Source organism: Lactuca sativa, chromosome 4 (assembly GCF_002870075.4).
Source record: "Lactuca sativa cultivar Salinas chromosome 4, Lsat_Salinas_v11, whole genome shotgun sequence".
Taxonomy (NCBI): domain Eukaryota; kingdom Viridiplantae; phylum Streptophyta; class Magnoliopsida; order Asterales; family Asteraceae; genus Lactuca; species Lactuca sativa.
In genome coordinates this window covers 40,221,830-40,293,918 of record NC_056626.2, presented here as the reverse complement: position 1 = coordinate 40,293,918, position 72,089 = coordinate 40,221,830, and the positions used below count along the sequence as shown (strand labels likewise).

Genomic DNA, 72,089 nt, shown 5'->3' with positions numbered 1-72,089 from the left:
ACGCAGGGTGTAAGACAATGTTACGCTGGGCGTAACCCCAGCTCCATGAAAATCTATACGCGATCAGTTGTTAATTACGCTTGGCGTAATCAAACTTACGCTGGGCGTAATTTTAAATGAAAGTTTTTCCTTTTTCTTTAATTTAAATTCCTTTTCTTTTAATTATTTAATTAAGGGACTTAAAACTTAATTATTTTTTTCTTTTTAATTTCTTAAGCAAATGACTTTCCGATGAGTGAAAAAAATGAGATGTCATAATCACTTATCTTTGTCAAGATCAAACAACAATGGTTGATTAAAAACCTTTGCATGCAAGAATTGGTTTGCGAAAATACCCACTTTCGGGACCCGTTAGAATATTTCCTTTGTTGTCCTTGCACCTTTAACTAGAAGCGGAACAAGAAGTGACCTAACTAGTCAAGAACAACAAGAGCTCGGTCTTCCACTTAACCACCACAATACGCCTTGCTATACTATGCCTCATGGATTGAGTTAGGCAAATCAACGAAATAGTAGACTAAGCAGGTCAAGAAGTCCCTAATCGCTTTCATCTTCGAAACCCATGCAAAAAGTAAAGTCAAGCAATGTGTACAATCCCAAATTCCTGCAAATAACAACAAGAACCTTCCCGACAAGTGAAATGATATCATCGAAAATCAAACTAAAAATAAAAACTAACTAAAAACAAATAATGAATAATCAAATAAACTAAATTAATGACAAGCCGCTCCCCGGCAACGACGCCAAAAACTTGATGTGCACAAAAGTACCCACTAATTTTAATATTTATAACCTAACAAACTTAGACTATCTATGCACTTATAGGCAGTGTACCTAGTCAGATTACAGTATAGCTTAGGTAAGTCGGGTGTCGATCACAGGGAACGCTGGAATGATTTAATATATTTGATTATAGGTTACAGGTCACACAAAAATAATAAAGAAAATGGTTTAATAAATCTCAAACTAACAATTAACAACTCTCGATAAACTAACAGGAAAGCAAATATCTTCAGGTACTTTGGTTTAGATAAATTACACCTTAAAAACATAGATAATTGCATACACAAATTCATTAATTCATGTTCATCGATTCCTAAAATGATTAGATTCGTGTTCACTATAACTAATCCTTTAGCAAACAAGTCAATTCAAACAGTGATTAGTTGATTAAACTAACATGCTTCCTAGTGTTCAGTTCGTATCAAGCAAGACTTGTAAATATAGTTAATCAAATTAGTCATTCAATTAACCTCTTGTTGATGGTCATCAAACAAGGCTCACACATTAACTTACTTATTCTCAAGTTAATCCTAGTTTCACCTTCGTTATTCCTAGACTTATAATCTCGATGGTCATCAAAATCATAAGAGACAAGCAATCAAGCAGGTGTTCACACAACTCAATTCACTTAACAATTAACAGCAAATAATCATCATTAATACGTAAGGATCTTTTAACAAGCTTGGCAAGATAAATTAAACATAAATAAACAATTCAATATAGCAATTAGTCTAATAATCAAAGTTTCATTCAATCATAAACACAAAGTAAAAGGTTTTTACACCCAAATCAGAAACTGAATACAGAAAAGTACCACAATGGAATGCTAAACATGGTCACGTTAGCAACCCATATGATTACCGACATCTATCCGCTCACCAATCCTTCCGATCTCCGCTCCTGTTAGCTTAACGACCTTCCGGCCGCCATCTAGACCCTCAAAACGGCTTAACAGAAGTTTAATATCGACTAAAATAAGTTGGTAGTCGAATCCCCCCTTGGTTAGCTGAAAATCGACTTTTATAACCTTTGTAGCTGACTTACGTACGCTGGGCGTAAGTCGAATTACGCTGGGCGTACTAAGGATTACTACGCGATGGAGTTTATCCGGTGCCAGCCATTACGCGGGGCGTACCCTTAAGTTACGCGGGCTGTAAGTCAATTTGGTCGTTACGCGGGGCGTACTTGTTGCTCCAGCATTCTTAATTACTTTTAGCTTCTAAGCCCGGTTTCCGCTTCAGTCTTTTCTTTTGTGCTTTATCGACAACGAATAGCTGCAAAACATAATTCAAAGCATTATGAGTACTTTTTAGTTCTAAAAGAGAATAAATAAGGCCAAAATATTAAGATAAAGTGCATAAAAATATATATAAAAAATACACATATCATGATGCGTCAAACCAAGGACTTGGGTGTGTTATGATTCAACGAGGGAAGGTTGTCGCCTATGCGTCAAGACAATTAAAGACGCACCAAGTAAACTACACGACACACGATCTCGAGCTAGGAGCAGTCATTTTCTCTCTAAAGATATGGAGACACTATCTCTACGGCACAAAATGTACAATCTTCACCGATCATAAAAGCCTCCAGCATATCCTCAACCAGAAAGAACTCAACATGAGACAAAGACGGTGGGTAGAACTACTAAATGATTATGAATGCGAAATTCGATATCATCCCGGAAAGGCTAACGTGGTGGCTGATGCACTCAGCCGAAAGGAATACTCAGGCCGCCGAGTGAAGTCTCTAACTATGACAATCCATTCACACCTGTCTACGCAAATCAAGGAAGCCCAAATTGAAGCCTTGAAATTCGAAAATGTGACAAGGGAAGCCTTAAAGGGAATGGATAAGAATCTTGAAATCAAGAATGATGGAGTTCGTTACTTCATGGATCGGATATGGACACCGAAGTTGGGCGGATTTAGAGAAGTCGTCATGAACGAAGCCCATAAGACATGATACTCCATACATCCCAGCTCCGATAAGATGTATTTGGACCTCAAGAAATTATACTGGTGGCTGAACATGAAAGCCGAAATTGCTACATATATAAGCAGATGTCTGACATGCGCCAAAGTCAAGGTAGAATACCAAAAGCCATCAGGAATGTTACAACAACCAGAAATACCTGAATGGAAGTGGGAGCAGATAACCATGGATTTCATAACTAAATTACCCAAGACGGCAAGCGGACTCGACACCATCTCGGTGATCGTCGACAGGTTAACTAAATCCGCACACTTCCTACCAATCAAAGAAACGGATAAATTGGAGAAGCTAACTAGAACATACCTCAGGGAGATTGTACAGCTGCATGGTGTGCCAATATCCATTATCTCGGACCGAGATAGTAGATTCACCTCAAGATTCTGGCAGTCGCTGCAAAGATCTCTAGGAACGAGACTGGACATGAGTACTGCGTATCACCCACAAACTGACGCCCAGAGTGAGAGAACCATACAAACCCTAGAAGATATGCTGAGAGCTTGCGTAATCTATTTTGGAAAGGCATGGGACACCCAGTTATCATTGGTCGAGTTTTCGTACAACATTAGCTACCACACTAGCATCAAGGCTGCCCCGTTCGAAGCCCTCTATGGTCGTAAGTGTAGATCACCTCTATGCTGGGCTGAAGTGGGTGACACACAACTAGCAAGAGGACAAGCAACGAACAACACTCTCACTGGACCAGAAATCATAAGGGAAACTACGGAGAAGATTGTTCAGATCCAGGAACGACTGAAGGCATCCAGAGACAGACAAAACAGTTATGCGGATAAAAGATGGAAACCCTTGGAATTCCAGGTTGGAGACCGTGTCCTACTAAAAGTCTCACCCTGGAAAGGATTAATACATTTTCGAAAACATGAGAAACTGAACCCAAGGTACATTGGACCATTCGAGATCCTTGCCAGGATCGGTCCGGTGGCTTACAAACTTCGATTACCTCAGGAACTCCACAACGTACACCTTTCACGTATCAAACCTAAAGAAGTGCTTGTCCGATGAGACCCTTGTCGTCCCTCTGGACGAAATTGCAATAAATGAGAATCTACAATTCATAGAAGAACCAGTACAGATCATGGATCGCGAAATTAAAAGAACTAAACAAAGCCGCATACCTATTGTAAAGGTTCGCTGGAACGCCAAGCGAGGACCTGAATACACCTGGGAACGCGAGGATCAGATGAAACAAAAGTACTCGTATCTCTTTTCTAACCCGTAAACTCTGTCATAGAATAAATTTCGGGACAAAATTCCTCTAACGGGGGAATGATGTGACAACCCTATATTTTTCCAAAGCAATGTAACACTCAATAGTCAAATACAACGAAACTATTTGGGATCAACAAAATTAGCCTAAAAAATAAAGTGTTCAAAAATCTAAATTGGGATGCATTAAATGTTAGATATCATGCCAAGATTTCCAAAAACATAAAGAACATTCGAAACCAGGTTATAATGAAGAAATTATGACCACTCAAATATTCACGACACACCCGGTAAAACATTATTTAACGTAAAAAGTGAAATTCCAATAAAATGCATTTTAGCCTTAAGTATCTAAACAAAAGTCGTAGAGTTCGTTAAACCGTAAACGTACATAAAAAGATCGCCCAAATTGGACCTCGTATGAAAAAGTTACGAATTTTCTAAGTTTCGTAACAGCGGTAGAGAGCTAAAAACTCGAATTAAAGATCGAACGATATTTAGCTAACGCAACCTAAACGAGAGTTGAAGGTCTGCACAATAGGAGGAAGATGATAAAAAGACAAATGAAAACAAACGTCGGATAAAGAAGATATGAATTTTTAACGGACTTTAGCAGTCCCGACCTATTAAAAACATAGTATTAAAAATAAATCAAAACTAGCCGACGGAGTCTAAATGAAAGTTTTAGAGCATAGTCTCACCTACGCATGGATATAAAGAACGCAAAAAACGGAGCTCGTACGCGAAAGTTACGGAATTTAGAAGATTGAAGCCGGAATTACGCCCAGCGTAATTCAAGAGTACGCCCAGCGTACTCAGGTTCAGATTCAAGTCCCATCGGCTGCAAGCTCTACACCTAGCTAGACCCGAGTCGTAAGCCATGACGCAAAGTTACGCCCAACGTAACCGAAGTACGCCCAGCGTACTCACGCCTTCAACCCTATAAATAGAGGGCATGAACTCCGGATTATGGCACACTTTCCTCAAACTCTCACTCACTTTCACACACTTGCAAGCACCAGAGGCCGTCCCGACACCCTCGATTCCACACCCGAGCCCCCGACGAAGGTTTTACGCTACCGAGATCCCCGAGAAGCTCGAAGACGCAGCTTTCCGCAGTTGAAGTTTTGCTCGACTCTAGTCTCACTCTCTTCAAACCAAACAAGTGAGTTCATACCCCTACTTTTCAAGTCTTTTCATGTTTTAGGGGGGGGGGGGGAAATACAAGTACAATACAAGAAAACATATCGTTTTATATAAATATAAATACAACATCTATCTTATTATTATTCGATACCAACATCTTACTTTATGTATAAAGTTTAGTATTTCACCAAGGTATTTTCACCAAATGGAACATACTTTCTGAAAAACTATAATATGTATAGTTTGCAAGTTATTCATACATTCTTACGTATGCATCTTGAAAAACGAAATACTTTCATCTAAAAGTGGAATAAAAACTATCTTATCGTAAATCTATTTATACTAAGTGATGTGAGATATTCAACTTCAACGTACTCTTAAGTATGCATTTCAAGTCCTGTATTATAAGCCATAATCTCTTGGAAGGAGAGCGTGATACTTATGTATAGATCTATATGGAATTGACAACCCCGCACCTAAACTGTTAGCTACAGTTAGACCGGCAGGTCTGGGGTGACAAATGTCATAACACTACAACACCTGAAGAATGTTGTTACAGGCAGTCTGTGTCAATAGTATGGTTATAAGACTCACACGAAAGTATAAAAACAAGCTTGATTTACGAGACTCATATATGCATTCAGTATTTACATTATTTTGAATACAAAATTCATCTTTATCTTTTGAGTACGAAAGATACTATCGCCTCCAACTTTGGGAACTTTTCAAACTATATGTGGAAAATATTGGATTTTCTGGAAACTACGTTCATCTATTTTTCTTCCAAAAAGGCATACTTTTTTAGTGCAAAAACACTTATGAACTCACCAACTTTATTGTTGACACTTTTTCGAAACCACTTGTATTCCTCAGGGAATCAGTAATATAGGTAACTACCAGCTTTTGAAGGAGGAACGCTAAGGCAATTATTATCAAGTGTTTTAAATCATCATATTGTAATATTCTTTTGGAAACATGTATAACTCAACAATGTACGTTTTTATTATATATATATGATGGTTGTGTTACTTTCTTTACGCTATTAAATTCTTATGATATTACGTAAAGTCATCCACCACCGAATGTTTCCGCCATTCTGGTTTGGGGGTGTGACAACTGCCAAGAGAAGGGGCATTAGTTGCGAAGCTGCTGTATCTACTTGAAGGATTATAAGAATGGTAAGGTCAAAAAAGTTTGACTATACTTCAGGTAAGTCCACTATCTAACTCTGTTAAGTTCCTATCTATAGATTCTTAATATATGATGTAATAAGATTACATTTTGATATTTTGTAGGATCAAGGGAAGCTTAAAGGAAAAGCATGCAGAATCTGATCGCGAAGACATGGATTTCGATTGCATGATTTGATGATTGGATTTTTGAGCTGCTTAGGAGTTATGATAGATTGCTTAGAAATTTGTAATAGCATAATTTTTAAATGTAATTGCATTGTAAGGAAATTTCCGCACCTTTTATAAATAAATAAAATTTTTGATTTTATCTTATTTTATATTTCCTTGCAATGGCATATGTGAAAATTGATAGTTGTGTTTTTAGCAATATGGATTTGATTCTTTCGCTTGTGGTAGTGTCTAAATTTACCAAATAAGAAAAGATTCTCATCACCCAAGTTTCAGTTGGATAGAAACTTGGAATCATGCAACTTGTATTGTATGATGAATGAGAACCTTCATCTTTGGGAAATTAGGACCAATTCCTTGTGCACATGTATATGTGAGTCAAGTGAAGGACTAGCGGATGGGGTACACTTGGTTGTGCGCTGGTCAGGTCCACCACAAAGAACGATAAGACTATTCATCGTGGTTTACAAAAGTTAGTAAATATGGTCATGGTTACAAGATTAAGTATAATTCCAAATCATTGGAAAAGTTTCAATGTGTAGCAGAAAGAATAAAAATAATCAAATTAGGCAGAAAGATAAAAGTTTCTCCAATCTGAAAAGATGGGAGAGCACTTGAGTATCGTATTTTATGATCATCTTAATGATTATGAAAACCATATCATAATTTGATCCTCTAAGAACATCTTAGTGCATTTCTTTGGCTAAGAAGAGAAATTAGGGATTGTTGAAATGGTTAAATCAATTAAGATAAATCATACTTCGTTCCAAAATCAAATCTTAGAGTCATCCCCCAAGATTCTGTATTGAGTGAAATATCAGAAAATGTAGAGTACAATGTTTTCTACTCTTGTACATTTGAAATTGGTAAGTTGTAATGTTTTGGATAAAACAAAGATCAACTAAGACCGATTGTCAATAGTGTTTGTCTTTATAAGAAATCACACTAACTCCTGAATATTTGTTTGTCAAGTAATGTTCTTGACAAAGAGAGACTTATATGTCAAGAGGTCAGTGGGTGTCTTAAAGATCTTGACAACTTTCAAGAACTAATCAAGAATAAAAACTACTATTAATCACTAGCCCATGACGTGAGGTTCGTTACCTATCGTGTTGACATATTCTTGTTTCTGTGCCCATTCCAATTAAAGTTTACCATGCATGTGAGTTCTATGAGTGCTCAATTGTTTACATTACAACCTAGAAGCAATGGTTGGCCCATGTGCTACCAAGTGGCAAGGAATTAAGATTAGATAGGTTTAGTCCATATGAGATTGGTTTTGTCACTAACCTTGTCTTAAGATTATGGTTATGACAAATTCACATGGATAGGAACACATACACCATTAAATCTAAGTGTCATAAGGTTTCTCTCCAATTCATGAAAATGACTGTGTGGAGACGCTTTCACTAAGTAGATAGCATTTGTGATATTTGCATTCTCAAATTCGATTATGACTACGACATCCCTCCTCATAGTTCGAATTGTGAGATATGGAAAAAGGTGTAAACATTCAAAACTTATTGTTGTAAGTTCTGAAATAGTTTAGACACACATGTGGGCTATCTAAGGAAATGTGTATGACTTTGAGAAGCTTAGATAAAGGCTTATCGAAGCATCTCGTATCAGAAATCTGTACTTTGGTGAGAAAGTCAATAAGTATTGATTTCTAGAAGTCAAGCTGATTTTGAATACATGTCAAAGCTAGTGGGAGCATAAGTGTTATGCCAGTTAGATGATAATGCTAGTGGGAGCATAATTATTATGATAAGTGTTGCAAGTTAGCAATGTTAATTATAGAAAACAAAGTTTCAATTTGCAAAGTTGCAGGGTTGAAAAGTTGTTTTGCTATAATTAAGGGAGAGGAAATATACTTCAGTTTCAATTCTAAAAGCTTAGATTGAGATTTTTAATCAAATTTAGTCAAAGACATATATGAATGTTATGTTGAAAAGATTTGAGATAGGGAAATTCTATATATGGAAATGTTAACTGCATTCTCAAAATTTGATTATGATTACGTCATCCCTCTTCATAGTTCGAATTGTGAGAACATGGCAAATATAAATATTATAGCAAAAGAATGATCAAGTATCATGTATTTATGTAAGACATTATGAATCATGTCCTATATGCTTCGGATATAGGGTCGATTGCATATGCTATAATATTCATGTGTTCTAATTTTCCAAATGCATAGGGCATCAAGAGGGAAAAGGGACTAGAACTAAATATGACTAAATTGGTTAAACAACTATCAAGGAAAATCTATGGTTCACTAAGGATCGGTTGTTTATGGATAGTTGGAAGTATAGAAATGAATGGAGCATATTGATATAATTATGAATACTTAGGATTCTGTTAAGAGTGAATAGTCGTGTGACAATGATGGAAAAATTTCCATAATGAGAGTTGGATATCAAGAATATATGAGTAAGTTAGAAACTTTTTATGCAAAGAAGGATGTTTAAAGGAATGTATTTTGAACTTGAGACTTCATCTCCATGGAATTGTCTTGTGGCAATCTCCAAAGGAATGTACAAAAGGAATCTTTGCATAATAGTTTAGAACTAACACATTCTAATAGTGGAAAAAATTTGGTATTCTTACACTTAAAAATTTGGAATTGTGAAATGAGTTTAAATTGAAATCAATTGATTTATTTCACAAAGTAAGGACCATATGTAAACATAGTGTGCATGCTTGGAGCATGGGATGACTATTGTTTTAATTCAAGTATTAAGTTGATCAATCGAAACATTATGCAATGAATAATGAGTAATCAATATGGTGATTAAATAAAAGGTGTTTTATTTATGCTCACAAGTTTTGGGGCCATATAGGATTAGTATTATTCTTGTGTTTCACTTTGCATGTTTTGACTTCCCGAATAATAAGATTATTCAAACCATCCACGGTCGATCATACTTTGGAAGTAGGTATGAAAGAAGACTGTCATGAGTTGGCTTGTAAGATTGTCTAAGGAGTTAGGCATAGCAACCGGTTTGCTACACCATTCATGAGTACTTCTGAAATAAGATTTGAGTATTGGATCAACCTGCGCTCACTTGAATCACTTCATGGAATTTATATTGAGTGATCGTGAGACGATAATATCATATAAGTCTTCAAAACAAGATATATGAGTTGTTGACTACAAGTTGGTTATGCATTGATGGCACGAAAACGCATTAGTAACTTGATGTTATAAAACGTGTCGATGTGCAAGATTTGATGAGTAGTTAGTACAAGTATATAATGTCGAAGCTTATCTGTTCTGTTTTATATTAAGAGGATTAAAAGCGATATCTTGGACCCCTGGATGATTCTGTTTTGACTATGTGTCGGGCCCGGTCAGAACTAAATTGATGTGTTCAGTTATGTTCTATGTCCGGAGAATCAGAAATCGGGAAACAAACTACTAGACAATAAGTATGACATTGTTCCATGTATTTGTCTAGTTGATATCTTGAGAACAAAGGATTATATGATCACTTATCTGAAGGACGCGTCACTGACTAGGTCAGAGTTCGACAACAGCTTTTGAAAGCTTACGATTGCTAAGTCGGATCCTGAAATGCATAAGCGGTAATAGTTATTAGACTTATCCAAGTGGGAGACTGTTGGATTTGGTGTCTAAGCCCATAACTGTAACTGGTATATACTTGAACTGACTGTAGCATGGTCCTTTTGGGTTGCCTTCACCAGTGCAATTTGATAGGATGAATTTTGAGAATAAGGTTATTTATGGTTTATTAATATATTACAAGTATAATATATCGATATGAAATTATTTAATTAGTATTGATCTAGATTTAATTTATTTATTTTGTGATCAAAAGAGACTAATTAAATATATGGGGATTGATTATGTAAATCAATCATTCTTGTAGTGTGGGTTAATGATCCATGATTATGGGCTAAACAAATCCATGGATAGTCCATGGAGGTTAAACCCATGGAGCATGAGAATGTGGAAAGTCATGGGTTATTAGGGTTTTCCAAGTGTAACCCTAGCATGTACAACACTATAAATAGAACCCTCCATAGACCAATATCAGATGCCTCTTCTCTTTGAGATAGATAGATTATTCTCTTAAATCATCCTTTTACGTATTGGTGTTTGTGAACCATTGGAGGCATCACACTTGTGGTGCTCAAGCTTTCAAGGGTCAAGAACTACAAGTCCTTCAAAAGGTATGTCATCTAACTAGATGTTTTATTCAATTAGCAATTTGTATGCTAGCTAGGACAATGCTTTGGAAAAATTGAAAATATGCATGTATAATAGAGTAAACATAGATCCAAAGCATTTAGGGTTGCATGTGCACCATAGGAGTGTTATAGTGCTCAAAACCCAACAGTGGTATCAGAGTCTAGGATTATTTTCTATTATATTTGATGCTTACTTGTTTTTCAAAGCTGAAAAAGTCAAAAATTTTGCATCTGACTGATGGACTCGCCGAGTCCACTAGCTGACTCGCCGAGTCCACTCAGAAACAGCCCAACTCGGCGAGTCCAGTTCATGTACTCGACGAGTTGGTGCCCCTGTGTGCAGAATTTTGAGTTTCTTGGCTTGGTTTGGATTAGGAACACTACCACAAACTGTTTTGGATCATTGGGAATGTTTTTTTATAATGTTGCTTATATAGGGTATAAACCTTGAAATTAGGGTTTTGGTCTGAAGGGAGTACGCCCGACATAATCGCAAATCACCCGCGACCACTTAGCCATGTACGGTGGGCGTTCCCATCCAAACTCGCACATGCACTCCTTGCATGCGTGGGACTGGTTTGCCACATACTTCCATTAGGGACTAATTTTTTCAAAACCTTCAAAGAACCATAACTTCCTCTTTCTAGGTCTGTTTCCAACAAACCTTATATCCACGAAAAGATGTCGAGAAGCCCTACGCTGGTAATAACACACCCAATCCTTAAAACCTTATGAATAAAACCCAAAACTCAAAAAAGTCCGAGATATCATTGTGCAGTCATACCCTTGGCTTCCGAAGACACAATCGAATACATGGATTACTTAAACCATGGCAACTGGATCCAAGATGGGCTAAATCCTTCCTTTTCTGAAGCCGATCCAGATGGGCTAAATCCTTCCTTTTCCGAAGCCCTAAGCTCCATGACAACTGATGATTGGGCCGAAGCCCCAAGCAACAAGGCAAATATGCAACCGAGTGTTACAATTTTACCCCATTTAAATTAGATTTCATCCTCGAAATCAATCCTTACTAACACTCATACCAAGGCAATCAACCTTATCATCATGATTTGAAATTTTGCGCATATAATAGCCTCTCCCAAGGTAACCGAAACCAAAAATGAAACATTTATCCTAAAAATAACACCCGAACCTTCAAGCCTTGCAATCCACTTCTACCTTCTAGGACATGATATCTATAATACCTTCACTTCCCGACAGCTCGCCCGTGCTAAAACAACCCATGCCTTCTCTCAACTGATGCCAAACCAGTCATTGCCCTTCCAACTTTGATCATACAATGATTCCTTTGGATAATTCTTCAAACCTGGTGAAGAACAAATCCTCAATCTTTCAAATAAAACCAACCCTACTTCACCTGAAATTTGAAGCCGAAGTCTCAATGGTCTGACCCCCTGTTAGATCTGCCACCAAACCATCCTCATAGAGTCTCACACCACAAAAATTTCTTTCAATCCCTACTCACCCTACTATCTTGAATGGAGAAAAATCACTGACCATATACCACTTCAGAATACTCATACTTGATAGAAGGCTCAAATAATCCTTCGGGTAACAGATTCATCCCTGGAACGGTTAGACTCAAACGAGAGTTGTGAAACATGGTCAAATCATTACTTTGAGATTATTCAATCATGTTGTGCGTTACTTAGCATTACCCAAGCAATCATCTACGCATCCATACATGAAATCCTAAAACACTAATACTGCTAAGCATATATGGGTGTTGGCCTCCCCTTCGGCCTATTTCAACTAGATACTGCCGAGCATATCTGGGTGCTTGATCTACCCCTTTGGTTTATTTCAACTGGGTACTGCCGAGCATATCTGGGTGCTCGACCTACCCATTCGTTTTATTCCAACCGGATACTTTCGAGCATATCTGGGTGCTTGACCTACCCCTTCGGTCTATTTCAACCAGATACTGTCGAGCATATCTGGGTGCTCGACCTACCCCTTTGGTCTATTTCAACCAGATATTGTCGAGCATATATGGGTGCTCGACCTATCCCTTCGGTTTAACCCGACCGGATATTGCCCGAAACACTAGAGCTGTCCAATATAGCATGCTACCTCCTATCTACTTTCTGAATGAAACGAGACCTTCCAGGTCCCAAATTATCTGCCAACTATCTGGAATACCGGATTCCCACCCTGTTACCAAGCTAATGAACACCCTCTTAGTCGCTCCCTGCGACTTCCGAAGAAAACTTCGGCTATCGAAACTGCACTATCCATATTCCTACTCTTGGCTCTATAAATCCTGGGATCCCCAATCCCATACCTTGACCCAACGGTCTCTACTAGGTCCCACCTGCATTGCAATAAGCACACGGGCCTTGCCCACGGGTCTCACCCAAACCGTATCATGGAGCGGCCTTGCCTACATATCTCACCTATCTAGGGATACACAGGCCCAGCTCCACTTCGAATCCCAACAGCCTATCCTTTCCGAATTCCAATCATGTTGCAGTCTTTCCACGATCCTACGAACTGACCCACCTTGGCCTAACTTATCTGAATGAATCTGTGAATGATACGACTCATTCCACAGTCTAACAACACTCTCCCACACTATCTGACCGCATGAAGAATGTTACGGCTGCCCCCACATTCGTACTATACTTTCCATGCTATCTGACTGCTGGTGAATGTTACGGCTATCCCGCAGTTTTACAGCACTCCCCACGCTGATTACCAATCCAAACACGTCCAAAGTCAAGCACTCATGCGGTTTAGCATCTTGACTGAACTCGCATCCTGGCAGGAATTCCCAACCTGATTCCCCAACACCAATTATCAAACACCAAAAAGACGTGAACCTAACATTTGGGAAGTTTCCCAAACTCCTAACTCACACACTCCTCAATCCAGTCAGCCACTTGGGCTGCCTTCCTCTCCAGCGGGAATGCGAAGCTCGTCCTATTCTTGCACCTACTTCTGGTCCTAAATAGCTGAACAATTCTCCCCCACTTTGATTTAACTAACATTTTACAAAACACAAGACTGGAAGGATTCCCAATCCTTCTTACCATCCAATGATCAATCCGCTGGTAACCAACACTTACCACTATTAGAGTTCCAAAACTAACCGACACTAACACGGTACAACTCTTGAAGACTAATGGAACACCTCCCGAGATCCAATCACACATGCTACGGCTATTGCATCCTGCAACATTGGAATTCGCTTGCGCCTCCTCTGTAGTCAACTGGAAAACCCTGCTCCTCGCTGCAAGCACCTCTGCCCGACCCTGACGGTCGTCGGTGATCCTCAATGTTGTAGGGGAAGGTGTCATCACCTGTCCCACTGCAACCAAATTCGGACATTGGGCCTTCTTGTGGCCCCGCTGACTGCAATGAAAGCAGATCAAGTATGATCCCTGGGTGGTGGTAGCAATACAAACCCTGCTATATTGACCGATCCAGCCGCACTTAAAGCAACCTAAATCACCACCACTACCACTCCTACACGCACCCTTGTGTGTCCTGCCGCACCTTTAATAATGGCTACGGTCCTGATGACCCTTCAATCTAGAATCCGACACCTTGGTCCTCTTTCCCGATCCGGAAGATGTTTGAAATCCATCTGGTTTTTCTATTCTTTTCTGCCTCCAAGTCGATCTCCATCTCCCTGGCTCGAGCGATCATATCCTCCAACATCTTGCAGTTGGACCGACTTACAAACTGCCTGATGTTGCTCCTCAGCATCTCATGATATCAGGCTTTCTTCATCTCCTCGTCCGCCACATATTGCGGGACAAGAAGGGCCCTCTCCGTGAACATAGTGGTGATCTCAGCCACCGTCCTCGTAGTCTTCTGGAGGTCCTGGAACTCCCGTGCTAGCTGCTGCACCACAATCACTGGTGCAAACTCGACCCTGAACTTGGCCAAGAAGTCACACCATATCATCGCATCAATAGCGTCATCATATCCAATAGCATGTCCAACCTCCTCCCAACAATCATGTGCTCTGTCCGTCAGAAGAGAGGAGGCAAGTCGGACCTTGTCCCCTCACGACACCGGCTAGTCCGAAAAGCATTGGCGACATCTTCCAACCACCGACTGCTAGCATTAGGATACTTAGCCCCATGATATTTTGGAGCTCCACAAGCCCTGAAATCCCGGAATGTCAACGTGCGCACCCCCATCATGGACACCATCTTAGTGCGGAACACACTCAACCTCTCATCAAGAATCTCCAAGATAACCTCTTTGACTGTACTGATGATCACAGGAGTCTAGTCAATGATACTACGTGTAATATCAGCTGATATAAACTCTCTCATTTGATCATCAAGCTGCCCTGCTCCAGAGCCCGAGCCTGGTCCCTCGCCCACACCAGAACGGCCAACTGGTCTAGTACATAGCTTCACCATGCTATAACATATCATAACAACCATCAGAATAATCATCACTATTGAGGGATCACACACACACTACAAGTTTCCTGGTTTTTATCTCAACTCTCCTTGACTCGAGTACAGATCCTCTGTATTCAGTAGTACGTGCCCATATTAGCTTCCACATCTATCCGTACTTTCCTCAAGAATTTCCTTGACTCCACCAAGTCCGTTTCACTAATATAGCTCTCAGCACTAATCTCATCCTAGGCTTGCCCTAGGGCAATCCCGAACCCACTCAGTCCTCAGCTGCTGAAGGATTTCCAATTAATGTCAACTAGCTACCTCATAAATATAGCCACATGCAACAGAGATCAGATAATCATTCGAGTAGAAGACTTAATCCTAGAACGGTTGGACTCAAATGAGAGTTGCGCAACATGGCCAAGTCCATCACTCTGAGATTATCCAGCCCGTACCACATGTGACTTAGCATATTCACTTAGTAGCTATCTCACATTGCAAAGAGTCCCACAAAGCACAAAGCAAGCAACATTCAGACAATGGAAAGTCTAACCAACATACTCCAATCAAACCATTATATCCTGTAATCAAGAATCTATACTAACATTCAATTCTAAGGCTCATACAATCAGGCATAACCTAAAACAGGCCATCCTACCACTAGCTGATCAATTATAGCATGCAAATCTAGAAGCTCATATAAGCATACAAAGACATCTCTCCTAGATCCTTAGCTCTAATTGTGACATCCCTATTTTCACGGCTAGAAAAGACCGATTTTGTTTACGCTTTGTTTAAAAATCAGAGTAATATTTTAAATAAAAGTATTGCGGAATTTGTCCCAAAACAATATATGATAAAGATTTATCAAAAGCATTTCTGTAGAAATGTATTTCATTAGAAAGACTCGGGATGTCATGTGCGATACAGATCATAAGCATAAACAATACAATATAGGCCTTACTACATTATTCCGTATTTATAGGCCTAAAATCCATTAATCTCTCATCCCAAGACATCACATCTATGCTCATGCGCCACTACTTGTAATACAAGAAACTGAGTGGGTTAGGCTTAGGAGCCTGGTGAGCACATAGGGTTTTCAACCCACAATAAATAAGTTTATTAACTTTATCAAACCAAACAAACCCGATTACCCATTCCCGTTATCCTCACTTTACGTCCCTAAAATATCCAACACAAGGGACCTAGTCTAAGGACTATCATCGGGATGGACACTACTGCTAAGGGGATTCCTCAGCAATAAATGTCCTTAAGGCAACCATGCAGGGGATGGAGTACATCTGGTGAGCACAAAGTTCACATAAACACCTACAGGTTGCAAGTCTGCTAGTGTTCCACTGGACTGTCTAGAATAGTCCGTGGTCGTCATCTATACTCCGCTAGATGACTGGATCATCAATAACATCTATAACGAGGCCTCTCATTATTTCATTTTATCACACAGCAACTAACACATCTACCCATGTTTTACCCCAACATTTTCGTAGATATAAAATACATATACAGTTTAAATCATTGAAAACATGTATAAAAATGTTCATCCATCATAGATAGCAAGTATTCAGATAATATGCACACATAGCATGTAATTTATATAAAATACTTCATATCTATGTGTAAGCTGAAAGTAACTATGCATTCACCTGAAAGGTGGTGACTCAGCACTCGGACAGCGCTTCGATACTCTCAAAACAATTTTCCTTCGATAAAACCTAGTACCAATACCACTAGGGTTTAGTCTAACGATAACCGCGACAAATTAATTAGTCTGACTATTATTATTATTATATAAGCGTTAATAACACTCAATATAACTCATAATAATGGCCCAAATAATTATTTTAAGGACCTAATAACATTCCTATAATTATTTGAAAGCTATATTAAAATTTGTGTAAGCGTAGCTCACTTACAGCGGATTTCAACGTAAACCAGAACTTTATTTGGATTAGCGTTTCGAAACCGAAAGACTCTTTTTTTCTCGGGACTCCGGGAGCCTCGGGGCTTCCCTCGGGAGCTAGGGGTTTTATCTAGGGCTTAGGGGGGTTTAGAGGAGCTAGAGAGAGAAACTAGTGAGAGAAAGAATGAATTTTGGTGTGAAAAACTCGGAAAGGCTCGCACCTTATTTATAGGCCGGAGGACCTCGGATTACGCTGGGCGTACTCCTCGGATAAGACCACCAGCTCGGACCCAGCTGTCTTCGTACATCGGATGGATAAGGGCGAGGGTACGCGGGGCGTACCGACTTCAGACGCGGGGCGTAAAGCGAAGGCTACGTGGCATGATCCGAAGCGAGGTCTGATCAGCGATGGAGGGTCTGGATGTTGCCACGTCATCTCAGTTTTGCAGTTTTCCTTCTCGACTTCTAAAAATCATAACTTTCGCATACGAGCTCCGTTTTCGACGTTCTTTATATCCACGCGAAGGTGGGAACGTAATCTACAACTTTCACTTAGACTCCATCGGCTAATTTTGACTCGATTTTAAATTTTATAATATTAACAGGCTGGGACAGGATTGGTCCGTTAAATCCTCATAACTTCTTCATCCGACGTCCGTTTTCGCCCATCTTTTTCTCGTTATGTTACTTTTAACGAGATCTTCGATTCTCGTTTAGGTCGTGTCGGCTAAAAACCGCTCGATCCAATATTCGAATTTCGGGCTGTACACTGCTATTCCGAAACTTCGAAAAATCATAACTTCCTCATACGAAGTCAGATTTGGGCGTTCTTTTTATCGAAGCTCTTAGTTTAACATATTCTACGACTTTTGTTTAGAGAACTAAGGCTAAATCTCGCTCTATCATAAATTCACTATTTACGCTTCCCGGTATCGTGCCGGTTCTGTCGCGAAACTTCGACGGGTCATAACTTCTTCGTTATAACTCGGATTTCGGTGTTCTTTATATCCCCTGAATTCTTGTTTCGACCACTACAACTTTATGTAGAGATATCGGGATTTTCTCACACTTTAATTTTGACGCTTATTTTTATTCTTTATTAATTATATATTTATAATTAAATAATAAGCACATAAATACACATAATGCACATAATACTCAAATATTTCATCTTTATTACTTCAAAAAGTTACAATAGTTGACCTAGACTATTACGTTGTTAAAAATGCTTAGCCCCGAAACCCGGGCGTTACAATTCTCTCCCCCTTAGGATGATTCCGTCCCGGAATCATGCATCAGCAAACAGATGTGGATTGCGACTCATCATGTCATCCTCTGTTTCCCAAGTGAGATTCGGCCCATTCGAATGTTTCCATTGGACTAGCACTAATTCGACCATCTTGCGTCGTAACTTCTTAGTCTTACGGTCAACAATTGCCTCAGGCTCTTCGATCAACCTTTTGTTCTCATCCATCCTTAACTCTGAGATTGGAATTATGTCGGGAACATCTCCTGTGAATTTCCTCAAATAACACACATGGAAGGTGCTATGAATACCATTGAGTTCTTCGGGGAATTCCAGCTTGTAAGCTTGATTCCCAATCTTTTGAAGAACTTTGAACGATCCAATAAACCTTGGACTCAACTTCCCTCGTTTCCCGAATCTTATAAGTCCCTTCCACGGTGTGACTTTAAGCAAAACAGAATCCCCAACTTCAAAAGTCATTGGTCATATTTTCTTGTTAGCGTAGCTCTTTTGATGATCCTAAGCCGCTAACATTCTTTCTCTAATCACCTTCAACTTCTCAGCAGTCTCATGGACTATCTCGGGGCCCATAAACTGCTTCGCTCTGGCTTCAAGCCAACAAGACGGTGTACGACACTTCTGTCCATAAAAGGCTTGATAAGGTGCCATCTTGATGCTCGAGTGAAAACTATTGTTGTAGGAAAATTCCACCAGAGGTAAGTGCTCATCCTAATTCCCTTGGAACTCAAGGGTACATGCTCTTAGCATATCTTCTAGTGTTTGAATCGTTCTTTCGATCTGACCATCAGTTTGCGGATGATATGCAGTACTCTAACACAACTTTGTACCCAACTCCTCTTGTAGACTCCTCCAATACCTCGACGTGAAATGACTATCACGATCTGATACGATCGTAAGAGGAACACCGTGAAGTCTTACAATTTCCTTCACGTAAGCATTTGCGAGCTTATCCATAGACCACTTCTCGTTGGCTGCTATGAAGTGTGCACTCTTGATGAAACGATCCACGACTACCCAAATCATGTCATGTCCGTTCTTCGTCCTAGGTAGTTTAGTCACAAAATCCATGGTGATGTCTTCCCATTTACCCATGGGTATAGGTAAAGGTTCTAAACTTCCATATGGTTTCTGATGTTGTGCCTTAACTCTTGCACATGTCACACACTCGGCCACATACTTTGCAACATCGAGCTTCATCATCGGTCACCAGTAGTAGGGTTTTAGGTCCCTATACATTTTAGTGCTACCGGGATGAATCGAGTACATGGTCTTGTGGGCTTCTTCCATCAGAAGGTCTCTTATTCCTCCCGTCTTAGGTACCCAAATCCGATCTTGGAATACCTTCAGTCCTCGACTGTTTGTACCGAACATTAACGTTTTGCCCAAACGTTCTTCCTTTCGATCATTCTTCTCTAAAGCTTCTTCTTGAGCTTTCCTAATACTTTCCACAATCGCCGAGACGACTTCAATTCTCAACGCTCTTGGCCTTTTCCTTTCAAGGTTGACTTTCCAACTGAGAGCATCAACAACAACATTTGCTTTACCTAGGTGGTAAAGTATCTCACAGTCGTAGTCCTTGAGTAGTTCTAGCCAGCTTTGTTGCCTCATGTTCAATTCCTTCTGATTAAAGAGATACTCGAGACTCTTTCGATCAGTGAAGAGCTTGCACTTCGTGTCGTAGAGGTAATGCCTCCATATCTTTAAGGCAAATACTACCACTGCTAACTCCAGATCATGAGTGGGGAAGTTCTTTTCGTGCTCTTTCAATTGTCGAGATGCGTATGCTATTCCCTTTTCTCTTTAGGTCGGAACACAACCCAACCCGATGTTGGAATAGTGTCTAAGGCTACAACTATATTAGACAAGTATTTGACCCGATTGTGCATGGTCCTTTTGGGTTGCCTTCACCATAGCAACTTGACAGGATGATTTATTATGAGAGAATGAATATTATTAATATATTATGAGAATAATATAAGGAATAATAATATTGTTATTTGATTAATATAAGTCATAAATTAATTAGAATTAATTTGGTGACTTAAAGAGATTAATTAAATAAGAGGGTATAAACTGTCAATTGTTTGATAGTTACACTTTGGGCTGTAAATCCTTCATGGATAGGGTTGGACGATTTCTAGGGCTTAGGATAAGCGACAAATCGTCCAAGGGCTTATCATGGAAAGGATTTGGATTGCTTTCAATAAAGATTATCCAACTAGGGTTTAAGGGTGAAACCCTAGGAGCCTTACAAGTATAAATAGACCCTTGGGGCAAGGGAAATCGGCACCTATGCTAAAGCAAAGAAACCCTGGCCCATTTCTATTCCCTCTCCTCTCTCTCATATCATCCTCTTGCTAGTTGGTGTTTATAAGCCATTAGCGGAGTGACATTTGTGACTCTAAAGCTCCAAGAACAAGAAGATCAAACAAGTGTTTCAAGGTAAGCTTCTAACTTTGATTTTGTATTGTTCTTATGCTCTATTAGCTATTAGAAGCTTTGGATCCAAAGCATGTTTAATTAGAGAAACCTAGATCCAAGCATTAGGGTTTGCATGTGCACATAGGAATGATCATATGGCTAAAACCCATCAGTGGTATCAGAGCCTAGATTGGTTTCTATTAAATTGATGCATAATTGTTTGTTTCTTGCTTGCAAAATTCGAATTTTGTGGTTCTGTGTCATGAACTCGACAAGTACCATGGTGGACTCGGCGAGTTGGCCTGACTCGGCGAGTCCAGTTGGGAACTCGGCGAGTCCGAGCATCAGGAAGGGCCAAAATCGGGATTTTTTTGATATTTATCTTATGGAAACTTCCCTTTATCATATTAGATCAACCCTAATCCGATTTTTTGATATATATGACTATAATCTTGATCTAATTAAAGATATTTATCAATTAATAAAATATTTAATTTCCTTATGTGATAATTAATTAATTGTTTTGATTAAATTGGTAAATTATTTTGCAAGAAATCATTAAATAAATCAAATATGGATAATTATGGAATTAATTGTTAATTAAGATTATTTTTTATTTGATCCTCCATGTTTTAAATGTTTAAAACTTGCCCTCAAGTTTTGAAATTTATGTTTTATGATTAAAAGTTTAATTTAGACAATTTAAATTTCAAACCCTAGAATTTTACAAGTTTAAAATCCAAACCTATACTAATATAATATTACAAGATTAAGATATATATATATATATATATATATATATATATATATATATATATATATATATATGTATGTATAATTAAAATGCTAGTCTTACCGTTATTAGGCCTCATTCACGAAGCCGGTCTATAAGGTGGGTATAAGGTTGTAGCCTATAAAATGACGCTTAATAGGTGTACACTCACACCTACCGCTTGCTTGATTGGTGGAGGGTCGTTAGCCGAACGGGTAGGATAGGGCAACCTCATCTCTCATTAAAAGTATAATATGAAATACAAAGTAACTACATGTTTTTCAAAAATTTCCCAATCTTAGTTACTTTAGGAAAAGTGAATTGATGCAATCCCATGAAATTACACTTTGCACCCTTGCTAAGAAGTTAGTGGAGCGTGTGTGGTTTACCGGCACACTAATTGGTTCTAAGCAAAGGTGGCAAAGGGTGATTCATTGTTTATCATAGTTCGATGGAGCATGTGTGGTTTACCGGCACATCGCATAGGTGATCGTTACAATGAAGAAACCATGTGAATTTGCATGGTAATTCACACCCGCTTTGTGATCCTCGGTATCCCAGTCACAAACAAGAGGGGCATATCGAGATTTAAACATGCCATTGAAAAGTTTCAATGAATCTCATCTAGACCTAGGAATTCTCAATACATTTAGAACTTAAAGTTATGTTTTCATGGCGGAGAATTAGTGAATCGTCATTCACTTACCTTCATATTATTTGCATGTTGGATTACGGCATCCCTTTTCTAACATGTAAATATTGTTGTTGGATCCTATCCCTAATTTTCTTATTGGGTGATAATTAGGGATTCAAATTCTAATCTATCTTTGTCCTTTTTATTTGTAGATGTCGAACGCAAACAACGCTGCTGCTAGTTCATTCACATTGATGAGCCTTTGTCAAAAGGTGACTTTCGATGGGACGAACTTTAGCGAATGGATAAGATACATTCGCACAATTGCTCACTATGAGGACAAGGAGTATGTCCTCGATGAGAAGCTCGAGAAAATCAACCCTGAAATCGCTACTCCGGCTGAAATGACCGCTTTTGAAACTCACGAGCGTGATGCAACGAAGGTACATTGCATCATGATAGCCACTATGAACTCCGAATTCCAAAAGTCCTATGAGGACATGTACCCGTACGAGATGCACCAAGACTTGTTGGAGAGATACCACCAAAACGCGAGACAAGAGCGTTATGAGATTTTCACTAACATGATTTCCGCTAAAATGGGTCATGGAGAGTCTCTTACCGTGCACCTGCAAAAGATGCAAAGGTATGTCGACCGTCTTCGCAAGTTGAATGCTGACTTTGGGGAAGACTTGGCGATCGACATGGTGCTTTACTCTTTGCCTCCAAGTTACAATAAATTTAGGATGACCTACCACATGAACAAAGAAGAGGTCACCCTAAGGAAGCTCCAAGGTCTCTTGAGGGTCGCTGAGAGCAACTTCGAGGACAAGTCTGTTGCACCAACTCCCAATCCACCCGCTGCTCCTGTTTTGGCTATTGGACAAGGAAGGGGAAAGAAGAGGAAGGCTTTGTCTAAGAAGTCTTGGAGTACTAAAACGATATCTCGGCCTCTCGATGATTTGATTTGACTTCTGTACTAAAACGATATCTTGGTGACTTTATATGACCTAAATAAACCCAACTCAAAGTATGGCAATTTACTTCCATGGAAATGGCCATAACTAAAGCGTCGAAGGATTTTAATTCCAAAGATGGAAACTTTGTGATTCAATGACCCAAATAACACTGAGAATGGTAATTCTAAGCTTCATAAACTATAAAGAATCATGACACTGATGGGTTTTGAGCATTCTAACACTTCCTAAGTGTACATGCAACCCTAATAACCTTGAATCTTTGTTTTTTCTATATACATGCAAATTTATTTTCCAAGGTTATTTCCTAACTAGAATGGCATGGGGATTACATAAAACATAAAAAAAACTAGTAGAAATACATACCTTGTTGTTGCTTGGATTCCTTCAAGACTTTGTGAGCCTAGCACCCCAAATGTTGTGCCTCAAATTCTTCACACAACACCACAAAACTTGGAATAACTTGAGAGAATACTTCTTACACTTGAAAATCGGTTATGCCCCCTCTAGAAACACTAGATAGCCGATTTGCTAGCCAAAGGGTTCCTTTTATAGTGTTGTCACAATTAGGGTTTTCACATCAATACTCTTAATTGTCATGACACTTCATTTATTAGGACCCATGGGTTTGTAACTCCCATGGACTATCCATGGAGCTCCATATGGTTATGACCAAACCCATAAACCATGGATCATTAATCCACCATAAAAGAATTGATGATTGTCATAATCAACCCTATATATTTAATTAGTCTCACTTTGATCACCAAATTAATACCAGATTAATACTTGATCAATACTAATTAAATAATACTATTATTAATATATTAGAACTTATAATATATTAATAATCATAAGTGCCTTATTCTCTCATCTAGTCTATCCAAGTATTGCAATGCCATGCAACCCAAATGGACGATGCCGGGTCGGGTCAAGTACATACCAAATAAACTTATGGACTTAGACACTATATCCAACAGTCTCCCACTTGGATAAGTCTAATAGCTATATTTGCAAATATGAATTCAAAATCCGACTAACAATCGTAGCTTTTTTAAAGTCTCTCGGAACTAAGATGATGACGATACGCCATTTAAGATAAGTGATCATATAATCCTCTGTTCTCATGATATCAGCCGGACAAACACATGGAGCATGGTCTTACTTATTGTCCAGCATTTGTTTCTTGATCTCTGATTTGTTTCGACATAGAACTAAATTGAACACATCAATTAGGTTCTGACCGGGCCCGGTACATAGCTCAAAACCAAGTCATCGAGGGGCCCAGATATCGCTTCTATTTCTAGAAGGAACATATAAACTTCAACTGATATGCTTGTACTAACTACTTGTTGAATTATTCACAAAGGAACATTTTATAACATCGAGTTACCAATACGTTTTCGTACAATTAATGAATAACCAACTCATAGTCAACAACTCATATCTCTAGGTTTGAAGATTCATATGATATTACCGTCTCACGATCACTCGAGATAAATTATATGAAGTGATGCAAGTGAGCGTGGGTTGGATCCAATACTCAGCCCTTATGAGTACTCATGAATGTTGTAGCAACCATTGAATTGTCCAAAGCACTTTGGACAAATCATACAAGCCAAATTCATGACAGTCTTAAATCAATACTTACTTCCAAAGTTTGACTGACCGTGGATGGTTTGAATAATAACATAATTATTCTGGAAGTAAAAACATGCAAAATTGAAACATAGTAAACAATCAACACAAGATAGTAACACCTTACTCATAAATAAATAACAACTTTTATTTATCATCAAATGTCAATTACATTTTACAAGTTTCAGGAATCTAATTATTGAAACTAATATCATCCTTCAGCCCAATGCGCCTCGCATGTTGTAAATGCTTAACCCTGCTCAGTCCTTTCGTGAGGGGATCTGCCGGGTTCTCATCTGATGATACCCTCTTTGCCACGAGGAGTCCTTCTTCTATTCTATGTCTGATGAAATGGTATTTTCTGTCAATGTGCCTAGATCTCCCGTGATCTATTGGTTCTTTAGCCAAAGCAACTGCACTTTCACTGTCACAGAAAATTTTCATTGGCTCCTTTATAGCTGGTACAACTCCAAGGTCTCCGATGAAGTTCTTTAGCCATATCGCCTCTTTTGCTGCCTCGCTTGCTGCTATGTACTCTGATTCACAAGTTGAATCAGCTACTGTCTCCTGCTTGGAACTTTTCCAAGTAATTGCTCCTCCATTTAGGATAAAGACCCAGCCTGACTGAGAGCGGAAATTATCCCTATCAGTCTGAAAGCTAGCATCACTATATCCTTCCACTCTCAAGTCATCACTGCCTCCGAGGGTAAGGACCCAGTCCTTAGTCCTCCGCATATACTTGAGAATGTTCTTTACCGCTGTCCAGTGTGCCTTGCCAGGGTTCCCTTGATATCTACTGACCATGCTTAAAGCAAAAGCCACATCAGGGCGAGTACAAGTCATAGCATACATGATCGAGCCCACAGCGGAAGCATATGGTATATGACTCATTTCAACTATCTCAGACTATGTACTCGGACTCTGAGTCTTACTCAGCTTGGCATTACTCTGGATTGGTAATTCTCCTTTCTTGGAATCTTGCATACTGAACCTCTTCAGTACCTTATCCACATAAGTACTCTGACTAAGTCCAATTAGTCTCTTACTCCTATCTCTCAATATCCTTATCCCTAGGATATAGGCAGCTTCCCCAAGGTCCTTCATAGCGAAACACTTCCCAAGCCAGGACTTAACCTCCTGCAAAGTTGGGACGTCGTTTCCTATGAGAAGTATGGCATCCACATACAACACCAAGAAGCTAACTATGCTCCCACTAGCACTGACATACACACAAGACTCATCCTCACTCCTAGAAAAGCCAAACTCTTTGACTTTCTCATCAAAGCAAAGATTCCATCTGCGAGATGCTTCTTTCAATCCATAAATGGATTTCTCAAGCTCACACACTCTATTAGGGTATTTTGGATCGACAAAACCCTCTGGATGAGCCATGTAAACATCCTCAGCCAACTTCCCATTGAGGAAAACGGTTTTGACATCCATTTGCCATATTTCATAATCATGAAATGCAGCTATGGCTAACAACACTCTAATATAGTTAATCTTAGCTACTGGTGAGAAGGTCTCATCATAGTCAACTCCCGGAGTTTGAGTAAATCCCTTTGCAACCAGTCGCGCTTTATAAGTGTGTACTTTCCCATACATGTCAGTCTTCTTCTTAAAGATCCATTTGCACCCAACTGTCTTACGACCTGGTACATTGTCAACCAAGTTCCAAACTTGATTGTAATACATGGACTGAATCTCGTTGTCCATGGCCTCCTTCCATTTCGCAGACTCAGGGCCTGCCATGGCTTCCTTATAATTATTAGGTTCATCCAAATCTATCAATATACTATCACTGATAAATGTATCACCTTCAGTGGTGATGTGATAACCATAATAAAATTCAGGTGTGTTCCTCACCCTAGTGGAACGTCTTTGAGGTACAGACTCATCTATCGGCTCAATAGGAGTTTCCTCCTCAGGTTGGCTGATAGCATTTGAGGTTCCTTCACCACTTGACTCTTGAAGCTCTTCAAGTTCAATTTGCCTCCCACTGTCCCTTTCACTTATAAATTCTCTCTCACGAAAGACTCCTCTTCTAGCTACAAAGACTACATTATCATTGGGTCTGTAGAAGAGGTAACCAAAGGATCTCTGTGGGATAGCCGATGAAAATACACCTCTCTCTTTGGGGTTCAAGCTTGTCATGAGTCTCACGCCTCACTAAAGCTTCACAACCCCAAATCTTGATGTGGTCCAAATTGGGTACTTTCCCAGTCCACATCTCGTGAGGTGTTTTGGCAACCTTTTTAGTAGGGACTAGATTAAGGATATGGACGGCAGTCTCTAAAGCATACCCCCAGAAAGAGATTGGTAACGAAGCTCGACTCATCATGGAACGAACCATATCCAACAAGGTTCCATTGCGCCTTTCAGCCACACCATTCAACTGTGGTGTCCTGGGAGGTGTCAATTGTGAGACAATCCCACATTCCTTAAGATAGTCAAGGAACTCAATGCTAAGATACTCTCCTCCCCGATCGGATCGGAGCATCTTGATGTTCCTGCCCAATTGATTCTCAACTTCCTGCTTAAACTCTTTGAACTTTTCAAAGGTTTCTGACTTATGCTTGATTAAGTAAATATATCCATATCTACTGTAATCATCAGTAAAAGTCACATAATAGCAATTAGCATCCTTTGTAGCAACTCTGAAGGGCCCACACACATCCGTGTGTACAAGGTCCAACAAACCTTCACCCCTATCACAAGTACCTATAAAGGGTGACTTTGTCATTTTTCCAAGTAAAAAAGACTCGCAACTATCATCTAACTTGAAGTCAAATGATTCCAAGACTCCAGCCTTTTGGAGTTGGCCTATATGCTTCTTGTTAACATGTCCAAGATGACAATGCCACAAGGATGCTTTATCCAAGCTATCTGAAGAATCAATATACAACACATTATTTCCTACATTGTCTACAACATTCACAGCTTCATATACACTATCATAAGGTAATGCTTTAAAGTAAAATACATTATTGTAATAAACATTAATAGCACCATTTTTATTATCAAATGAAAATGAAAAACCTTGTTTGTACAAGCCATGAAAAGAAATAATATTTCTCGCCATTTCGGGCGAGTAACAACACTTATTCAAATCTAACATTAACCCATTATTAAGCAATAAAGAATAAACTCCTATCTTGGTAACAGGTGATGCTTTTCTATTGCCCATGACTAAGTTTATCTTCCCGTGCTCCACTTGCTCACTTCTTCTTAGTGCCTACAAATCAGTACAAATGTGAATACCACAACCTGTATCAAGCACCCAAGAATTAGCATTAGATGATTTGTTAGACAATATTGTGTAAATACCTGCATGGGTGGGTTTAACCTTCCCATCCTTTACATCTTGCAGATATTTGGGGCAGCTTCGCTTGAAGTGTCCCTTATCCTGGCAATAGAAGCATTGTGCTTCCTTTGGGTTTGAAGAAGGAGTAATGGGACCTTTCTTTGTCCCACTTGAAGAGGAACCATCAAGAGTCTTACCCTTGGTACCCTTCGAAGGGCTTTTCCTCTTCTTACTCTTTCCCTGCCCAATAGCCAGAACAGGGGCTGTTGAAGGAGTAGAAGTAGCAACCGCTTTACCCTTAAGGCCATTTTCAGCTGTCCTTAAGAGTCCTTGAAGTTTGCTAAGTGTGACTTCCTCCTTGTTCATGTGATAAGTCATACGAAACTGATCATAACTTGGAGGTAAGGAATGGAGAAAGATGTCAATCGCCATTTCCTCAGGGAAGTCAACATTTAGCTTCAGCAACCGGTTAACAAACCTTTGCATCTTCTGCAAGTGACCGGTGATGGGTTCACCATCCTTCATCCTTGCGGTTATCATGGAGGAAATGATTTCATACCTCTCTTGACGCGTGCTCTGATGGTACCTTTCCATCAGATCCTGGTGCATCTCATAGGTGTAGAAATCTTCATAAGACTTTTGGAGTTCCAAAGTCATTGTGGCCATCATGATGCAGGACACCTTGGGAGCATCCTTCTAATGTGCAATGAACTCTGCAAACTCTTCAGGAGTAGCAGTGGCTTCATTAACAACATTAAGCTCCTTATCAAGGACATATTCTTTGTCCTCATAGCGAGTAATCATTCTGATGTTTCTGATCCACTCATTGAAATTGGATCCATCAAAGATGACCCTACCACACAAGTTCATTAGGGAAAAAGATCCTGTAGGGTTTGAGCCAACAACGTTATTGGAAGACATCTGAAAGAAGGACAAGTTTCATTAGATTAAGAGTCCTTAATAAGTCACCCAAATGAAATATTAAGTCTAGGATCCAACAAACTATTTATAGTTGGAAGAGGGATGCCGTAATCCACACTATAAAATATTTGAAGGTAGGTAAATGACGATTTACCAATTTCCACCATAAGAACAAAATATTTTATTATTAGGTTTTATTTGTTTTGAAACTCCTAGATCTTTTGAGATACATTGAACTTTTCAATGGCATGTTTGAATCTCGATTGTGCCCTCTCAAGTTTGTGACTTGGATGCCGAGGATCACAAACAAGGTGTGAATAACCATACAAATTGACTTGGTACCCTCAACAATATTACCTAATCGATGTGTCGGTTAACCACACACGCTCCACCGATCTATAATAAAGTCAAGTTACCCTTTGCCACTCTTACTAGTCCATGTTAGTGTGCCGGTTAACCACACACGCTGCACTAACGACTTGGTAAGGTACAAAGTGTAATTTTATGGGCTAGCACCAATTTCACATTTTCCTAAAGTAACTAAGATTGGGAATTTATAATGTATAGTTACTTTATAATTCATCATACTTTTAATGAGTATTTAAAGTCGTATCCTACCCGTTCATCTAACGACCATCCACCGATCAAGGAAGCGGTAGGTGAGAGTGGACACCCATTAAGTCACCATTTTATAGGCAACAACCTTATACCCGCCTTATAGACCGACTTCGTGAATGAGGTCTACTAATGGTAAGAATGACATATTCTTATACATATCTATATAATAAAATTATAATAATAGTATAAGTGTTGATTTTTAAACTTTTTAAAAATCTAAGGTTTAATTTGGAATTAAAGTATTAAAGTGTAAGACTTTTCAAATTCCAAAACTTGAGGGCAAGATTTGAAACTATTCCAAGTCTCTTCAATTTGTAACTTATGAGTTTTAATGGTTCATAAAAATGAAGACTCTTCATTTTATGAAACCTCTTTAGTTCTTTAATCACAATTGAAAGAAGTGACTTTTGGTTATCCATAACTTGAGGACAAGTTATGGACACCATCATTGCCATTGAGATGATGAATTAAACACACATGGAGGTTACACATAATTCCTATGATCTTCTTAAAACCCATAAGAACACAAATTCATGTCAAGCAATTTCAAGAAATCATATAAACATATACAATACTTGAAAATTGATAAAAGTCATGTAAAATGGATTAACATAATCATTATCATTTTGAAAAAAAATATTTTACAAGTCCAAAACAGATTGGGATAATGATTTTAATCCATTTCCAGCAACAAAACTCGAAAAACTGCCCAGCACGCTCCTACTCGTCGAGTGCATGATTCTACTCATCAAGTAGGATGAATTTGTTCATGGACTCGGTGAGTCCTCCCCATGAACTTGGCGAGTTCAGTCATCAGAGTGCAGAATTTTCGATTTTTAAGCAGTTTTGCATCAAGTATACAGAAAACAATCCTAGGCTCTGATACCACTGATGGGTTTTGAGCATTCTAACACTTACTAAGTGTACATGCAACCCTAATAACCTTGAATCTATGTTTTCTCTATATACATGCAAATTTCTTTTCCAAGGTTATTTCCTAAATAGCATGGCATGGGGATTACATAAAACATAAAAAAAACTAGTAGAAATACATACCTTGTTGTTGCTTGGATTCCTTCAAGACTTTGTGAGCCTAGCACCCCAAATGTTGTGCCTCATATGCTTCACACAACACCACAAAACTTGGAATAACTTGAGAGAATACTTCTTACACTTGAAAATCAGTTATGTCCTCTCTAGAAACACTAGATAGCCGATTTGCTAGCCAAAGGGTTCCTATTATAGTGTTGTCACAATTAGGGTTTTCACATGAATACTCTTAATTGTCATGACTCTTCATTTCTCATGACCCATGGGTTTGTAACTCCCATGGACTATCCATGGAGCTCCATATGGTTATAACCAAACCCATAAACCATGGATCATTAATCCACCATAAAAGAATTGATGATTGTCATAATCAACCCTATATATTTAATTAGTCTCACTTTGATCAAGTTAATACTAGATTAATAGTTGATCAATACTAATTAAATAATACTACTATTAATATATTAGAACTTATAATATATTAATATCATAAGTGCCTTATTCTCTCATCTAGTCTATCCAAGTATTGCAATGCCATGCAACCCAAATGGACCATGCCGGGTCGGGTCAAGTACATACCAAATAAAGTTATGGACTTAGACACTATATCCAACAGACACTTCATCAATGGGACCAAAAGGGTCCATAAACACATACTTTAAGAGATCTAAGCAAATAAACATCAAGTTGACAGCTTTATACCTTATATAAATGCTAAATGTTGATAAGGTTCTGGATCTATAAGACTTTGCTCCTTTGATGATGCTTCAGAAATGGCCACCGTCCTTCTCCTCTTGCACAAACCACCAAAAGTCTTTTTCTCAAGCTCCAAGCTTCATCTAAGGCACTCTAGGGTTTCATGAACGTCAAAAGGGGTGGTGGTTGACATAAAATGACCTAAGAAGTGGCATAATGTTGCTTATATATGGTAGAAACCCCGAAATTAGGGTTTTGGTCTGAAGGGAGTACACCCCGCGTACCTCTTGGTACACTCAGCATCACAAATCACCCACAACCACCTAGCCATGTACGTTGGGCGTACCCCAGCTTACGCTGGGCATACCCAGCCAAATACGCACATGTATTCCTTGCATGTGTGGGACTGATTGCCATATACTTCCATTTGGGAATAATTTTGCCAAAACCTTCAAAGTTCTATAACTTCCTATTTCTAGGTCCGTTTCCAACGAACCTTATATCCATGAAAAAGTGGCGAGAAGCCCTACGCTCCTAACGACATACCCATCTCTTAAAACCTTCCGAATAAAACCCAAAACTGATAAAAGACCAAGATATCAATTTATAGTCATACCCTTGGCTTTCGAAGACACAATTGAATACGTGGATCACTTAAACCATGACAACTAGACATGAGATGGGCTAAATCCTTCCTTTCCCGAAGCCCTAAACTCCATGACAACTGATGATTGGGCCGCATGCCCAAGCAACTAGGCAAATCTGAAACCAAGTGTTACAAAATCCTATCACAAGGCATGAAGTTCATTTCTATGCTTTCCCCATTGACGTCCCTTTTAATGTTGATACTTCTCCTATATTGTCACACCCCCGAACCAGATGGCGGAAACGTCTGGGGGCTCGTGTGACTAACAATTGAATAATCATCACAATGAATATACATGAAACATAACACATTCTTCACCAACATTACATAATACAACCAACATTGTTCACATCAAGTACATTGTTAAAATACATAAGTTCTAATTGTTCAAAGTACGATAATTGATGTTACATAAACAAAACCATACACACTTGCATATCTTCCAACTTAACGATTACCTGAGAATAAAAGTTATTTTGAAAACCGTCAACATATATAATGTTGGTGAGTTCATAAGTCTATTTGAGTAAAAGTCTTTGTATCTTTCATAAAATCCCAAAAAATCCGATATTTTCTGTAAAATGTTTTGAAAATGATGTGAAAATCAAGTATAAATGCATGTGGGAATTTAATAGCTAAAAAGTTGTATGGGTGTAGTTTAGGTTCATTGTATTTTGTATAAATGATAGTTGTGTTTGAATAATCTCCCCAGAAAATTCAATATTTTCTGATTTATAACATCGTTTAGATTTTTGTATCGTAGATAGGTTGTTTTGCATTGATACACTTGAAAAATTTATCTTCAAAAGGTTATCTTTTGGTATTGAATCCTTATATGAGCTGTTATAACCATGCATGATAATGACTAGGTCGCTCGTCTTGGTATTTTTCCAAATGCCGGTCTTGATAAGGATGTTGTTGCCCTAGACTGGCCTAGTCTAGTTGTAGCGAACAACTAAGGCGTGGGGGGTCACCCCGTATAGATCTATACACAAACTTTCCATTCAGGAAACTATGATTATAACTACAGGCTACGATTGTACACTCAATGCTGCTAACCGACAAGTCTCACTAGATTCTCAACCTTTACCGTTTGATAAGATTTTCCCATGTTTAATGTTTTACGCGTACGTTATAGATTTTTCCATTCCAAAGTAAATGTACAAATTCATTAACTATGTGGAGGTATAGTTACGATTTAAAAGTATGTGAATCGTCATTCCAAGCACGATTAACATGTAAATGGGCCACAAGGTCCAATAACATAATAAAAGGGTAATTTAGGCCCAATAGGCATGAAAATAGGCCATAAAGGCCCGATAAACATGCAGTCCGTAAATCAGGACCAAAATTAACATGTAAGTGGGTCGTGAAACCTAATAAACATGTCATGGAACACATTGGGCTCAGTATAAACTTAGTTGGGCCCTTAGGGCCCAATGGCCAAGCATCATGAATATTAAGCCCAGTAATTGGTTATCGACATATTTCGTTCGTTTTGTTTTATTCCGTTGTTTGTTTTGACTTAAAGTTCGATAAATTGGTGATAGAAATCCTCTTTTTGTAAAAACAATGTTTTTGGCCAACAATTCTCAAAATTTTAAATTAGGCCCAAAGTTTTGTAAAAATGACACTTTAGTCCATAATTTTTAAAAGTTTGCAATTTTGTCCCAAATGTATATAAATTTACGGTTTTAACCCAAAATGTTATATTTTTACATTTAGGACCTTGTTTTGCAGAAAAATACATTTTCAGCCCCTTATTTGTAAAAGTCTACACTTTCGGCCCCATTTTTGTAAAACTTTACATTTTTGGTCCAATTTGCAAATAAATGATATTTTCACCTCTAAATTTGGTTTATTTACATTTATGACTCAAACTTTGGTAAAATGACATTTTTAAACCCCAAAACTCATTTATTTCGCAAATATGGCCCATAACCGTGAGGCCCAAAAGTTTTAGCCCATTAGCTAAAATTTGCATTTTTGGCCCTTTTAAAAGTATGTTTAGCATAAAAACACATTTTTATACTTGTAGGACCTGTTTGGCCCCTTTAAAAACATAATTTTTACTTTTTACCCTTAACTTTTGTTTTCTTGACAATTTTGACCTTTAACAAAGTTTTTGTTGAAATCTTGGTATCTTAAACATTTAATACTTTTAACTTGATAGTTGGATGTATATAGTGTCATAGTTCATAGATCCTTTCCATATAATGCTTGAAATTTTTGAGATTAGCTAATATCTAACAAGGTTTTTTTCCAAATAAACTAAGAATTCACACAAAACATTCATATAACACATAGATCTACACATTTTACTTGTATTCTCACCCAAAAATCATATGAAAACAAAAAAACAAGGGGGTATGAACTCACCTTTGCTTTGATGTTTCGGTTTTGAAGAAGAAGTGGCAAGAGATGAAGTGATTTTTGGCCCTAACAAACCTTCTTGAGTAGATTTCGAACTTAAGAAGTTCTAGGAAGCAAAATCACCAAAAACTTTGCTTAAAAGAGTGATATAATCATGAGAATGGAGTTATGAACTTGGATGTCTAAAGACTTACCAAAAAGTGATAATTATCTTGTGAAAACCTTCTTGAAACACAAGAAAAATCTTGAGAATTTTGGAGGAAGAAGATGGATGATCTTAGAGAGAATGGAGAGAATTTGGTGGAGTCTGTGTGTGTTTGTGGCTTCAGCCGAGAGGAAGAAGAGAGGGGGAGGAGATGGTGAAATAACTAGCATGGATACATGGAGGATCTTGCATGGATACATGATGTATAAAATGGCGCTGACACCTCCCAAAGTCAACCCTCCCTTAATCTCTTTTCTTTGTTTTATACATGGGCCGAGATTTTGGGCCAAGAAGAAAGGGTGGAGTAGTTTGGACGCATTAACCTTAGTTAGGATATTTAGATCCTAAACATTGAATTTTTTGGCCCATTGGGCTCTTGGAGTAATTCACAGCCCAATTAGAATAAAAGAATGGGCTTATGGCTCACTAATGGTTAATTGGATTAGTTATGGTCCAATAAGGCTCATTAGGGTTAGAATGAATCATTCTAGACCCAAATGGTCTAAAATGTTTTAGATTTATGCATTGGGTCCAATTTGGATCCAATTAGGGCTTCTTAGTCCAATGAGGTTGAATTGGGTGCTCATTGGTCCATTAGGCCCAATAAGGAACTCCTAGTCCAATATGGACTTAAACCGGGATTCTTAGGGTTTTTAGACTCTATGATGAACATTATTGATGAATCTATATGAGCATTGAGTGAGATCTACTTACAGTATAATATTTACAATAGTTGAATGGTTACACTGGAATAGGATTTCCTAGCTAAAATACTAGCTGTGACATTATCCCCTCGTTAGAGGGAATTTCGTCCTGAAATTCTTTGAAACTAGGTTTGTGAAGGAAGGAATAAGTGAGGGTACTTCTTCTTCATTTGGTCTTCACGTTCCCATGTGAACTCCGGTCCACGTTTTGCACTCCATCGAACTTTCACGATCGGGATGCGACTTTGCTTTGTACGCTTCACCTCCCTATCCATAATCTCGAATCGTTCTTCGACAAAAGGAGATTCTTGTTTATCTCAATCTCTTCCAAAGGGATGAAAAGGGGTTCATATGATAGACACTTCTTCAGATTTGAGACGTGGAACACTGGTGCACGTTGCTGAGCTCGGCGGGTAGCTGCAACTTCTATGCCATTGGACCAATTCGGGCAAGAATCTCAAATGGTCCAATGTACCACGGGTTCAATTTTCCTCTTTTCCTAAATCGAATCATTCCCTTCCATGGAGAGACCTTTAATAGCACACAATCCCCGACTTGAAATTCTAGTGGCTTTCGCCACTTGTCAACATAGCTCTTTTGACGGTCTCGCGATGCTTGAAGTCGAGCTTTGATTTGCACTATCTTCTCGGTTGTTTCACAAATGATTTCAGGTCCTGTAAGTGCACTGTGTGGCAATTTCCCTCTTGCTAGTTGTGTGTCTGCCACCTCGGCCCAGCATAGGGGCGATCTACATTTACGACCATAGAGAGCCTCGAAGGGAGCAACCTTGATGCTTGTGTGGTAACTGTTGTTATAAGAGAATTCGATCAGAGGCAAGTGGGCATCCCATGATTTTCCAAAATCAATTATGTAGGCTTGGAGCATATCCTCGAGTGTCTGAATGGTACACTCACTCTGACCATCCGTCTGTGGGTGGTAGGCGGTGCTCATATCTAGCTTCATTCCCATTGCCTTCTGAAGAGATTGCCAGAATCTTGAACTGAATCTACTATCTCGATCCGAGATAATAGATATTGGCACTCCATGGATTCTCACAACCTCCTTGAGATAGATTCGGGTCAGCTTTTCCATCTTGTAAGATTCTTTTATTGGCAGGAAATGAGCGGATTTTGTTGGTCGATCTACAATTACCCATATTGCATCCAATCCGCCAGCTGTCTTGGGTAATTTTGTTACGAAATCCATGGTAATCCTCTCCCATTTCCACTCGGGTATCACTGGTTGTTGCAGCAGTCCCGAGGCTTTTTGGTATTCTACTTTTACCTTGGCGCAAGTAAGACACTTTTCCATGAAAGTGGCTATCCCTGCCTTCATATTAGGCCATCAATATTGCTGCTTGATATCCAAATACATTTTGTCTGACCCCAAATGAATAGAATATCACGTCTTTTGGGCTTCATGCATGACTATATCTCTAAATCCACCAATTTTTGGAACCTATATTCTATTCATGAAGTAGTGGGTTCCTTCGTCTTTGACTTCGAGCTCCTTCTCCATTCCACGTAGGGATTCTATAGCAACATTATATGGCTTCAATGCATCCAATTGGGCTTCCTTGATCTGTGAGGCTAGATGAGACTGGATGGTGATCGATAGGGTCTTCACACGACGACTTGAATACTCCTTTTGGCTCAGGGCATCGGATACCACATTAGCCTTGCCTGGGTTGTATTTGATCTCACACTCATAATCATTTAACAGTTTAACCCATCTCCATTGCCTCATGTTTAGTTACTTTTGATTTAGTATGTGCTGGAGGCTCTTGTGGTATGTAAAGATGGTGTACTTGCTACCATAGAGGTAGTGCCTCCAAATTTTTAGGGCGAAGACCACCGCCCCCAGTTCGAGATCATGCGTAGTGTAATTTACTTCATGAGTTTTCAATTGTCTAGATGCATAGGCAATTACCTTCCCCTGTTTCATAAGGACACAACCTAAAGCTTGATTCAAAAGCATCACAGTAAACTATGAAGTCTTCAGTTCCCTCCAGTAAAGATAGCACTGGAGCACTATAGAGGGCTTGCTTCAAGGATTAGAAGGCAATTTCTTACTTCTTGGTCCAGTTGAAAGGTATTCCTTTCTGAGTCAATGTGGTGAGGGGTTTGGCTATCTTGGAGAAGTTCTGAATGAATCTTTGGTAGTAGCCTGCGAGGTCTAAGAATTGAAGAATTTCCATTGGTGTTTCCGGAGTTGCCCAAATTTCGATTACTTTGATCTTGGAGGGGTCCACGTGTATTCCTTCTTGACTGACTACATGGCCCATAAAGTTTACACTGCGGAGCCAGAATTCTAACTTACAGAGTTTCACATACAAATTTCCAGCCTGTAGGGTTTCTAAAATCTATCGGAGGTGTTGGCTATGACCTTCTTCACTTCTAGAGTATACGAGAATATCATCGATGAAAACGATTATGAATTTATCAAGGAATGGGCGGCAGACTCGGTTCATGAGGCCCATAAATGCAGCGGGGGCATTCGTTAGACCGAAGGGCATCACGACGAATTCGTAATGACCGTAATGAGTTCTGAAAGCAGTCTTAGGAATGTCCTCCTCTCGGAATTTGAGTTGATGATAACCGGATCTCAAATCTATCTTAGAAAAGTAACTAGCTCCTTGGAGCTGGTCAAATAGATCATCGATTCCAGGAAGTAGATACTGGTTTTTGAAGGTGAGCTTATTTAATTCTCTATAGTCGATGCACATCCTGAAGGATCCGTCTTTCTTTTTAACGAAAAGAACCGGAGCTCCCCATGGTGAGAAGTTAGGTCTGATGAATCCTTTATTCAAGAGTTCGCTGAATTGGCTTGATAATTCTTGCATTTCTGCAGGAGCCAACCTATAAGGTGATTTAGCGATTGGAGTGGCTCCAGGCACTAGGTCGATTCGAAATTCGATTTGTCATTCTGGGGGTATTTCCGGAAGATCTTCTGTAAACACATTCGGGAAATCACACGCCACTGGGATGTTGTGATAGCTCGCTTCCTCTTTAGTTTTATCCATCACATGAGCAAGGAATGCGTAGTTCTTCTTTTGTAGACACTTTTGCGCTTTGATACTCGAGATAATATGAAGATTTGAACTAGGTTTATCTCCGAATATTATTAGGGTTTCGTGGTTAGGAAGATGAAGGCGGATGGCCTTCTCGTGACACATAATATCGACATGATGAGGGTTTAACCAATCCATGCCGATGATCACATCAAAACTCCTAATATTGATAGGAATTAAGTTTATTTGGAAGGTGTGATTGTTTAGAGTTAGTGTACACCCTACATAGATATCCTTAGTTGATTCAGTCTTCCCATTAGCCATTTCCACCGTGAAGGCTTCATTGAGCTTCTAGGGTTCTTGTTTTAGTAAATGTTTGAACTTATTACTCACAACACTTCGCTCTGCTCCACTATCAAATAAAATGCATGCATACGAGTGGTTAAGCAGGAAAGTACCGATGACAACGGCTGGGTGTTGCACTGCTTCACCCTGACCCATTGTCAGTACTCTCCCCGCAGCTCATGTTCCTTGATTGTTCGCGTTTGGGCAGTTTCGCCTAATATGCTCATTTTCCCACATCCGTAAAAGGTATAACTAGCTCCAGTATTGGCGTTGTTGTTGTTACTGATGTTGTTGTTGTTATTGTTGTTATTTTTTGTCATTTAGTTTTGCTGAAGCTGAGTCCTACAATGCTTTGCTGTATGGCCTTTCCGATTGCACCTTACACAACTCATCTCTCGGAACTCCCCGTGATGGTGGAAGTTGCATTTGTTACACTTGGGGAGATTTCCTGAGTACTATTTGGAAGCATTTGGTGTAGATGAGGCTGGAGCATGTGGTGTGGTAGTAGCTTGTGTTGCAGCATGGACAGACACCGTTTGTTGCTTCTTAGATGATTCTAAGCTTTGCTTTCCTTTCCACTTGTTGTTTTTCCCCTTCTTGTTATCTTCCTCCTTCTTAGCCTCCGCTACCATTGTCTTGGCACCCTTCTTATTGCCATGATCGTACAGTTTCATGGCCAATCTCTTAGCACTATTAAACGTCTTAGGGTTTGCTGCAATGACATTCCCTTGAATAGGCTCAATCAGTCCCCAGATAAACCTTTCAATCTTTTTCTCTTCGGAGGTGATCATTCTGGGACACAGAAGAGATAGCTCGCTAAACCTGGATATGTATGCGTCGATGTTGGAGTTTTGGACCGTGAGGTTCCATAAATCTTGTTCCATCTTCTGAATCTCCCCTCTAAGACAGTATTCTGCTAGCATCATCTCCTTTAGGTCTTCCCAAGGCATCGCGTTCGTCACCGGGAGTGTCATGGCCTCTACGTGGCCATTCCACCAGGAGAGAGCTTGGTCAATGAATGTGTAGGCTGCGAACTTGACCTTACACTCATCCGGATACCCGTAAATTTCAAAAACAGACTCTACTTCTCAATCCATATCTTTAGGGCTATGACGCCTCCTATCCCATTAAAGGTCCGAGGTTTGGCGTTGGTGAAATCCATGTAGGTGCATCGTCGTTCGGCTCTGTGGTTTGTCCCTTGATTTGTGCTTCCGGCTCCCTACCTGTTGCCTTCTCCGTTATTTCCATTGCGAATCTGCGCAAGTGCTGCAGTGACCGCAGCAGACCCTGTTGCCTGGAATGCAACCGAGTTTATTTCCGGCGGGGTTGGTGCTGTGTTGTTTCCACGGTTGGGTCTTTGAGGCATCTTTCTGTCATGGAACGGAAAGACGTTGTGTGCCTATGGTTTTTGTGAGTTTATGATCCTATAGACTAGGGGTATAGCAAGTACTTAAGTAAATTCACACATTGATATAAAACAAGGAAGTGAAACACATAGCAGATAACAATGTCACGATAAAACATAAAGCCTTTTCATTAATACTAATAGTTTTGATACATGAAAATTTGTCAGAAGGCATACAATACATAGAACTATAAAATCCGGCAACATGATGACCCTACGAATAGTGTAATCACTTAAACGAAGAGTCGATAGTACATAGCATAGATCACATAATATAATACTGACGAAAGATACGGCTGGTCCTAGTCATGGTGTGATGTGTCAGGGGGTGGTGTTGAGGAAGTGGATGCTCCCTGAAGGCGATCCACCTGTCGTTCCGCCTCTCGGAGTCAAGTCTCCCACCTCACCTGCCTCAGGTGGAACTCTCAGATAACCTCTCGCGTTTCCTACTCCGCTCGCTCAACCGTAGTCCGCATCTAGTGCATCTGATCGGTGGTGCTCTGAGCCAGATCGCAAGTATCCCTCAATCGTCTCACCACAACCGGAAGTGCTCGATCCGCCAGTCCTCCCTCCCTCAAGTCATAGAACTCACGTGCCATGCCAAACGGGGGTCGCTGTCCCTGTTGCCTGCTCCACCTCCAAATGTCGATACCCCAGTGAGGTGTAGGGCCACTTGGGCCCATTTGGTGAGCCGACACCCTCACTGGGTATGGTGGGTTGATGACTTCGGACTCGGTGTCCGAATCATCATTGTTGTCATCATCAGACTCTTCTTCACCATCGTCTACCACAGGTACTGCAGGTCCCTCTTCAATTTCTTCTTCCTTAGGGTCCTCTTCAGGTTCCTCGTCGAACTCCTCTAGCCATCCGTTATTTCCCTGATTGGGAAAGTAGGGATCTCCAGGGTGGTGGAAAACAACCATACTGACTACACGAGAGTGCATATATAAGTCATATTTTAATTATTCTCATAGTATTTTTACTTAATTGTGTTCGGATTCCCTAGAATTATTGGTGAGTGGGGTAGGCTTTTGGATTCATTTCCTACTATGGTTACTCCCGAACACATGTTGGTCACATTCTGAATAAATATAGTCGATGTGACATCAACAATTTCACGGCCAGAAAAGACCGATATGTTTATGCTTTGTTTTTAAATCAGAGTAATCATTTAAAGAAAACTGTTGCGGAATTTGTTCCCAAAACAAAATATGATAAGAATTTATCAAAGCATTTCTTAAAGAAAAGTATTTTCATTATATAACAAAATCTCGGGATATCATGTTCCGATACAGACACAAAAGCATAAACAGAACTTACATTTATTTACACTAATGATTTACATCTCCTTTAATCTCTCGGTAAAATATGTCTTCGTATTGATACCTGTGATACAAAGAAAACTGAGTGGGTCAGGCTTGGAAGCCTGGTGAGCATATAGGGTTTTCAACCCACAATAATACATTTATTATTCAATCATCAAACAATCAACCCAAATACCCATCCCCATTATCTCCTTTATTTCTTAAGGTTTTACCCTAAGAACCAATTAACCTTCATTCATTCCTAAGGATATACCTAAGAAATTGGCACGGAGTCCATTGCTGCCAAAATTTATCTATCAGATACTAAATCCATAGCTATCAGGCGCTAATTCCATAGTTACCAAGGTTTACTCAATAGGCACGAAGTCACATCGTCACCAAGGTTTATCAAATAGGCACGAAGTCGCATCGTCACCAAAGCTTACTCAATAGGCAAGAAGTCGCATCGTCACCAAATCTTACTCAATAGGCACGAAGTCGCATCATCACCAAGGCTTTACTCAATAGGCATGAAGTCGCATCGTCACCAAATATTCCATCTACCCATGTTCTACCCAACATTTTTGTAGATATAAATACAAACATAGTTTAAATCATTTAACATCGGTATAAAAACATCAATTCTATGCCCATCTCAAATAGACAAACAATATATAAACACATAGCATGTATTTCATAGCAAATACTTCGTATTTATGTGTTAGAAGAAAGTGACTATACACTCACTTGATCAGAAGATGATCGGACAACACTATGGCTCTAAGAGTAGTAGTTATTCGATGAAACTAGAATATCTTCAAATACCTGGCTTCTCGCACGCAGAGCTTCGGCTCGAAAAATCCTTTCTCCTCAAGATCTTTGTGGCTTCGGGACTCGCTTCAGCTCTCGGGATGATATTGGGGTTTCGAGGGGTTAGAATAGGGCTTAGAGAGAGTATCGGGAGTCAGAGAGAAGAGACGGAGCAACCAAAATCGGCTGACCCTTTATTTCTATTTATAGGGTGAAATTTCTACACTCACGTCGTGAGTTTTAAGTGTTCACGTCGTGATCATAGTAGGTCACTACATTCGTCACTCGTCCAGTTGCTCTGGAGGCTCCAGAACGCGTCAGAAGTCGGTTCACGTCGTGAACCCTGACAGTTTTAGGGTTTCGTGCCCGAACTTCAGAAATTCATAACTTTCGCATACGAATTCCGGTTTCGACGTTCTTTATATCGACGCGAAGGTGAGATTATGCTCTACAACTCTCATATAGACTCCGTTGGCTAATTTTGACTTTAATTTTAATATATTATTAATATACTTTTTTTAGTAGGCCGGGACAGGAAAACTCCGTTCGAAATTCATAACTCCTTCATCTGAACTCCGTTTCCGTCTGTCTTTTTATCATTGGACTAATATTGATGATATATTCAATTCTCATTTAGAAAGTTTTGGCTAAATATCACTCGACCTCAATCTCGAGTTTCGGGCTGCATATTGCTAATGCTGAAACTTCGAAAAATCATAACTTCCTCATACGAAGTCAGATTTAGACGTTCTTTTTATGCACGCTCTTGGTTTAACGTATTCTACGACTTTCATTTAGATCGCTAAGGCGAAATATCGCTCTAACATAAATTCACTATTTATGTCGCGTTCCGTCGTGCCGGTTCTGTCACAAAACTTCGACAGGTCATAACTTCTTCGTTATAACTCGGATTTTGGCGATCCACCACCTCCCATATGGTATTCCATCCTTTAGATTTTGGTAATCCCTTTATGAAGTCCATAGTCACCTCCTCCCACACTTACATTGGTAGCTGGATGGGTTGCAATAATCCTGCAGGGGATGAGGTTAAGGACTTGTGTTGTTGACACACCTGATATTCTTTAATGTACAATACACAATGATATCTTTTATCATGCCTTGCCAATACACTTCTGCTACCGCCCGTTGGTAGGTCTTCCTTTCGCCAGCGTGACCACCCACCTGGGAGTTGTGGAATTCCGCCATTACTTCTTGTATGACTGGGGACTTAGCGGTAATGACCAAACTGTTCTTGTAATAAATATTTCCCTGGTACACGCTAAATCCTTGATGTGAACTGCAGTAGACTTCCAGCTCCTTCTTCACCCGACTTATGAATTCGTCTCGTGCCATCTCCTCCCTAAGTTTGTTCCAATGTTTCCAACACCCAACCTCCATATTATGCATCTCAGCATCCAGGCCCTTGCGAGAAAGAGCATCCGCTAGCCAATTACTTACTACCATTCTATACTGAATCTCGAACTCAAATCCCATTAGTTTTTAGACCCATTTCTGGTAGTCACTACCCACCACCTGCTGTTCTAACAGGTACTTGAGACTGAGTTGATCAGTCCGTACAATGAACTTCCGGCCTAACAAGTATGCCCTCCATTTTAGTATGGCTTTAACAATTTCCATGAGTTCCTTCTTATAAATGTATTTGAGCCTCGCCCTTGCCCCGAATATGGAACTGCAGTACACTATGGGTCAACTGTCTTGGGTTAGAACCACTCCTAATACATGCCCCGAAGCATCATTTTCAACCACAAAGATTTTTTGGAAATCCGGCATAGCGAGAATCGACACTGTGGTCATAGCTTTCTTCAACTGCTGGAAGGATTCTTTTGCTACTTCATTCCACCCAAACTGATCTTTTTTTAATTGACCAGGCAATGGTGAGGCGATTCTAGCATAACCCTGGACAAGCTTTCTGTAGTACCCTGTCAGGCCTAGGAATCCCCTAAGTTCCTTGATGTTCTTGGGAGTTGGCCAGGCAGTCATGGCCTAAACCTTCGAACTCTCAACTGCCACTCCTTCCGAAATCTCATGACCCAAGTATGATAATCACCTTTGCCCAAATTCACATTTTTTTATTCAAAAAGAGTTGATGCTTTTCATGTAGAGCCAGAACTGTGATCAGGTGTTTTTCGTGGGCTTCGATACAAGAGCTATTTATTAAAATGTCGTCAAAAAAGACTAGAATGAACCTTCATTAAAAAATGGCCGGAAAATCTCATTCATGAGAGATTGGAAGGTTGCACGGGCGTTAGTACGCCTAAAGGGCATTACCCGAAATTCATAGTGGCCGTCATGTGTTCGAAATTCAGTTTTCTAGATATCTTCCGTCTTCATCCTGATTTGGTGATACCCCGATTGAAGGTCGAACTTACTAAAAATGATTGACCCGTGCAATTCATCAAGGACCTCATCAATAACGGGAATGGGGAACTTGTTGGGAACAGTAGCCCGGTTGAGAGCCCGATAATCAACACAAAAATGCCAAGACCCATCTTTTTTTTGACAAGGATAACAAGGCTCGAATAAGGGCTTCCACTAGGTTGAATCACACCTTCCATAAGCATTACTTGAATCATTTTCTCAACTTCTTCCTTTTCAAAGTGAGGGTACCTGTATGGTCTCACACTCACAGGATCGGTGCCTTCCTTCAACACGATTTGATGATCAATGTGCCATTTTTGTGGCAGTCCGGTGGGTTCGTCAAAGATTCCTTGGAATTGGAACAAAATGGGCTCCAAGAATTATGGAACCATCTGAGCTGCTTCATCTTCCATCTCAGTACTGTTGAGCTCAATCAGCACTCCAGTCTTCTCTTTCCTTATCGTTCTCTCCATGGCTTTGAAGGATACTAAAGACTTTTCTAGTGAGGGGTTCCCTTTTAGGCTCACTTGTTGATCCCCTACGATGAATACCATAGTTTGGTCCTTCTAATTGGTCTGTGTAGTTCCCAATGTCTCTAGCCACTTTATTCCCAGTATCACATTCGAGCTCCTTAGCCTCAAGGGTAGAAATTCTTCAACAATGTCAAGCTCTTGCAGTTGTAGCATCACCCCTCTGCAAATGCCCCTCCCTTCCTCATTGTCACCAGTTCCCATTCTGACTCCATAGGGTTCTGTGTCAGTGATGGGTAATGCCAACTCCTTTACAATCTGGGAAGAGATGAAGTTGTGGGTTGCACCGGGATCGATGAAGGTTACCACGGCCAGGTCAAATATTTTTCCGGGCATCTTCATGATTTTGGTGAGGTCAGACCCGCTACTGAATTGAGGGACACCTCGATGAGTTCGCCCATCAGTTGAATCGAGGGCAGCAGGAGGGTCTATCACTTCCGTCTCTACTTCTTCCTCCTGCTCTTCTTCTCCTTCTTCTACTAAGATCACATTCACTTGGGACTTGCATCGATGGTTCTTATTCCACTTCTCGTCACAACGATAACTGAGTCCACAAGCCCTTTTCTCGTTGAGTTGTGCCTCTATGAGAGGTCGATCCCCCCCCCCCATAACTTCTTCGGGTAATTTCAGTGGAGCGGGATGATGGGTAAGATCCAGAAATTAGGGTAGGGGTGGAGCGGTTACCTGTGGACGAAACATTTTGGAGCCCCAAAGCACTGAATCCCGTGCTCTTAACGGAAGGACTCTTTTCTTCTATCTGCTAGGCCAGATCCGTGGATCTGGCCCAAATCAAGGGGATTCCACATTCGTAATTCTTTTTTGATACTAGGCTTAAGCCCTTTGATGAACGTAGCGATGGCGACGCGATTGTCAACGCCCTCTAGGGGTGCCACTAACTCGACAAACTTCCTCACGTACTCCACCGCTGTTCCTGTTTGTTCCAATGTAGACCATTGTTCGTAAATGTCCCCCCTTGGATCGGCCTGAATTTCTTCAAGAACACCTGCTTCATCTGTTCCCAGGTTGTGATTACTTCTTGCTTATCAGACCAACGGTACCATGAAAGTTCATCCCCGCTCAAACTAAGGATGACAACTTCCAGTTTCTCTTCGTTGATCAATTGATAGATGGCAAAGTATCTCTCAGCTTGCAAGATCCAACCGTTGGGATCTTTACCATCGAAGGTAGGCATGTCTATCTTCTTATGGCGGTATTCATAACGCCCTCCACCTCTTCTTCCCTCGTTTTGCTTGACGGTTCAAAAGACGAGACCAGTTCCGTTGAAGCCTAAACCTCCTTGACTAGCATCGCCCTGACCGGAGCCTCCATAGTCAAAATAACCCTGGCCAGATCCCCCAGCTACAGCGCTTCCCATGCCTTTGTTCTTGTTTTCCTGGTGCCCTGTGGGAGTGTGATACAACCTAACTCAAAGTGTACACAAGGAGGCCAAAACGAGTCAAACCTCGTGACCCGGAATCAATTGAACATGAGTAATTCAATGCCATTTTTGAGATTTGGTTAGACCCATTGGGTCAACAAAGCAACAAGATAATGGAAAGGTGGGGGCAGTCAACAAGCTAGTTTCCAGGAGCAGTTAGTGATCATTCCAAGTGTTAATTACATGCTACTTTTCAATTGTTTTTTAGTTCATTAATTTTATCATTAATTTTAACTAAACCAACCTAAATAAGAGTTGAAGGTCTCCATAATAGGAGTAAGATGATAAAAAGACAAACAAAAACAGACGTCGGATAAAGAAGTTATGAATTTTTAACGAACTTTAGCAGTCCCGGCCTATTAAAAGCATAGCATTAAAAATAAATTCAAAACCTAGCCGACAGAGTCTAAATGAAAGTTGTAGAGCATAATCTCACCTACACGAAAAACGGAGCCCGTACGCGAAAGTTACAGAATTTAGAAGATGGAAGCGAGAATTACGCCCAGCGTACTCAGGTGCAGGGTCGAGTCCCATCGGTTGCAAGCTCTACGCCTAGCTAGACCCAAGTCGTAAGCCATGACGCAAAGTTACGCCCAACATAACCGAAGTACGCCCAACATAACACGTATGCCCAGCATACTCGCGCCTTCAGCCCTATAAATAGAAGGCATAAACTCCGAATTTTGGCACGTATCTCTCAAAATTTCACTCACTCTCACACACTCTTACGCACCAGAGGCCATCCCGACACCCTCGGTTCCACATTCGAGCCCCCGACGAAGGTTCTACACTACCAAGATTCCCAAGAAGCTCAAAGATGCAGCTTTCCGCAGTTGAAGTTCTGCCCGACTCTAGCCTCACCCTCTTCAAACCTAAAGGATTAGGTTGAGAAATGTGAATAAATTTAGTCAAAGGTAAATAGTGTGTTATTAAATTTTCGATTATGATTACGACATTCCTCTTCACAATTCGAATTTTGAGAACATGGCAAATAAAACATTATGCGTCGTGTCCCATACGCTTCGAGTATAGGATCGATTGCAAATGCTTTAATGTTTGACCATTCTAAAATTTTCCAAATGTCTAGCGCATTTAGAGGGAAAAAGGACTAGAATCGGTTTAGACTAAAATAATTAAACAACTATCAAAGGACAATCCAAGTTCAACGAGGATTGGTTGCTTGTGAGTAGTTGGAAGTATAGTATTGGAAGATATGGAAATGTTTTCATATTGGATGGACCATATCGACATTATTAGGAATAGATAAGATTCTATTAAGAATAAGTTGTCATATGGAAAATATGGAAATGTATCCACATTGGGAATTGAGTATTGATAATCTATGACTAGATTAGAAACTTTTATGCAAAAGGATGTTCGAAGGAATGTAGTTTGAGTGAGAGACATCATATCTAAGGAATTGTCTTGTAACAATTTCCGATAAAATACTTTGTAATATCATTGGCAATAGTCTTTGTGACTTTTGTGCAGTGACATTACGAAAGTATAAGTTGCATAGAATGTTAGAATCTAGCATATTCTATAAGTAGCAAGAATTTGATATTCTTTCACTTATGAAAAGGATTTGGAGTTGTGAAATGAGAATGATTGGAAATGTGTTCAATGTGATCTATTTCACAAAGTAAGAACCATAGGTAAACATTGTGTGCATGCTAGGAGCATGGGACAAGTGTTATAATTCAAGTAAGAAGTTGATTACCCGAAACGACAAATAATGAGTAATCAATATGGTGATAAATAAAAGGTGTTTTATTTATACTCAAAGGTTTGAGGCCATATGGGATTAGTATTATTCTTGTGTTTCACATTTGCATGTTTTGACTTCCAGAATAATTGAGTTTATTAAGAATAATCGAATTATTCGAACGAGCCACAGTCATTCATAAGTTGGAAGTAGATATGAATGAAGACTGTCATGAATTGGTGTGTGGATTGTCTAAAGAGCATTAGACATAAGCAAATGTTTGCTGCAACGTTCATGAGTGCTTATGAATATGAATTTCAGCATTGGATTAAACCCATGCTCACTTGGATCACTCCATGAATTGTATCACGAGTGATTGGTGAGACGATAACATCTTATATTCTTGAAACCGAGATGTGTGAGTTGTATCTTGCAAATCGGTTGCACATTGATAATATGTAAACGCACTAGTAACTTGGTGTTATAAAACATATTGTTGTGTGTGATTTGGTGAGTGAGTGCAAGCGAGCATTGTATCAAAGTTTATCCATTCCTTTTATCCAAAGAAGTATAAAAGCAATATCTTTGGGCCCCTCGATGATTTTATGATGACAAACGTAAATGCTCAGCCGGGCTAGGGCTAATTTGATTTGTTCAATTAGTCAGTCGTCATAAATCGGAAATCGAGATATAGTACAAAGAGAATGATTTGAAATCATATCTCATATGATATCTAGAATGGAGGAATATATGATCCCTTATCTAAGGACACGCGTATCTGATAGGATCAGAGTTGACAACGGCTTTGGAAAGCTACGATTGCAGATCAGGATCTGAAGTCATACGCATAATAGTTATTAGACTTATCCAAGTGGGAGATTGTTGGATTAGTGTCTAAGTCCATAACTATTTTGGTATGTACTTGATCCGATGGTGCATGGTCCTTTTGATTTGCCTTCACCAAAGCAACTTGATTGGAGAAATAAATAAAGAGAGAGGTTATTATGATTTATTAATATGTTATAAGAATAATATATTAAAGGAGAAATCATATTTGTTTAATTAATATTGGTCAATAATTAATTAAGAATTAATTTTGTGATCAAATGTACTTAATTAAACTAGAGGGGTTGAATTGTAATTATGTGATAGTTACAAAATATGGTAATGGTTATAATAAATATGGGTTGAACGAATTCAAGGAGATAAGGATCCTTGAAATCATCCAAAGGATAAAAGATAAGGGTTTTCAAGGCTTATCTTATGGTTGCTTGGTGGGCAAGCAACTAGATAAGGATAAGGACTGAAATCTAATCTCTACACCTATATAAATAACCCTAAGGCCATAAGAATTCGTCCATGCCTTGTCTAGGGTTCCTAGAAACGAATTTTATACCTCTTCCCTATCTCACTTGCTTCTCCATTTGCTCTTGGTGTTTGTGAACCATTAGAGGAGTGACACTTGTGACTCTAAGCCTTCCAAAGTCAATACAAGGAGATTTGGGATTGTTATTGCTACATAACAATCAAGGTAATATTATAAACCTATTCTTATGTTAATATGATTACTTATATGCTAGAATTAGGGTTTCTTTATGTGTTCATAATGTTGTGTATCTAATAGTGAAAACATAGATCCAATCCTAGGGTTGCATGGACACATAGGATTGTTTGCATTATCCCATCAGTCCCTTCCTGGATAAATTTGTGATCGTGTTCATAGATGATAGACTCATCTATTTAAGAAGCAAGGAAGAACCCAACCAACACCTCCGCCAAGTCTTGGAAACATTGAGGGTAGAAAAGCTATACGCAAAATTTTCAAAGTGCGAGTTTTGGATTCGGGAAGTAGATTTCCTAGGTCACGTAGTAAGCAAAGAGGGGATACACGTGGATCCTTCTAAGATCAAGGCAATAGAGAATTGGACGATCCCAAGAACCCCAACAGAAATCCAGCAATTTTTGGGACTCGCCAGGTATTACCGAAGGTTCATACAAAACTTTTCGAAGATTGCTAAGCCACTTACCACCTTAACTCAGAAGAGTGTGACCTTCGACTGGGGAGAGAAACAAGAAATCGCGTTTCAAATACTAAAGCGAGCCTTATGTAGCGCGCCCATCCTAACCTTACCAGAGGGAATGGAGGACTTCGTGGTCTATTGTGATGCGTCAAACCAAGGACTTGGGTGTGTTCTGATGCAACGAGGGAAGGTCATCGCCTACGCCTCAAGACAACTAAAGACGCACGAAGTAAACTACACGACGCACGATCTCGAGTTAGGAGCAGTCATTTTCGCTCTAAAGATATGGAGACACTATCTCTACGGCACAAAATGTACAATCTTCACCGATCATAAAAGCCTCCAGCATATCCTCAACCAGAAAGAACTCAACATGAGACAAATACGGTGGGTAGAACTACTAAATGATTACGAATGCGAAATTCGATATCATCCCGGAAAGGCTAACGTGGTGGCCGATGCACTCAGCCATAAGGAATACTCGGGCCGCAGAGTGAAGTCTCTAACTATGACAATCCATTCACACCTGTCCACGCAAATCAAGGAAGCCCAAATAGAAGCCTTAAAATATGAAAATGTGACAGGGGAAGCCATAAGGGGAATGGATACGAAGCTTGAAGTCAAGAATGATGGAGTTCGTTACCTCATGGATCGGATCTGGACACCGAAGTTTGGCAGATTCAGATAAGTCATCATGAACGAAGCCCATAAGATACGATACTCCATACATCCCGACTCCGATAAGATGTATTTGGACCTCAAGAAATTATACTGGTGGCCGAACATGAAAGCCAAAATTACTACATACGTGAGCAAATGTCTAACATGCGCCAAAGTCAAGGTAGAATACCAAAAGCCCTCGGGAATGTTACAACAACCAGAAATACCGAATGGAAGTGGGAACGGATAACCATGGATTTCATAACCAAATTACCCAAGACGACAAGCGGACTCGACACCATCTGGGTGATCGTCGACAGGTTAACTAAATTCGCGCACTTCCTACCAATCAAAGAAACGGATAAATTGGAGAAACTAACTAGAACATACCTCAGAGAGATTGTACAGCTGCATGGTGTGCCCATATCCATTATCTCAGACCGAGATAGTAGATTCACCTCAAGGTTCTGGCAGTCGCTGCAAAAATCTCTAGGAACAGGACTAGACATGAGTACAGCTTATCACCCACAAACTGACAGCCAGAGTGAGATAACCATACAAACCCTAGAAGATATGTTGAGATCTTGCGTAATCGATTTTGGCAAAGCATGGGACACCCATCTACCATTGGTCAAGCTTTCATACAACAATAGTTGCCACACTAGCATCAAGGTTGCCCCGTTTGAATCCCTCTACGGCTGTAAATGCAGATCACCTCTGTGCTGGGCTGAAGTAGGTGACACACAACTAGCAAAAGGACAAGCAACAAACAACACACTCACTAGGCCAGAAATCATAAGGGAAACTACAGAGAAGATTGTTTAGATCCAGGAACGACTGAAAGCATCAAGGGACAGACAAAAGAGTTATGCGGATAAAAGACGGAAACCCTTGGAATTCCAGGTTGGATACCGTGTCCTACTAAAAGTCTCGCCCTGGAAAGGATTAATACGTTTCAGAAAGCGTGGGAAACTGAACCCAAGATACATTGGACCATTTGAGATCCTTGCCAGGATCGGTTCGGTGGCTTACAAACTTCGATTACCTCAGGAACTCCACAACGTACACCCTACCTTTCACGTATCAAACCTAAAGAAGTGCTTGTCCGATGGGACCCTTGTCATCCCTCTGGACGAAATTCCAATAAATGAGAATCTCCAATTCGTAGAAGAACCAGTAGAGATCATGGATTGGGAAACTAAAAGAACTAAACAAAGCCACATACCTATTGTAAAGGCCCGCTGGAACGCCAACCGAGGACCTGAATACACTTGGGAACACGAGGATCAGATGAAACAAAAGTAACCGTATCTCTTTCCTAACCCATAAACTCTTTCTTAGATTAAATTTCAGGATGAAATTCCTCTAACGGGGGGATGATGTGACAACCCTATATTTTTCCAAAAGCAATGTAACACTCAAAAGTCAAATACAACGAAAACTATTTGGAATCAACGAAACTAGCCTCAAAAGTAAAGTGTTCAAATATCTAAATTGGGATGCATCAAATGTTAGATATCATGCCAAGGTTTCCAAAAACATAAAGAACATTCGAAACCGGGTTATATTGAAGAAACTATGACCACTCAAATATTCACGACACACCCGGTAAAACATTATTTAACGTAAAAAAAAAGAGGTGAAATTCCAATAAAACGCATTTTAGCCTTAAGTATCTAAACAAAAGTTGTAGAGTTCATTAAACTGTAAACGTACATAAAAAGATCGCCCAAATTGGACCTCGTATGAAGAAGTTACGAATTTTCTAAGTTTCGTAACAGCGGTAGAGAGCTAAAAACTCGAATTAAAGATCAGACGAAATTTAACTAACGCAACCTAAACGAGAGTTGAAGGTCTCCACAATAGGAGTAAGATGATAAAAAGACAAACGAAAACAGACGTCGGATAAAGAAGTTACGAATTTTTAACGGACTTTAGCAGTCCCGGCCTATTAAAAGCATAGCATTAAAAATAAAGTCAAAACTAGCCGACGGAGTCTAAATGAAATTTGTAGAGCATAATCTCACCTACGCGTGGATATATAGAACGCGAAAAACGGAGCCCGTACGCGAAAGTTATGGAATTTAGAAGATGGAAGCCAGAATTACGCCCAGCGTAATTCAAGAGTACGCCCAGCGTACTCAGGTGCAGGGTCGAGTCCCATCGGCTGCAAGCTCTACGCCTAGCTAGAACCGAGTCGTAATCCATGACGCAAAGTTACGCCCATCGTAACCGAAGTACGCCTAGCGTAACGCGTATGCCCAACGTACTCCTGTGGTACGCCCAACGTACTCGTGCCTTCAACCCTATAAATAGAAGGCATAAATTCCGGATTTTGGCACATCTCTCTCAAACTTTCACTCACTCTCACACACTCTTACGCACTAGAGGCCATCCCGACACCTTCGGTTCCACACTCGAGCCCCCGACGAAGGTTCTACAAACTACTAGAAAAACAGCCTTTTACGACGTTCATTGCGCGTCAAGGAAGGCCCTGTCATAAAGAGAGACGACGCGCATTTACGACGCTCATTTACGACGCGCAATTACGACGTGCGTTTACGACACGCAATGCGTATCAAGGAAGGCCCTATCATAAAGGAAGACGACACGCATTCGTGTGTCGTAACCTTATGACGCGCATGTTAATGACACACACTGCGTATCAAGAAAGCCCATGTCAAGAAAGGCCATGTCATAAATGAAGATGACACACATTTTTGCGTATCATAATTTTAAATGTTTAAAAAAAAATATTATTTATAGATTTACTAATTTTCAAATTAAATAATACATTAAAAATCTCATAATACAAAATAAAATACCATAAATAACAACGATAATTCATTTTACTAATATGTCAAATACAAATAATTATTCGAAAAGTGAGTAAATGTTATAAAAAAATGAACTTGTTTATATACAATTGCATCATCTAGCTTACTATGTGCCAACAACTCTCTATGTGTTTACTTTTGCTTGAGTCTCGTTTCCTCTAAAACTTATAGCCATGCCAAAATCTGATATCTTGAGTTTCGTTTCAAGAACCAAAATCACCTTCAATCACTCAATTAAACTCTAATGTTGGTAGACTGAGAGTTTCAGAATCAAGTTTAGATCCATCACCTTGCCCAATTAAACTCTAGATCTTCTGTTGTTTGAAAGAAATTGGTGTTTGTAATCTATGAACAAAAAACACAAAGACCAAGGTTAACATTCGCTATATAGAAAGCACAACTGGAAACATTTTTGTTGGAAATAACGAAACAAAAACCTAAATACTAAGCAAAAAAGTTATAGTAATCACCATTTAGAGCAGGATGAGGAGTCCGATCAGGCCATATGAGACCATTTAAGAAGAAATTTAAGTCGTTTGGTGTATCTCCAAAGTCACCTCCATATGCCCAGTATTTGCTACCATTTGCATTTTCCTTGAGTAACCCCTGAAACCAGATGCAAATATTTAGAACTACCCTTGCACCACATTTTGTCGATTGATGGCACTGGAATAGGTGATTGCCAATGAAAAATCATGTCTTCTTTATTGCTTATTCATCCAACACAAAATGAAGATTCTTAAACCCAGTAAAGAAAGGAGATGAAATCAATTTTTAGGTGTCAAGCCCGAAACGGAAGGCTAAAGATGAAGCCAAAAAAATGAGGTTTTAACCTGGAAAAAGGCGATGAAATCAATTTTCTTTTCATACAAACCAATTGCTAAAGTTTCGAAGATGGATTGAGGCTTCAACCAAGAACTCAAAAAAGGAAGATGAAATCGAATGGTAAATCAAATAACAATATCCATCTTTTCCTTCTCTCCGTTAACATATGACCTACATCCACTCTAGAACGACTCTGTGCACGCTAAAAACTAATGAGAAACCAACATATAAACCCAATGCAAAATTTAAAAATAATTTTAGAATTCAATGTAAACCTAAAAATAAAACACAAACTATTCATTTCCTTAACATAAACAAAATAATTCCCCAACTTCCAAAACTATCCTGTTTATGCACCCTTCAAAAAACCTGCATCTTATTTTTTTTCCATATTTTGGCAGAAACCAAAACCCGTTGTGTAGTTCCATCAAAGTCCTCATGTTAAAAAAATCCTAAAATTTATATTTTATACATACACATGTTTTTTCAAAATGGTTAATTGCATAAAAGACATTTTTTTACCATTTTTCGGATAAGTCCTAAGAGAAAGTTTTACAATATATAAACCAAAAGACTAACCTAACTTTTCGTTTTTGCCTTTTTACCCAATTTATAAGTTTACATCCAGTAAAAAGAAAGATATTAAGTTTTTCTTCCGAAAAAAAATGGTCAAATATTGTCTTTTATGCAAACAACCATAAAAACACAACATTTTGATCACTTTTTAGAGGATGGAAATTAGTAAACCAGGTAAAAAGGCAAAACCGAAAAGTTAAGGACACTTTGATTCACCCAAACATAACAATAGAAACACAGGAAACAGAATTACAGGTAAATTTACTAAAATAAATGAGTGTATAGAGAATTATTACATCAAGAAAGCATAGCAATGAGCCAGCTAATGAGCCTGCAACAGCCAGAAGTGCACAAAACCGGAAGTCAAATATCACCTGTTCAGTAGCAGACATGGAAACAAATGGATGTATTACAAGACTGCAAGAGAATCAATGGTCATTCATGTTTGAAATCTTGTTACATTTAATATCAATAATCATAAATCTTCTCATCATAAAAACAATCAAAACAAATACTATCAAGAATATTAAAATAAACATGTATCTCTCTCACCATTGGATCATTCCCACAAACATCGCTAGTGAAAACTCCTCCTGTGTACTGATGAAACCCATTAATCACCTGAAACGCCACACTCACTGGACGAACAACACCCACTGCATGATTTAATTCATCCTCAGCACCCTATATACAAACAATCATTTAGTAATCTACACATTCATAAATTCATAACTAATTGTTGTTATCATTATTGGTATTAATATTACCATGGTGATGTTGACTGAATCAATAACTTTAACTGCAACATTTTCTGATTTGTATTTACAGACACCATCTTTTCCGGTGTAAGGATAAGATTCCTCAGTGTCAAGTCCACCATTGTATTTGATGTATTCATAAGCTTGTGAAGGCAACCCACCATTGCAACCAAAGTTGTTAAAATCACGAGCATAGTCTACAAGTTGTTGTTCATAGAGAGAAGCTGATTTCCCAGAAGCTTGGGCATATGCAGCTTCAAGACCTCCAGTAGTACTGCATGCATCATCAAATCATAAACCAAGAAACCATTTCGGGTTTTTTTTATCTTATGGAGATTTTTTTTATAATGATGATGATAATTACCTGAATGTCCAACAAGATCCATAGGATCCTTAGTTCTTGACTGGGCTTACAATTCCTGTTTTCCTCCAATCTTGCTGCAATATATATATATATATATATATATATATATATATATATATATATATATATATATATATATATATATATATATATATATATGATAATGAAAATGAATCTTGTTTGTGAAATGAAACATGAAAGATTAGGTAAGATCATACTGTGAGAGGAAGGACAACATCAGTGAGTTTGTGGTTGCCCTTTTGGGTAGCAGAACAGTTTTTTGCAGCTCCGAGTTTCTGTTTGCTGAATTCTACAAATGTCATATCAGAAAACTCTGTTTCAAACAGCACAAAGTATCAGCTGATATGATAACCATTGACACTAGGGCTTTTATAAATTACCTGGAGAGGAAGTGCAGGCCGGGTCAACCCAGGTTTTAGAAAATTGAAAAAAGGCACGTAAAAATTAACAAATCAAAGTATATAAATTACCTAAAGAGGAAGTGCAGGCATACGAGTAAGGAGTAGCAGGAGATGCACATTCTAAATAACCATTGACAGTGGGGCTTTCATCAGTCAAACTAGAAGGACTAGTAAGCAAAGGTTCAGAGCCAGTGACACCATCAACCATACCATTTCTGGCTGCAGCCTCTTTATCAAGAATATCTTCAGGGTCAACCTTCTTTTTCTCATACTTGGCAAGGCCTTCCCCCCATCCAAGGCGCTGCTTCTTGGGTGGAAGAAATAAGCTGTAATGGATAAAAGAAACAAAAAAATGAATTGCTAACAGCTTACAGAATCTCATGATAAAATTTCAACGTTAGAGCACATACAGAATAGAAACGGACACACATAGCAACATCAACCAGATATACCTAGTTCTGGATTGCTTGCAAGATCTCTCCTCATCACACAGTTACAGAATGGACTTCCCTTTGCAAGCAATGTGCAATTGATCACTCAAAGAGTACGTACATACATAAATGAGTTTATATTCTCTTTTACACGCTGACATTATATGAATTCGTTATATGAATGAGTTATAAAATGGTCAATAGGCGTTACACTAACGGGCATATGGCTTCAAAGTCTGTTTTGATAAAATACAAAGATGATGACGACAATTTGTTGACTATAACAAGTACCTGTGAGCTCAGATTAGCTGAATCGATTGCAGATGGCCTTGTGCTTCCAGATAAAGAACCCTATACCTAAAAATTTGACTTATTTGGGGTTTTTAAATTGCATATTGCCGAGGTTACCCATGAGCAGGAACCACCATTGTTAGAAGAAGTAGAAGAAGACGAAGTGGAAGAAGAAAATCCGGTTGAGATCGAGAGTATTGAAGTAGAAAAGAACGGGTCCCATTCCAATTTCGAAAGTGAACAAAACCTGAAAACGAATCTGAAAAAATACCCGATGATCCAGAGTTGAAAGAAGTTGAAATGGAATATTGATTGTTTGAATTCGCTCAGTTATTCTGAACCCTCGCACGTACTGGGTTGAGAGAAAACGAGAGAAGCGGAAGCTTGAAAGAAAATAAAACCCTAGCACGTGCTAGAGAGAAGGGAGGTGGCGATGGCTTAGGGTTTACAGAGAGACGGGAGGTAGAGAATGAAGGGAGATCTAGAAGAGAGAGTATTAGAGAGGGGGAGAGTGAATTGCAAGGATAAAAGATAGATAGAAGATAGAAAAAACGAGGCGGGTTTTCAAAATTTTGGGATTTCGTTTCCCCCTTGTCTACTGAAAGCGCGTGTCATTAAAATTATAAAGCGACAGGCACAAACGACGTGCGTTTAACATAAAGTGCCCTCCATGTTTTTTTTTCTTGAGACACTAAATCAAGGGCATGCAATAATGCGTGACGTAAATCCTTAAATTTTTTGGAGAGATAACACTATTTTAAGGGCACGTCCTTTTGCGTATCATTAATCAGTGCGTGTCGTAGAAAGCGCGTCATTAAAGGTTTGTTTTCTAGTAGTGACACTACCAAGATTCCCGAGAAGCTCGAAGATGCAGCTTTCCGCAGTTGAAGTTCTGCCCGACTCTAGCCTCACTCTCTTCAAACCGAACAAGTGAGTTTATACCCCTACTTTTCAATTCTTTTCATGTTTTAAGGGGGGGGGGGATACAAGTACAATACAAGAAAACATATCACTTTATAAATACAACATCTATTTTATTGTTATTTCGATACCAACATCTTACTTCATAAAGTTTAGTATTTCACCAAGTTATCTTCACCAAATGGAAAACACTTTTAGAAAAACTATAATGGGTATACTTTGTGAATTATTCATATATTCTTACGTATACATCTTGAAAAACGAATTACTTTCATCTAAAGTGAAATAGAGTCATTCTTATCGTAAATCTATTTATACTAAGTGACGTGAGATATTCAACTTCAACGTACTTTTAAGTATTCATTTCAAGTCCTATATTATAAGCCATAATCTCTTGGAAGGAGAACATGATACTTGTGTATAGATCTATATGGGATTGAAAACCCTGCAGCTAAACTGTTAACTACAGTTAGATCAGCAGGGTTGGGGTGACAAATGTCATAACACTACAACACCTGAAAAATGTTGTTACAGGCAGTCTGTGTCAATAGTATGGTTATAAGACTCACACGAAAGTATAAAAACAAGCTTGATTTATGAGATTTATACATGCATTTAGTATTAACATTATTTTGAGTACAAAACTTATCTTTATCATTTAAGTACGAAAGATACGAACGCCCTCCAACCTTGGGAACTTTTCAAACTATATGTGGAAAATATTGGATTTTCTGAAAACCACGTTCATCTATTTTCTTCCAAAAAGACATACTTTTTTAGTACAAAACACTTATGAACTCACCAACTTTATTGTTGACCCTTTTTCGAAACCACTTGTATTTCTCAGGGAATCAGTAATACAGGTAACTACCAGCTTTTGAAGAAGGAACGCTAAAGGCGTTTATTATCAAACATTTTAAATCATCATATTGTAATATTCTTTTGGAAACATGTATAACGCAACAATGTACGTTTTTATTATATATATGATGGTTGTGTTACTTTCTTTATGATATTCAATTGTTATGGTACTACGTGAAGTCATCCACCCCCGAATGTTTCCGCCAGTCTGGTTTGGGGGTGTGACAGAAGCAAGAATGACGATGGAGATACAAGCTATTCTGGTTTCAACCGTAGGCCATATCATAAAATTGAATTTCCCATCTTCAGTGGAGGGGATCCGAGGGGTTGGAAGAGGCTTCTTGGGAATCTTACGATTTTTTGGCAAAACAATTTCCTAAATTTCGCCTTGAGGACAAGGCGTTTTACCGGGTGGGAAGTAATGATACAACCCGGCTCAAAGTGTACACAAGGAGGCCAAAACGGGTCAAACCTCGTGACCCAGAATCAATTAAATAGGAGCAATTCAATGCCATTTTTGGGATTTGGTTAGACCCATTGGGTCAACAAAGCAACGAGATAATGGAAAGGTGGGGGGGGGGCAGTTAACAAGCTAGTTTCCTGAAGCAGTTAGTGATCATTCCAAGTGTTAATTAGCAGGCTACGTTTCAATTGTTTTCTAGTTCAATAATTTATCATTTGTTTGTTTGTATTGGAGACTTTGCCCCTCTCGAATTGGGCCCTTTAATTTTATCCAATCATTTGCTTGCTGTAATTCTGAGATCCTATCAGAGTGATAAGGGAGAACGTTGAGTACCAGAGGTCCCATCATTCTTTTCAAGCAACTTAGCTAAAGTCTTGTTAATTTGTTCTTGATTCTGCCTCATTTCATCTTGCCCATTAATGATGAAATCCATTCTTTGCTTGATCTCTTGGATATCACCTCCGTGAGAGTGAAGTTGGATATGCATAATCCGAACTTGTTCTTCAACCTTTGTGACTGCAATAACCTCCTTCGATGCTCCTCCCATTGGAAAAAACTTCTATGATACCAATTGATAAGCTCTTCCTTTCCTATAACTGAATTCTTCACAACCAACACACAATTGAACAAAGAAAACGAAGGAAAGAACCAAAAGATTACTGATCATTCATAACAAAAGTCCCATATTCGAGAGAGGTATTTCTCCTGGTTCTAGAAAGAACTTCTTACAAATTTCTGCCTAAACAACACAAAGCAAAAGCTAGCTAATATGTCCTCTAACAAAAAGCTGTAACTGCTCTATCATTGGCTAAGGACACATGCACCACCCCCACAATGAAAATAGTGCTAAGGTCATTAACAAAAGCAAAGAAACAACCAATAAGATTATTTTCTGAGAATCATCTTCCCAGACCTCAGTTTAATGGACTAGACTCGTAATTCATAGGTCCTTTTGGGCCTTGGGCCTCTTACCCTTCTTGGAGTAAACTAGGAGTGGTTGATGCTTATCACAATCCACTGATTACAATCAAACAAATCATGGAAATGATATACAGGTGTACAAGTAGCTATAACTATGAGTCTATAACCATGTTTGTGTATGTCTAGAAATACCCCTTTGTTCCTAAAACTTGTGCTTATTTATTCTCCTCAGGAAATGATGTGCTTATTTATTTAAAGAGAAATTAAATATTCTCCTACTTTTTGTTCCTAGAAATCTACCTACCCAATTAAATGATAGCATGTGTCACATTTAATGCTCATTTAATAATATTTTAGTATACTAAAATGACACATGTCATTATTTAATTGGGTAGGAGGATTTGAAGGAACAAAATTGGGAGGATATTTAGTTTCTCTTATTTAAAAGAAGCTAAATATTGCATGGAAAATGCTTTCAGCACTTGTTTAGTAGCCCTGGCAGTTCCTTACAATTTATATTTATTATTTAGTCATTTTTTATTTATCTAAAAATTGTACTTTCTTTTAGCAAATTGAGACATTAGGGAAAGAGAAATGCCGCATGGTGTGGTCTTTGGTGGGATTAAATGTTAGAAACAAGTGGTGAATGTAACATCCCCCTCTGGCACGTATCACAATATTATCCGCTTTGGGCCACTCGCCACGACGACTTCCCAGGGGGTCACCCATCCTGGTACTACTCCCGCCCGAGCACGCTTAACTGCAGAGTTCTTATGGTATTTGCTGCCCTCACGGCTTTAAAACGCGTTGTGATAGGGAAAGTATCAACACCCCTTATAAGGAATGCTTAGTTCTCCTTCCCAGCCGATGTGAGATCAAATCTAACCCACTTTCAATTGTAACGCCCGCTGATCCGGGCTAGTCAAATTAGAGGCAATAGGGGTCGAAAATGACTTTTCGACAAAATATTATTTAGAATAAATAATCTTAACCAAGTTGTAGAATATGTCACAAGGTTTTCGTACATATAAAGAACGCCGAAATCCGAGTTATAACGAAAAAGTCATGACCCGTCGAAGTTTCGCAACGGAACCGACACGACACGGGACGCGTAAATAGTGAATTTACGATAGAGCGAGATTTAGCCTTAGCAATCTAAATGAAAGTCGTAGAATATGTTAAACTAAGAGCGTCGATAAAAATCGAGTCAAAATTAGCCGACGAAGTCTAAACGAAAGTTGTAGAATACGTTCCCGCCTTCGCGTGCATATAAAAAACGTCAAAAATGGAGCTCGTACGCGAAAGTTACGAATTTTTAAAGTTGGAAAGTGAACTTGCGAAGCTGATGCATGAAATGATGACGTGGCCGAACTCCCAGCCATCGGATGAAATCGCTTCGGATGGTGACACCTGGTGCGAGGGTTACACCCAGTGTAGCGAAGAGACGCCTAGCGTCCGGAGTACGCCCCGCGTACTTCGGTTCTTATCCGTCCGATGGAGTGCAAGACAGCTGGTCCGAGGTGGCATGCTTATCTGAGCACTACGCCCAGCGTACTCCAACAGGCCTCGCTGGGTATAAAAGGGGGCGAGGTAGCCTTCATTTTCCACACTATTCTCCTTCTCTCTCTAAAATACTTTCTCTCTCTAGCTCCCCAGCCACCCCTAAGCCCTAGGAAAAATACCTAGCACCTAAAGGAAGCCCCGAGGCTCCCGGAGTCCCGAGAAAAAGGGTCTTTTGGTTTCGAAACGATGCTCCAAATAAAGTTCTGGTTTTCGATAAAATTCACTGTAAGTGAGCTACGCTTACGCAATTTTTAATATAGCTTCCAAATAATTATAGGAATGTTATTAGGTCCTTAAAATAATTATTTGGGCTATTATACTGAGTTATATTGAGTGTTATTTAACACTTATATAATAAAAATAATAGCTAAGCTATTAATTTGTCGCGGTTATCGTTAGACTAAACCCTAGTGGTATTGATACTAGGTTTTATCAAAGGAAATCGTTTTGAGAGTATCAAAGCGATGTCCGAGTGCTGAGTCACCACCTTTCAAGTGAGTGCATAGTCCCTTTCATCTTACACATAGATATGAAGTATTTTATATAAACTACGTGCTATGTGTGCATTTTATCTGAATACTTGCTGTCTATGCTGGATGAACGTTTTATACATGTTTTAAAGGATTTAAACCGTATATGTATGTTATATATACGAATATGTTGGGCATGACATGGGTAGATGAATGATGAGAGATAAAAGATTATGTGAGTAAACATTGGAAGCTATGGACTTAGTGCCTAATAAACATCGGCAGCTATGGACTTAGTGCCTATGGGACAAACACCAGTAGCTATGGATTTAGTACGTGTCAGGAATTGGTAGCTATGGACTTAGTACCTATTAGATAAACACTGGTAGATATGGATTTAGTACCCGATGAGTATACTATAGCAGCTATGGAATTAGTGCTTTACGAACGAATATTAGCAGCTATGGATTTAGTGTCAGTCTTATAACCCTGGAAGTAAGGGACTTCGGAATAAACGAATGCAGGATAGATGACTCTTAGGATAAATCCTTAAAAGTAAAGAAGACAATGGGGATGGGTAATTGGGTTGATTGTTTAAACATAATAATTATATTATTGTGGGTTGAAAACCCTATGTACTCACCAGGTTTCCCAACCTGACCCACTCAGTTTATTTATATCACAGGTGTTGATATGAAGTCATATTACACTGAGAGATTTAAAGAGATGTATATCACTAGTGTAAATAAATGTAAGTTCTATTTATGCTTATGTTTTTGTATTGACGAAGACATCCCAAACATTTTAAAATGAATAAAATACGTTTCTTTGAAAATGTTTTGATAACGCATTTAGCGTGTTTTTCTGGAAACAAATTCCGCAACATTTTTATAAAATCAAGTACTCTGATTTTTATAAAGCATAAACAAAATCGGTCTTTTCTGGCCGTGAAAAATGGGGATGTCACAGTTGCTATCAGAGCATTAGTTTAAGCGAACTAGGAATTTGTAGGAAATTTGTAGACTTAAACTTAGAATGCTAAGCGATGATTGTGAGGTGTGAGCACTAGCTTATTTTAGGAATTATGCCTAAAATGCTTTTATGTGCTAAATGATTTATGATATGCGTTATATGATTGGATCTATGGTCTGTTGCCGACCGGATCTGGAAACCTTATGTGTTTAGGATTCTAAACATACGACTACGATATTAGAACTAGCATGTAAACGTTTCGGAATGATAAGGATGATTTAAACGTCAATCCTAAGTAAAGGTCTAGATTCACCTTATTCGGTGTATAGATCAAGATGGCAAGGACCCGTAGTAGAAACGTGAATGCAAATGAGAATAGGAACCAACCCCCGCTGGTTCAGCAAATACCTATTGTAGAAGAAGTTGCACCTGAGCCAGTCAACATGGCTGGAGTTCAAGCCATGATTCGGGCTATGCTAGCTGAACAAAGGGAAGAAATGAGGAGGATGTCGAATAGGGACGAACCTACTATGCCCACTGAGCAACCCGAGCTGATTCCCGAGCAATCGGAGGAAGGGAACTACAGCCGCCAAGTGAGTCAAGTGGGGACTCAAGATGGCCCGGAGAGGAGAAACGACAAGGATGGGCGAATGTACAAGAATTTATTGGGTGCGAAACCACCAAGTCTCTCAGGAAGCCCAAAGCCTGTTGAGATTATAGATTGGATCTCCGAGATGGAAATGGTGTTTGAGAGCTGCGACTGTAGCGAGAAACAGAAGACCGTCTTCGCCGTAAGACAACTGAAAACTGGAGTCTTGAGCTGTTGGAAGCTATTGGCAGATACGATGCCACGAGGAGAAGCCTTAAGGATGTCATGGGAAGAGTTCTTGGAACAGTTAAAAATGCAATATTGCTCGAAGATAGATCTAATAGACCTAAACAACGAGTTTCAGAACCTGAAGAAAGGGAAGATGAGTGTTGATGAGTATGCCATCGCATTCACTGAGAGGATGAAGCTATTCCGTTACTTGGTGCCTACTGAATTCTCCAAGATTGATAGGTTTGCTAACGGACTGCTCACTGACTTTGGCCCAATGGTCAAAATGGCAACTACCTTGAAAACAACTGTTAGGCTAGCTAAGAACGTTGAGGCGCAGATAAGAGAAAGGGGTCTAGAAAAAGATAAGGCAGGAGAGAAGCGGAAGTTTGAAGGATCTTCAAGGTCCAACAAGGAAAGAAATTCTCAAAGCTTGGAGGAGGAGATGGAGGTGAATCAAGATGGTGTGATAAATGCAAGAAGAAGCATTGTGGGAAGTGCAACGAAGAAGTGACTTATTACAAGTGTGGGAGGACTGGTCACTATTCCAAGGACTGCACACATAATGATAAAGTATGCTACGGATGTGGAGGCAAGGGGCACATGTCCAGAGACTGCCCAAGGAAAAATAAAGCAGCAAGACCATAAACGTCACCAAGGCCAAGGGCATTTCACATGATCCTCGACGAAGCAGAAAACCATGCGAGGAATCAAGGATGAGGACTTTATACCCGAAGATCAAGTTATGCAGTAGTCATAGTATCGTATGATGTAGCCCATTAGAGGCATAGTCCAGGGTGAACTTGAACACCTATGTAATTGTTTCAAGAAATAGTAAAATCTTCGTGTTTTTATCTGGTGTGTTAAATTGTTATGTGATTTTCTTGTATGGTGACTTGGAAAATTGCGAGACGATACTTGGGACAAGTATGAGTAGGTGTGAATGGTAGTAGAGGCCTATACTACCAGAAGCATAGGACTCACACTTGGATCAGGGAAAGTCACAAGGTTACCAAGAAGCTAGTAATTGATTTCGTTTTATTCAAGTATGTCGTTACCATTGTTTCGGTAATGACTAAGAAAAATTGTTGTTATCCTGACCCTAGTGGTTATATCACATTGAGTCCGACTATGATGAGTAGGTTACATGGTTCGGAGAACCAAGTTTGATGCAGCGTCCGACTTAAACCAAACAGCTGAAATCAAAGCGATCAATAGAAGTATCGCGCTCGTTGTTAAAGAAGTTGGTAGTGTGATTATATCACATTAGAGTATGAAGGAAGGCATAGTCTGTTTTGAAATTTGACACTAAGAGATCTGAGTCTAAACGTGCATCACATGATGATAGGTCATAATTTGGAGTCTAACCTGAGGTAGAGAGCAGGTGCACGATTAAGAACTGCTTACAGTCAATAAGTCTAAAAGATAGACTTGAAGAAATATAGAAGTTATAATTATTAACTAGGATGAAGAGATGAAGTATGGAGTCATTATACGAGCCTTTTTTCGTTGATGATCCCGGGACGTAATCGTCCTAAGGGGGAGATAATTGTAACGCCCGCAGATCCGGGCTAGCCAAATTAGAGGCAATAGGGGTCGAAAATGACTTTTCGACAAAAGATTATTTAGAGTAAATAATCTTAACCAAGTTGTAGAATATGTCACAAGGTTTCCGTACATATAAAGAACGCCGAAATCCGAGTTATAACGAAGAAGTTATGACCCGTCGAAGTTTCGCGACGAAACCGACACGACACGGGACGCGTAAATAGTGAATTTACGATAGAGCGAGATTTAGCCTTAGCAATCTAAACGAAAGTCGTAGAATATGTTAAACTAAGAGCGTCGATAAAAAGAACGCCCAAATTTGACTTCGTATGAGGAAGTTATGATTTTTCGAAGTTTCGGATTAGCGGTGTATAGCCCGAAATTCGAATATTAGATCGAGTGATTTTTAGCCGACATGACCTAAAATAGAATCGAAGATCTCGATAAGAGTAGCGTAATGAGAGAAAGATGGGCGAAAACGGACGTCGGATGAAGAAGTTAAGAAGATTTAACGGACCAATCCTGTCCCGACCTGTTAGTAATATAAAATTTAAAAATCAAGTCAAAATTAGCCGACGAAGTCTAAACGAAAGTTGTAGAATACGTTCCCTCCTTCGAGTGGATATAAAGAACGTCAAAAACGGAGCTCGTACGCGAAAGTTACGAATTTTTAAAGTTGGAAAGTGAACTTGCGAAGCTGATGCATGAAATGATGACGTGGCCGAACTCCCAGCCATCGGATGAAATCGCTTCGGATGGTGACACCTGGTGCGAGGGTCACGCCCAGTGTAGCGAAGAGACGCCTAGTGTCCGGAGTACGCCCCGCGTACTTCGTTCTTATCCGTCCGATGGAGTGCAAGACAGCTGGTCCGAGGTGGCATGCTTATCCGAGCACTACGCCCAACGTAACAAAGGACTATGCCCAGCGTACTCCAACAGGCCTCATTGGGTATAAAAGGGGGCGAGGCAGCCTTCATTTTCCACACTATTCTCCTTCTCTCTCTAAAATACTTTCTCTCTCTAGCTCCCCAGCCACCCCTAAGCCCTAGGAAAAATACCTAGCACCTAAAGGAAGCCCCGAGGCTCCCGGAGTCCCGAGAAAAAGGGTCTTTTGGTTTCGAAACGATGCTCCAAATAAAGTTCTGGTTTTCGATAAAATTCACTGTAAGTGAGCTACGCTTACGCAATTTTTAATATAGCTTCCAAATAATTATAGGAATGTTATTAGGTCCTTAAAATAATTATTTGGGCTATTATACTGAGTTATATTGAGTGTTATTTAACACTTATATAATAAAAATAATAGCTAAGCTATTAATTTGTCGCGGTTATCGTTAGACTAAACCCTAGTGGTATTGATACTAGGTTTTATCAAAGGAAATCGTTTTGAGAGTATCAAAGCGATGTCCGAGTGCTGAGTCACCACCTTTCAAGTGAGTGCATAGTCCCTTTCATCTTACACATAGATATGAAGTATTTTATATAAACTACGTGCTATGTGTGCATTTTATCTGAATACTTGCTGTCTATGCTGGATGAACGTTTTATACATGTTTTAAAGGATTTAAACCGTATACGTATGTTATATATACGAATATGTTGGGCATGACATGGGTAGATGAATGATGAGAGATAAAAGATTATGTGAGTATACATTGGAAGCTATGGACTTAGTGCCTAATAAACATCGGCAGCTATGGACTTAGTGCCTATGGGACAAACACCGGTAGCTATGGATTTAGTACCTGTTAGGAATTGGTAGCTATGGACTTAGTACCTATTAGATAAACACTGGTAGCTATGGATTTAGTACCCGATGAGTATACTATAGCAGCTATGGAATTAGTGCTTTCCGAACGAACATTGGCAGCTATGGATTTAGTGCCAGTCCTATAACCCTGGAAGTAAGGGACTTCGGAATAAACGAATGCAGGATAGATGACTCTTAGGATAAATCCTTAAGAGTAAAGAAGACAATGGGGATGGGTAATTGGGTTGATTGTTTAAACATAATAATTATATTATTGTGGGTTGAAAACCCTATGTACTCACCAGGTTTCCCAACCTGACCCACTCAGTTTATTTATATCATAGGTGTTGATATGAAGTCACATTACACTGAGAGATTTAAAGAGATGTAGATCACTAGTGTAAATAAATATAAGTTCTGTTTATGCTTATGTTTTTGTATTGACGATGACATCCCAAACATTTTAAAATGAATAAAATACGTTTCTTTGAAAATGTTTTGATAACGCATTTATCGTGTTTTTCTGGAAACAAATTCCGCAACATTTTTATGAAATCAAGTACTCTGATTTTTATAAAGCATAAACAAAATCGGTCTTTTCTGGCCGTGAAAAATGGGGATGTCACAGTTGCTATCAGAGCATTAGTTTAAGCGAACTAGGAATTTGTAGGAAATTTGTAGACTTAAACTTAGAATGCTAAGCGATGATTGTGAGGTGTGAGCACTAGCTTATTTTAGGAATTATGCCTAAAATGCTTTTATGTGCTAAATGATTTATGATATGCGTTATATGATTGGATCTATGGTCTGTTGCCGACCGGATCTGGAAACCTTATGTGTTTAGGATTCTAAACATACGACTACGATATTAGAACTAGCATGTAAACGTTTCGGAATGATAAGGATGATTTAAACGTCAATCCTAAGTAAAGGTCTAGATTCACCTTATTCGGTGTATAGATCAAGATGGCAAGGACCTGTAGCAGAAACGTGAATGCAGATGAGAATAGGAACCAACCCCCGCTGGTTCAGCAAATACCTGTTGTAGAAGAAGTTGCACCTGAGCCAGTCACCATGGCTGGAGTTCAAGCCATGATTCGGGCTATGCTAGCTGAACAAAGGGAAGAAATGAGGAGGATGTCGAATAGGGACAAACCTACTATGCCCACTGAGCAACCGGAGCTGATTCCCGAGCAATCAGAAGAAGGGAACTACAGCCGCCAAGTGAGTCAAGTGGGGACTCAAGATGGCCCGGAGAGGAGAAACGACAAGGATGGGCGAATGTACAAGAATTTCTTGGGTACGAAACCACCAAGTCTCTCAGGAAGCCCAAAGCCGATTGAGATTAGGGATTGGATCTCCGAGATGGAAATGGTGTTTGAGAGCTACGACTGTAGCGAGAAACAAAAGACCGTCTTCGCCGTAAGACAACTGAAAACTGGAGTCTTGAGATGGTGGAAGCTATTGGCAGATACAATGCCACGAGGAGAAGCCTTAAGGATGTCATGGGAAGAGTTCTTGGGTTGAAAACCCTATGTACTCACTAGGTTTCCCAACCTGACCCACTCAGTTTATTTATATCACAGATGTTGATATGAAGTCACATTACACTGAGAGATTTAAAGAGATGTAGATCACTAGTGTAAATAAATGTAAGTTCTGTTTATGCTTATGTTTCTGTATTGATGATGACATCCCAAACATTTTAAAATGAATATAATATGTTTCTTTGAAAATGTTTTGATAACGTATTTATCGTGTTTTTCTGGGAACAAATTCCGTAACATTTTTATGAAATGAAGTACTCTGATTTTTATAAAGCATAAACAAAATCAGTCTTTTTTGGTCGTGAAAAATGGGGATGTCACAGTGAATATAAAGAGGGTGCTGGTGTTTAAGGTAATAATCAATTCTTTTTGTGAATAAAAATATAAATATGAGAATTTTCTGAAAACTTCAATTTTTTTTGCAAGAACATCTGCGTTCAGTTGTGTTGCTTGAACAAGGATCTTATTGCTGTTACATTTTAGCCAAACCAATTATATTAAGAAAGTATGGATTTCATCTCATTCTTTCTCATGATCTATACAAGAAATGCATCAGGTATTGCAATTTTTATAAATGTTTTAGTTGATAATTTTGTTTTACTATTAGTATTTAATAGATAATTTTCTTTAATATTTACTCATAATAGCAATGTATTTATAGCTTTTCATCCAAAAACAACAATCATTTACTTGATGAAACACTAACAATTTTTTTCTTCTTATTATTTTTTTAGTGGACGACAAGGGTATTTCAAGAAAAACTTCAATTTTTGAGAACACGTCATATGCCAAGTGCAATTGTGTTGGTCAATTTTTTATGTAAGGTTCATGACTATGATATATTGTTTTTCTTTTTACATTTGTTGGCAAGCAACTTAAGGCATAAAAATAGTGTATATCTATCTAGATTATAGGTCAAATCTTGGATTCAATGAGAGTATGTAGTACGCTTTCTAAAAACTCTGGATGAAATTAGTTTAATAGGAGAAGATTGTCAAATAAGACATTAGTAGTTGATACATACGATTCACACATGGGGTTAATTTTGGGGATTATGTTTTAAAGGACCCTCAAGAAGGTTAGGATTTGATATTAGTTTATACATACGTTTCACACAGATGAGATTAATTTGGCCTAAATCAATGTACATTTTTTTGTTGTTCCATGGTTTATTTTAAAGTTATGATACCTGAACATGGAAATGGAAGAGATGAAGAAGACATTGGCAAAATGGTCATTATCATAAATTTAACATACGGGCTGCTAAAGTTGAGAACAAGAGACCAAACATAGTATTATCAAACAATGAAATGAGAGTACCATATTTTCAAAAAGACACTATTTTTAAGGATTTAGTGTTCAGCTATGCTCCTTCAACATATTCGGAAAGAGAGAAATTTTGTTGAAATTTAATCATGCTCCTTGAAAATGGAAAAGAAAGAGACGAAGATAAGGACATGTTGTTTAACATCTAGGTGATGAACCAGGTACAAAAAGCGATTGAGAAACCATAAAATAAGAACCAAATTTGCAAAAAGATTCCCTAGCTCTTGGACCTAAACCAGCAACCTGACTATATAAGTAAAGAGTAGTAGATCACATTTTAAAAAATCATAAATATATTTTGCCTTGTGGAATACACAAATGCAAAACATGAAAACCTCAGAGATTATAAGAACAAATAAACAATATCTAATTATAGCACAAAAGAATGTAACAACTATTGAGAGCTAATTCAGAGGCTGCTGCTCACGTGTTTTATTTTAATGTGGAATAAATCAAACTAGTGTTTGAAAGTCCTAGTCTTTAGCTTAGTGGAGTTAGTTCCTATTTTTATGTAAGTTTTTGTTTTAAATAGACCTGCTATGTACGTGACTGATATGTCACTTTTCTCTGTTGTGAAGTTCAATAAGAAAAGCCTCAAAAAGCTTTGGTATGCTCTGTCCCTGTTTAGTTTACCAAAAACTGCATAGTTTTTCCAGTTTTGCCCTTCTAACTTTTGTCCCCTGTAAAGTTGCTTTCCTATCCCTATTTCTATTTTGGTGTAAAGTTTCTATTGGTGCTGCTAAAGTCCAACACTTGGTATCAGAGCACAACCTGGTGCATGCCAAAATATCAACCACGTGAAAGAGAAATGACAGGAAGCAGCAGTAATGATAAAGAAGGAAAAGTCACACTCCATTATCCTATGTTATCTAGAAGCAACTATGCTGCATGGGCTATTAAGATGAAAGTGTTCATGCAAGCTCAAGGTGTGCGGGATGTTGTAGAGCCCAGAACAACAAACACGGTAGTAGAAGTAAAAAAGGACAAGATGGCCATGGCAGCCATCTACCAGGGTATTCCAAAGGACTTGCTGTTGGCCTTGGAGGAGAAGCAAACGGCCAAAGAAGCATGGGAGGCCTTGAAGATCATGTTCATGGGAGCAGATAGAGTCAAGACTGCAAGAATTCAGACGTTGAAGACTGAATTTGAGGCATTGAGTATGAAGGAATCAGAAGGTGTTGATGAGTTTGCTGTTAAAGTGATCAACACAGTGAGCACTTTGCGCACTCTAGGGGATACCATAAAAGAGTCATATATGGTGAAGAAACTGCTAAGGGCTGTGTCATCTAAGTTCCTTCAGATTGCCTCTACATTGGAGCAATTTGGAGACATAGAAACAATGTCAGTTGAGGAAGTGATTGGAAGACTTAAAGCCCATGAAGAGAGGATGAAAGGTCACGGAGAGAGTGATGAAAAGAAACTTCTCTTGACTCATAAAGAATGGTCAGAGAGGAACAAGAAGAAAACAGATGGAGAATTCAAGCAAAAGTCAAATAGGGGCAATTTTGGAAACTCGCGTGGTCGAGGAAGGGGTAGAGGAAGATCAGGTGGTCGTGG

General features: G+C 39.1%; 2 protein-coding genes across 2 annotated transcripts; both read right to left on the bottom strand.

Annotated features, from left to right (window-relative positions):
• Nucleotides 1–43,183: 43,183 nt before the first annotated feature.
• On the bottom strand, nt 43,184–43,630 carry LOC111917748 (uncharacterized). Its single transcript, XM_023913406.1, has one exon. It carries the CDS (start codon nt 43,628–43,630, stop codon nt 43,184–43,186), a length of 447 nt encoding a protein of 148 aa, XP_023769174.1.
• Nucleotides 43,631–53,750: 10,120 nt separating this feature from the next.
• On the bottom strand, nt 53,751–57,033 carry LOC111917749 (cysteine proteinase 3). The gene is given in 8 exon segments (XM_042901825.2): nt 53,751–54,051; nt 54,177–54,312; nt 55,404–55,481; nt 55,660–55,791; nt 55,875–56,139; nt 56,230–56,303; nt 56,448–56,539; nt 56,721–57,033. Coding segments are annotated over 8 exon segments (1,137 nt in total). The 3' UTR covers nt 53,751–54,004.
• Between the last annotated feature and the right edge of the window lie 15,056 nt (nt 57,034–72,089).

Excerpts from the sequence above, each read along its gene's own strand:
- LOC111917748 (XM_023913406.1), bottom strand. The coding sequence starts at position 43,630 with ATGGGATTTGAGTTCGAGATTCAGTATAGAATGGTAGTAAGTAATTGG.